General features: G+C 56.4%; 4 protein-coding genes across 23 annotated transcripts in view; 1 reads left to right on the top strand and 3 right to left on the bottom strand.

Moving 5' to 3' along the window:
* Positions 1-223: 223 nt before the first annotated feature.
* MMP23B (matrix metallopeptidase 23B) lies at positions 224-3,807 on the top strand. 6 transcript variants are annotated; one of them, XM_081057035.1, is made up of 8 exons: positions 224-681; positions 1,012-1,148; positions 1,220-1,359; positions 1,423-1,590; positions 1,951-2,115; positions 2,200-2,310; positions 2,388-2,514; positions 2,594-3,467. In XM_081057035.1, exons 1-8 carry the CDS (start codon positions 361-363, stop codon positions 2,766-2,768), a joined length of 1,344 nt encoding a protein of 447 aa, XP_080913161.1. In that variant the 5' UTR covers positions 224-360; the 3' UTR covers positions 2,769-3,467. The 6 variants fall into 6 exon arrangements, with proteins under 6 accessions (XP_080913161.1, XP_080913164.1, XP_080913162.1 ...); XM_081057038.1 differs by having other exon boundaries at positions 1,220-1,590; positions 2,431-2,514; positions 2,594-3,807; XM_081057036.1 differs by having other exon boundaries at positions 1,316-1,590.
* On the bottom strand, positions 3,440-19,749 carry CDK11B (cyclin dependent kinase 11B). 5 transcript variants are annotated; one of them, XM_081057032.1, is made up of 21 exons: positions 19,665-19,737; positions 18,985-19,108; positions 18,867-18,913; positions 18,078-18,193; positions 16,961-17,088; positions 16,081-16,219; positions 9,636-9,772; positions 9,243-9,365; positions 8,927-9,022; positions 8,673-8,849; positions 8,472-8,531; positions 7,643-7,818; positions 6,712-6,802; positions 5,783-5,904; positions 5,471-5,576; positions 5,068-5,189; positions 4,886-4,993; positions 4,697-4,813; positions 4,478-4,626; positions 4,208-4,397; positions 3,440-4,113 (listed from the first exon to the last, which is right to left on the bottom strand). In XM_081057032.1, the coding sequence occupies exons 3-21, from the start codon at positions 18,873-18,875 to the stop codon at positions 4,021-4,023; spliced, it is 2,259 nt and encodes a 752-aa protein (XP_080913158.1). In that variant the 5' UTR covers positions 18,876-18,913; positions 18,985-19,108; positions 19,665-19,737; the 3' UTR covers positions 3,440-4,020. The 5 variants fall into 5 exon arrangements, with proteins under 5 accessions (XP_080913158.1, XP_080913156.1, XP_080913157.1 ...); XM_081057030.1 differs by lacking the exon at positions 18,867-18,913 and having other exon boundaries at positions 19,665-19,749; XM_081057031.1 differs by lacking the exon at positions 18,867-18,913 and having other exon boundaries at positions 16,991-17,088; positions 19,665-19,746.
* A 1,646-nt stretch (positions 19,750-21,395) lies between these two features.
* SLC35E2B (solute carrier family 35 member E2B) lies at positions 21,396-48,976 on the bottom strand. Of its 7 annotated transcripts, none has more exons than XM_081055754.1 (10): positions 48,718-48,875; positions 45,826-45,937; positions 35,600-36,031; positions 35,164-35,299; positions 34,569-34,696; positions 30,371-30,491; positions 28,935-28,988; positions 28,514-28,586; positions 26,215-26,360; positions 21,396-24,606 (listed from the first exon to the last, which is right to left on the bottom strand). In XM_081055754.1, exons 3-10 carry the CDS (start codon positions 35,919-35,921, stop codon positions 24,369-24,371), a joined length of 1,218 nt encoding a protein of 405 aa, XP_080911880.1. In that variant the 5' UTR covers positions 35,922-36,031; positions 45,826-45,937; positions 48,718-48,875; the 3' UTR covers positions 21,396-24,368. The 7 variants fall into 7 exon arrangements, with proteins under 7 accessions (XP_080911880.1, XP_080911876.1, XP_080911879.1 ...); XM_081055750.1 differs by having other exon boundaries at positions 21,396-24,601; positions 48,718-48,834; XM_081055753.1 differs by lacking the exon at positions 48,718-48,875 and adding an exon at positions 48,341-48,480.
* A 6,874-nt stretch (positions 48,977-55,850) lies between these two features.
* NADK (NAD kinase) overlaps positions 55,851-60,948 on the bottom strand; it is a 22,357-nt gene continuing 17,259 nt past the window's right edge. For 4 of the 5 annotated variants that reach the window (XM_081055048.1, XM_081055047.1, XM_081055049.1 and 1 more), the window contains exons 7-12: positions 59,921-60,023; positions 59,433-59,587; positions 59,106-59,205; positions 58,771-58,928; positions 58,235-58,317; positions 55,851-57,757 (exon numbers count right to left, since the gene is read on the bottom strand). In XM_081055048.1, the coding sequence (XP_080911174.1) occupies positions 57,598-57,757; positions 58,235-58,317; positions 58,771-58,928; positions 59,106-59,205; positions 59,433-59,587; positions 59,921-60,023 (759 nt within the window). In that variant the 3' untranslated portion in view covers positions 55,851-57,597. The remainder of the gene's footprint in view (positions 57,758-58,234; positions 58,318-58,770; positions 58,929-59,105; positions 59,206-59,432; positions 59,588-59,920; positions 60,024-60,948) is intronic. The other variant, XM_081055051.1, reaches the window with a different exon arrangement.

The following is a 60,948-nucleotide window of genomic DNA, read 5'->3' as shown; positions in this document are numbered from 1 at the left end:
GCCTCTTTCCCCTCAGCCACCGGTACTCACTTGCCACGTCCCCTCTTGCCGCGTCCCCGCCCCTCTCTCGGAGACCCTGTCGGGCCAGCGTCTGCGGGGGACGTGTCCTGGGCCGGCCAGGACGAAGGCTCCACTCCCTGGTCTCATTCGGTGTTGGATTCCATTTGGGGAAAAAGCCGTTGGGTCATTCAGCCCCAGCCAGTTTGGGGACCCGAACTGACCATCCTTGCCTAACACTGAGCCCTTGGCGTCTGTCCCTTCCCTGGCGGTAGTGGCCCTCCTCGCCCCCTCAGCCCCCCCCACCCCGCCTAAGCAGCCCCGCCCGCCCAGCAGGCCCTGGGTCCCCTCGCCGACTTCGGGATGGCCAGCTGGTTCCCTTCAGGGGTGGCCGCCCCCGCCTCCCGCCCCCACCCCGGGGGCTGTAACCCGAGCCGGCGCGTCGCCTCTCCCAGCGGATCCTCTGGCTCTGGCAGGTCCCGCAGCCCACGCACCCCGAGCCCGGACAGCGAGTCCGCAGGCGTCATGGGCCGCGGGGCCTCCGTCCCCCGGGCGGCATCGGGGATCCACACACAGGCCGGCTGGCTGGGGGCCGTGCTGGGCGCTCTGTGCCTGCTGCTGGCGCTCGTGCTGCTTGCCCGGCTAGGGGCCCCGGCGGCCCGGCCCGCCACGAGCGCAGCGCAGGTGAGTCGTCCCGACTCTGCGGTCCAGCGCGGGAGTTCGAGTGTCCGCGAGTCCGTGTGTTTGGCGGGGGTGGGCGTGGGGGACAGCATCTGGCCTCCAGCTCCGCCCACTCAGACCTGGCTTGTCGTTAGGATCCTTTTGCTTTCTGGCTGTAAAAGTAACACTCACTTGGGGTAGAAAACCAGAAAACGCAGAAAAGCAAAAAATGGGAGCGTCAACTGTCCCCCCGCCGGGCATCCCCCACCCGGTCAACTCTTGGCCCCTTTTCCTCGAGTTTCGGACTTGGGCGCAGCCCCTGCAGCGTCCCCACAGCACTTGCTTCCTCTGAAGGGAGACGCCGCGCCGCGCCCCGCGAGGGTCCTCCCCACCCTGGGCCCCAGTCCGCTGCCCCCTCACGCGCCCCGCAGACGCCGCTACACGCTGACCCCGGCCAGGCTGCGTTGGGACCACTTCAACCTCACCTACAGGTGCGACCCTGGCCCTGGGGGGAGTGCGGCAGCAGCCTGGCCGCCACCCCTGACCTTGGCCCCCACCCCAGGATCCTCTCGTTCCCGCGGAACCTGCTGAGCCCCAGCGAGACCCGGCGGGGCCTGGCCGCCGCCTTCCGCATGTGGAGTGACGTGTCCCCTTTCAGCTTCCGAGAGGTGGCCCCCGAGCAGCCCAGCGACCTGCGAATAGGTGGGCGCCGTGACCCCGCCCCCGCCCGCCCCGAGGCGCCGTCTCAGCCCTGTGCTCCCTCAGGCTTCTACCCGGTCAACCACACCGACTGCCTGGAGTCGGCGCTACACCACTGCTTCGACGGCCCCACGGGCGAGCTGGCCCACGCCTTCTTCCCCCCGCACGGCGGCATCCACTTTGACGACAGCGAGTACTGGGTCCTGGGCCCCACGCGCTACAGCTGGAAGAAAGGTGACGGCAGGCCCGGCCGCCGCGGGTGGGGGCCTGCGCAGCGCAGGGGGCGCAGCGGCCGGCTGGGGGGGGTGGTCTAGCCGCAGGGAGGGGGAGGCTGTGAGGAGAGCCCAGGCCTGGGTTCCAGGAGCCCTGAAGTCCCCTCCCCCCGCACGCCGCTGGAGCCGGGCTGGAGCTGCATTCCTGGGGGCCGAGCTCACCGCCTCGGCGGGCCTGGAACATTCTTATCTGCCCGCGGCTGCGCCCGGGAGGCCCCGCTGCGCACTGACGCAGATGTGAGGGCGCCGGAGCAAGGCCCGGGGCGGCGGGCGGCGGGCGGCGGGCGGGACGGTCCGAGGCGCTGACCCGCCGGGCCTGCAGGCGTGTGGCTCACCGACCTGGTGCACGTGGCGGCCCACGAGGTCGGCCACGCGCTGGGCCTGATGCACTCGCAGCACGGCCGGGCGCTCATGCACCTCAACGCCACGCTGCGCGGCTGGAAGGCGCTGTCGCAGGACGAGCTGTGGGGGCTGCACCGGCTCTACGGTGAGCGCGGGAGACGGGACGGCGGGAGGCAGGGGTTGTGCGGGGGTGGCGGGTGGGCCCTGAGGCCAGGCCGCCGTCCCGCAGGCTGCCTGGACCGGCTGTTCGTGTGCGCGTCCTGGGCGCGGAGGGGTTTTTGCGACGCCCGCCGGAGGCTCATGAAGAGGCTGTGCCCCAGCAGCTGCGACTTCTGCTATGGTGCGGCGGGTGCCCAGCCCTGGCTGGGAGGGGCGGCACGGGCCGGGGCACTGATGCGGCCTCCCCGACCCGAACAGAGTTCCCCTTTCCCACGGTGGCCGCCACCGCGCCGCCCCCCAGGACCAAAACCAGGCTGGTGCCCGAGGGCAGGAACGTGACCTTCCGCTGTGGCCAGAAGATCCTGCACAAGAAAGGCAAAGTGTAGTGAGTGACCCGCCCGCGACCGCGAGGGTGGGCGGGGGGCGCGGACCCTGCCCAGCCTGCCGCCCTCCGCCTCCCGCAGCTGGTACAAGGACCAGGAGCCCCTGGAGTTCTCCTACCCCGGCTACCTGGCGCTGGGCGAGGCGCAGCTGAGCATCATCGCCAACGCCATCAACGAGGGCACATACACGTGCGTGGTGCGCCGGCGGCAGCGCGTGCTCAGCACCTACTCCTGGCGAGTCCGCGTGCGGAGCTGAGCGCCCTCCCGCGGGGTCTGCTGATAAAGGGCTTTCTCTCTGACGTCTCCGCACCCTTTCTTGGGAGGGCAAAGGGCGCGGCCCGCCTTGGGCCCCGCGGGGTGGGGCCGTATCCCCCGTGCCCAGCTTGACGTGGGGAGCGCAGGGCCAGGGCAGCCCAACTTCCTTCCCCGCATTCTTGGAGTGAGGATGTCATCTGCAGGGACCAAGGGGCCAAGAAGGGCTCTTCCAGGCTGGTCCGGGTAAGGCAGGGTGGTGAAGGAAGCCCGCGTGCCATGGCCTGGGGCAGCCGACTGAGCGCTGGGGCGGCCTCCAGCCCTGGGGTTTGCTCAGGGCTGAGGCAGGAAGGCTGGCTCGGGTGGGTTAGGCTCTGGGCTAGGCGTTGGTGACATGAGCACCTCAGCATGAGTTGGCGGAGAGGCTGGGGGTGCCTACAGGACTGGCTTGACTGGCGGAGGCGCCCGGCTGTGGCACGCACCCGCTTCTGCCTGAGGGATGCCCTGGCCAGCCGGTAGACCACGAGCAGGAGGCCTGGCCCGTGAGGTCACAGGCAGCACTTCAGCCTGTTCCTGTCCCCCTCCCAGAGCTTGGGGGCCTGACGCTCCCCTCCCCGCAGCACTAGCCCGGGACCCAGCTCAGGACAGCCGTTGAAAGGACATACCAGAACTTTTCTCCAAAAATATTTTACTGTATCTTAAAAACGCATAACAACCTTGTACAAAAGCCCACTGTGGCCGAGCTCACATGCCCAGCTCTGGAAGACCTGGGGACCATAGGGCTGTGGACACCCGGGTGAGGGCAGGGAGGTGCCACGCAGAAACCTGAACATTGAAAAGCAGGAAAATCCCCGTTTCAAATCACCGCCGATATCTGACTGGCACAGCCAGCGGTCACCAAAGCCGAAGCGTGTGTGGAGGGGAAGTGCCGTCCAAACTGGCTACCTGCTGACACCTGCCCTCTCCTCGTGGAGCAAGTCTGACACATCTGAAAAAATACAGCCTTTCCTTCCACAAGGAAATATTTAATTCTACAAATTTACAAACGAAGATAAAATAAAAACAAAACATGGAAAACCAACAGGACCAACAGTCCCAGACTCGAGGTCACTATTCACAACAGCCCAGGCCGAGGCAGCTGCATCCAGTGGGGGCAGGGCTGGTTCAGCTCCTGCCCCTGGTCCCAGCTCAGCCTGGAGAGTCAGCTGCCCGCGGTTGGCCTGGTCCCCGCGGCTGGCCTGGCGTCCCCTCGAACCTTAGAACTTGAGGCTGAAGCCAGGGCCCGCAGCAGAAGCCCCCTGGTTTGTGGTGGTGAGGTGGAAGCCGGTCTCCTTTAGGTCATCGTCACCCTGGAAAGCAAGCGGCGCTGTGGGGACCCAGCCCGGCCAGCCCCACCGCAGGGACCCCCTCCCACACTTGCCCCCCCACCAGCCCGCCCCTCACCAGCTGGCTGTAGCCCAGGCCTCCTTCTGGAGGCCGGGGGCTGGTGCCTCGCTTCACTCTCTGCTGCTCACTCTTGGCGGGCCACGTGGGGAACATTGATGGGTCGATGGGGAGGGGGGTCTCTCGGAAATACTCATGCTTGAGGCCGTCCTCTGCGCTGACTCTCCGCCCAGGGAAGTAGGTCAGGAACCTGGAAAAACAAGGCAGTTGGAGCCCATAGCAGTGAGGTGGGAGGGGCTGGGGAGGCCAGCTGCACGCAGGGGCTCGCACTTGTTCATGAGGTCGAAGCCCTGGTCTGAGAGCAGGGCCCCAAAGCGCTTGCGGAGGTTGTTATAAGGGTACTCGGTGAAGGTCATCTTCTTGACTGCAGGGAGCTCATTGTAGCCAGGCCAGATCTTCTCACTGGGGGTCCCCAGGTCCTACAAGAGGGATGTCTCAGAAGAGCCATGATGCGCAAGGACGCACCCACTGCAGGACGGCCAGACCCACCTTAAACACTTTGTTGATCTGATCGATTTCCGACTTCCCAGGGAACAGGGGCTTCTGAGTCAGCAGCTCCCCAAAGATGCAGCCCACGGACCACATGTCCACAGCCGTGGAGTACTCCTGGGGACCAGGGACACACTCAGGGGCCGGCAGGGCCAAGAGCAGGGCAGGCCCTCTCGGCCTGGCACTCACCTTGGCACCGAGCAGCAGCTCCGGGGCGCGGTACCACAGGGTCACAACAACTGGGGTGTAGGCCTTCAGAGGGGACCCGTATTCCCTCGCCAGCCCGAAGTCTCCCACCTGCAAGGACAGGGACAGGGTGGTGGTGCGCAGGCCAGTGGCTGGCAGCGGGGCCCCGGGCACCGTGGGCCCACCTTGAGAATGCCGGCGTGGCTGAGCAGCAGGTTGGACGTCTTGAGGTCGCGGTGCAGGATCCAGTTGTCGTGCAGATGCTTCACGCCCCGCAACAGCTGGATCATTAGCGTCTTCACCTCCCCTGTGGGCGACAGGCGGCAGCCGCTGTGGCTGCTGTGTGACGCTCGGCTGGCCCGATGGACCCGCCCCACAGCCACCGGGAGTCTGAGGCGTGCGCCCAGCCCGTGCGGCCCGCTTGCTCACGCGTACACAGGCACATACTTACGCACACACCCTCGCTGTGCGGGCTCAGGGCTATAGGGCAGCGCTCCTTCCGCCCCCCTACACTGCCTGCGGCCTGAGCCGGCCCTCGGGGACATGAGCCAGAGAGCCGCACGCACGGCGCTGGCGGGCCTGGCCTACCTGGCAGGAAGGGCTGCTTCATGGTCTCCATGAGGCTCTTGAGGTCGTGCTCCACGTAGTTCATCACGATGTAAATCTTGTCCATGTTGCTGCCCACGACTATCTCCTAGGGTGGCAGCGGGCCGTGACCCCGTGCCCAGTCGTGACCCCCAGGACCACCCGTGCTCCCAAGAAGCCTGGAGTCCCGGGCTCAGGCACTGGGTGACGGCAGACCTACTGGGTGTGCGGCTGTAAAGGGCCTGACAGTCTTCAGCTGCGTCACTCTCACACTACACCCCAGAGCGTCCCCCCCGACTCCCCCACGGCTCTCACCCTGACGGTCACAATGTTGGGGTGCTGTGCCTTGAGGATGGTGTTGATCTCTCTCAGTGACGTGATTGGAAAGCCTTCCTTCTCTTTCTCCATCTTCAGGCGCTTTAGGGCCACAATTTCATCTGAAGAGAACAGTTAGACATTCTCCCAGGAACACGGATGCTCTGTCACCACCATCAGTCGGGACTCACAAAGCACTCGGCTCTCACAGGGGACACGTGCTAGGTAGCTGAGCTCAGGCATGGGAGCACCAGGAAAAGCCTCACTGGGCTCCGCAAGAAACACGAGGCACACCCAACAAACCGCAATGCCCCGCCACAGAATCAGTCACCAGGAACTCAGGGCCTCAGAACCGGGTGTGAGCACGGGGCGGGAGGCTGACTGACAGCTGTCGGCGCCATCACCCCAGGCCCATCCACAGCAGCTCCCAGGCCCGCGCCCCGCTGCCTCCACACTACCCTGCTGGGCCACGTCACCTGTCGTCACAACCACACGAGTCTCACGGTCAAGCTGACTCTGGCCTCTGGAGGTACCAAAGGGTCCCCAGCTCTGGTGTGAGTCACTAGCGGGGCCCCCCAGGTGAAGTGAAGCCACGCCTTAACACCAGGGAGGGGTGCCTCCCAGGATCGTAGGGTACTGTGCTCAGTGCCCTTGGGACTGAAGGTGCCAGGGGCCAGGACAGCCCGGGCTTGGATCTCAGCCCCCTGCAAGCTGCCCAGAAGGCCAAGCTCCCTCCTAGGGGGTGTGGAGGCCACACAGGGCTGTCACTGAACAAACACAGCAGGGGACACTCGTCCCTCTTGGGACGCTCCTCAGGAAGGCCCTCCTGCCGAGAACAGGCCAGGGCTGGCCCTGCGGGTCAGGCTCTCTGGGCCGCCAGCCCCTGGCCGTCTCCCTTTCCCTTTGGGGCCCACTGGGACCCTACCCACCTGTTTTCTTGTCCTTTGCTCTGTACACCACCCCATAGGTGCCTTCTTCGATCCTGTTCAGGCACTGGAACTCCTCCACACTCCGACAGCCCTGGGCGGGAGCACCAGCGTGAAGTGTGGCCGCACCCCCCACCCTGCAGAGCAGTCACAGTAAAACCCACCGAGAACCTCAGGAGGGCCCGAGCCACTCCTGTGTCTTCTGTGAGCTTGTGCCTCATTATGAACTCAAAGCGATGGGGACGGAAGCCAAGCCAGGCCTGCCCTGTGCCCTCCCCTGCCCCAAGGTATCACTGAGGCAGCAGCGACCCCTCACACCACCCGGCTCCACACCTCCCCTGCCAGGCCAGTGGACTGCACCCTTGGGAGCAGGAGTGGCAGTCGGTGGGGCCGTCCTTTGCGTGTGGCATGTAGCCAGGAGCTCCGAAGCCCCAGTTAGAGGAGCCGGAGTTGGAGGAGCTACAGAAGCAGGGGGCAGCTGACCATGTTTGCCAGAGAGAAGCCCACTGCTCCGGGCACCCAGAGCGGGGCCAGGAGTCCGCAGGGGAGCTCCGGGGAGGGCCAACTGCCCCTCCCATGGCCCTCTCTGTGGCGTCCCTCATACTGACGTGTCCCCACCTCTTAGCAACAGGGCGACGAAGGTCAGGGGCCCACTCAGCCCAGGCTATGGCAGAAGTGGCCACGAAGTCGGCCACTCGCAGGGCTGCCTGCCTCTCACACACACGGCCTCAGGAGCTGTCCTCCCACCAGTGCCACCGGGCCAGGGCCTGGACCACGGCCATAGACATCTGGGAGGCCAGTGGCCGAGCCCTGCTGCAACATTCACCACAAAGACCATGACAGACAACCACACTGGGGACCTGGCTTCGGCTCCCAGCCACTGGCCCTGTTGTGGTCAGCACTGCAGAGCCAGCCTGGGGTGGGAGAGCCTGACCTGCAGGGCGGGCAGGTACTTGGGCAGCTCCTGTTTGAGCTCGATGGGCGACAGCGTGGGGGAGTCGGGCACGAAGTCTCCTTCAGTCAGGGCGCTGCTCTGCGGGGTGCCCTCGCCCACTTCTTCCTCCCCTTCCTCACTTTCGCCGGAATCTCGGTCAAACCGTGACTCTGGAACTTCAAAGGTTAAACCGACTATGGAACCAGGAATGAGCAACTGCCACAAGCCCCTTCTTGCTCTGGGGGGTGGGGGACAGAGTACACGAGGAAGCCACACAAGAGCGAACCCAGGGTGCCACATGCGAGCTGCTGCCCTAGACAGAGGGCACTGGGGCCTGGCGGCTGTGCCCTGAGCACTGTGAGCACTGACCAGACGCTGAGCTCCGAGGAGGCACGCCCGGACCTGCCCACCAGGCCCGAGGGCACTGCTTGCAGCCCACAGGCCATCCGGCCCACGACAGCGCCATCCGGCCCCACGACAGCGTCACCCTGTAGTTGGACCTGAGCAGCTGTTCACCTTCCTCCCGCGCTGAGGCCGGGCTGGGGCTGGTGGGTCCCAGCCTCCTGTGCAGACCACAGAGGCACTCGCGATGGCACTGAGTGAGCCCTGCCCCTCTGAGGAATCCAGGCCCCCAGGGCACAGTGCGGTGCTGTCAGCGAGTCAGCTCAGCCCTGGGACACCGCCAGGACAGGACCTGCCTGTGGCTTCAGGCGTGACACCTTAGAGGACGGTTCATGGTAAGAGACTGCCACAGGCATGCTGACAATGCTCACCAAGTGTCCCTCCCTCAGGGACAGAGGAGCTCGGCGGCCACAGGGAGGCCTCTTACCCACGAGGACGTGGTTCTCATTCTCCTCTTCCTCACTCGCCTCTTCCTCACTCACTTCCTCTGCAGGGGAAACGGCGTCACGCAGGCAGCCTGTCCCTGGGACCCCCACGGAAAGGGTCGCCCCGCCCCCGCAGACGGGAGAGCGTCCCCGAGGCCAGCGGGGCCAGGCTGCCCGCCTGCTGCCCACCACGTGGCGCTCACCCGCCGACGGGCCCGACGCGTCCTCCGAGTTGCTCCCAGTGTCCTCCTCCTCCTCCTCCTCCTCCTCCTCGTCCTCCTCCTCCTCTTCTTCCGACTCTTCGCTGCTGCTCCCCTCCCCCTCCTCCTCCTCTTCTTCGTCCTCCTCCTCCTCCTCCTCCGAGGCTGACCCTGACTCCGCTTGGGGAGGAAGCGCAGCAGTGAGTGAGGCCGTCGGCGGCGGCGCCAGGGCCCAGCCAAGTGCGCACTCAGCTCACCTGAGGATGACTCGGCTGAGCTGGTTTTCCTCTCGCTGTCACTGATGTCCTGGAGGTCAGACAGCAGGTCTCGCTCTTCCATTTTCTCTTCTTTCACTTAGAGAGCAAAACAGGTGAAGCCGGGGACAGGGTTTAATGCCAGCAGGGTCAGCCAGGACCTCCCACACACCCCGACTCCCGAGCCCTGGCTGGAGGGCGGTTCTTTCCAAGACAAGTGAGAGACCAGTAACTGATGAACTGCTGTCAGACGTTCACGGTCCCTGCCAGACACGAGTACTTGAGCAAGCCACTTCACTATGACAGAAGCAAGACCCACCTGGCTTCCGGCCGTCTCCCAGCTCAAACCTCTCCCGAGGCGGCCGTGGCGGGCTGCGACCCCAGTGGCTCGCCTTCACTTTGTCGCCGTAGTCATCTCTCGTCGTTCGGTGATGAGCAGACACTGGCGCACGGGACACAACGAGACATGGTGCTGGTAGCCAGGCCCGCCCTAAGTTACCTCGCCCAGAACCCTGATGCCGGTGATGCCCCGTGTGCACAGTGCAGATGCGGCCACAGCATACACACATGCGGACAGCACCCGGGCCAGAGGCCAGAGGCCCAGGCTGCCCTTCCAGACCCGCCCGCCGCTCAACTGGAAAGGCCCCGTGCAGCCCCAGTGGCACCCCTCCGCTCCACGCCCCACCCCTCCACGCCCCTGCCTTCCATGCACCTTCCCTCCGCGCCTCTCGCTCCTTCCGCCGTTCTTCTGCACGCCGCTCACGCTCCTTCTGCTCTCGCTGCTCTTTCTGCTGTTCCCGCAGCTTGCGCTCCCGCTCCCGCTTCCTCTCTAGCTGCTCGAGGCGGTCCCTGCAACAAGCACATGCCCACATCCCCCAGACACAGGCAGGGGTGGTTCTTTCACCCCCATGCTGTCAGCTCTAATTTATAAATGGCCTTTCAGGTTCTCCAGCCCATAAAGGGCTTTTAAAAAGGAGAATAGGGGCCAGCCAGTAGCTCAAGTTGTTGGAGCGCCGTGCTCCTAATGCTGAGGCTGCTGGTTCGATTCCCACAGGGACCAGTGAGCTGCACCCTCTACAGCTAAGACTGTGAACAAAGGCTCTCCCTAGGGCTGGGCTGCCGTGAGCGGCCGGCAGCCGGCGAGAGCTGCTGTGAGCGGCCAAATAGCGACCAACTGCCTCAGCTGGGGAGCGCAAGGCTCATAAGACCAGCATGCGCCAGGGAGCTGTGTCCTACACAACTAGACTGAGAAACAAGGGCTTGAATGGGGGAGGGAGCAGAAGAAGGGGAGGAAAAACAGAACAGACAAGTGAACCCATCCCGAGAGCACTGTTTCTCTAGGGCACGACAGAACAAAGTGCAGGTACACAGACACAGCCGCCATCAGAAACAGCAAACGTGCTAGTTCTGGAACGTTCCTGCTCACTCCTTCTACCAGGACTCCCCAGGAACATCCCAGCACAGGTAACTCCACATGCACACACACGATGTAGGTTTCCATGGCTGCAAAGGGCGGGCGTGAGTTCACAGGGGTGGGAGCCTAGAGCCAGTCCTGCGCCCATCCTCCTGCTCACTGGACCCATGCAGGTGGGCCCCAGGCCACTGCTGGGGAGAGAGTGGGCACGTAAACCCATCGGGACAGTGGGGAAAGCCACTCCAAGAAGGCGATCTGTCATTTGGGGTACGGGAAACATTAGTGACCGAAATAGGAAGCCAAATAGTGAGGACTGACCACAGGTAACTTCGCGTTCCTAATGTCAAGTCCAAACACAACTAAAATGCTAACATGTTTTTAAAAGCATCATTATACACACAGACGAGCACAAGCAAAAAGTGGTGAGGACAAAACAAGGCCTGTGATGTCACTAGGACTGTCCCAACACTGGCCTGCAGCTCATCAGCTGGTGCCGGGGTTCTAGGCACTATTCGTAAATGCCTGGGAGTCCAAACTATTTCAACATAAAGCTGAAGCATAATGTACACATAAAATCTAACCACTGATTCTTCTCATAAATCTATGGAATCGTGCAACCATCACCACAGCCCATCACGCCCTCGGGCCCCGCCATGGTCAGGCCCCACCCCCGTGTCTGCTGTTGGGTTTTCTGGACATTTCTGTTACTTTGGGTTGAGCTTACTTTTCTGTTCTGTTTCTTCAGGTAGCTTAGGTTATTGACTTGGCAACTTCCTGACATCAGTGCTTAAAGCCAAGACATTTCCCTCCAAGCACAGCTTTGGCTGCATCCGTATGTTTCAACACATTGTTTTTATTTCATTTTGTTCAAAATATTTTGTTTTTCCTTATAATTTCTTCTTTGGGCCATGGGTGATTCTGAAAGGGGTTGCTGGATTTCCAAACCTTTGAGGACTTGCCCCGGTTTCTGATTGCTGATTTAGAACTGAATTCTTTTGTGGTAAGAGGGCCTATTTTGTACAACTTCAACTTTTTTAAGTTCGAGACTTGTGATTTGGCCAAGCATAGGTCTATGTTGAGAATGTCCCAGGAACTCCTGAAAAGGATGTGTATTCTGCAGCTGTGGGTGAAATGTTGTATGTATGTTAGATTGAGTTGGTTAATCGTATTTTGCAAATCTTCCGTATCTGTGTTGATTTTCTCTAGTTGTTCTATTGACAACTAGAGACATTTCCTACTTTAACTGATGACCTTTCTCCTTCCTACTGTCAGTTTTTTGCCTCATGTCATCTCAAGATTCTTGTAATACACATGTATACATTTACTATTGTCCTGCCTTCCTGATGCACACACCTTTTCATTGTTAGGAAGCCCTCCATTTTCAGTATTTATTTTAGCCTCAATTTTGTCTGACATTAGGACAGCCATTCAAGTTTCTTGTGGTCACTGTTTGCATAGTGTATCTTTTCCCAACATCTTACTTTCAACCTATTTTTGTCTTTGACTTTTAAGATGTTCCTTGTACAGACAGCATCTAGTTGATTCTTGCTTCTCTGACAATCTCGCCCCTGCTTGGCAATCATTACAGTCAATGTAATTATGGACGTGGCTAGACTTATTTAATACTTATGTTTTTTCACTGTTTCCTCTACAACTTCTGTCTTTTGCTGTCTCCCAGTTTTGAATTTAAATAAGTATCTGTAGTATACGACTTTAATTCTTCTGTTTTTACTCGTGTTTGTTTAAGAAGTGGTTACAGTATACATCTCATCCGACTGACACTAAAGTTAATGTCCATGAAACAGAGAACCTGTTCCAACACAGCTCCCTGCCCTTTCTCCTCTGTGCAGCCTACATGTGTTATGTATTACACGACAACAGTGCCTTCATAAGTATTGCTTTATACAATCCTGTGTCTTCTGCAGAAGACGTGAGAAGAAACATCCATACAGATTCTTCTATGCTAACCCACTTTTACCATTTCCAGGGTTTGTCTTTTCTTCCCATGGATTCGATACTACCTGGTGTCATTTCCATTCAGAGTAAAGGTCTTTAGTATTTCTTGTAAGGGAGGTCTTGCTAACAGTGGATTCCACCAGCCTATGTTCACCTGCGAGTCTTTATTTCCCTCTCCCTTGTGAAATGCTTTTGCTGGACATCCACTTCATGGTGGACGTGTCTTCTCTCAGCAACATGACTATGCCATTCCACTGCCTTCCGGCCTCTACTGATGAGCAGTCAGCCACCAGCAAAGCTCCCCCTCTATGGAGACTGTTTGTCTCTTGCTGCCTTTCAAGATTTTTTTCTGTGGCTTGCACCAGTTTGACTCTGATGTGACTGTATTTACCAAGCTTGAGTTTCACGGACCTTTTTGGGAATGCACATAAATCTTTTTCATCAAATTTGTTCAAGTTTTCAGCCATTATTTTCAAAAACACTGCTGTGCCCCTTCCCTCTTCTCTCCTGGGACTGCCAATACATGGATGTTGTCCCACTAACCTTTGAGGCTCTGTTCATTTTACTTCCATCTTTTTTCTTTCTGTTCTTTAGAATGCATAATTTCTACTACTCCATATTCAAGTCCCCTGCTTCCAGCTCTTTTCTCAATCTAAGTCTTTGCTAAATCTGGAACACTCAGTTCCTACTGATGCTTTTCTTCTGTAACAGGGGTCATACTTTATTTCTTTGTACGTCTCAAAGCTTTTTGTTGAAAATTGGGCATTTTAGATAACGTGTTGTAGCAACTCTGGATTCTAATTTTTCCTCACTTGTTGCTGGTGGTTTAATAACCTCCTTGGCTAAATCTGCGAACTCTTGTCTCCCTTGTAGTATGTGGCCACTGCTGTTTTTTTCCATGTTTCTTTTTTATTTTCAAGCTTGGCTTCCTTGGGGTCCCCATTGTGTCTGCACAACTGTGCAATTAGATCACACTGGACAGTCAGCACAGGACTTGGTAACCATGGCTATTTCACATGCTAGCTGCAAACCTGGACACTGAGAGCTCTGCTTGCCCCACAGTGGTCTTAGACCTTTACCTCTGGCCTCAGCTTCTCCCACACCCTCTGTGTCACGAAGAGCCAAGGCTCTTCTCACACACCTTTATTTATTTTCTTTTTTCTTTTTTTGTTGAGAGCCCACTGGCCCACGTGGGAATCGAACCGGCAGCCTTTGGAGTTAGGAGCATGGAGCTCCAACCGCCTGTGCCACCCGGCCGGCCCTCACCTTTATTTTTTTTATCTTTTACTTATTTATTTGTATATGGATAGGTTCAAATGGTTATTCGTATCTGGTAATTCCATATTGTTTGAGGATATTTAATGTTCTTAGATCCATCTCACTAGATCCTGAACCTCTTGAGACTTTTCTAGCTGACATCACGTGGATTAAGGGCAGTGTACAGTTGCTCCAGGGATAATGTCAGGAGCCTTAAAGCCAGAGTAAGTTGGGTTTGACCTGCGAGCCCAATAATTGGCTAACATAGCAAGGTTTAGAAACATCCAAGGTGAGATCTCCAGCATGGCTGGATGTCGCAGCGCTCCTCCAAATTCGAAATATTATCCCAGTGCCTTTTTTCCCCCTAAAGTTTATTGGGGTGACAATTGTCAGTAAAGTTACATAGGTTTCAGGTGTACAATTCTGTAATACATCGTCTATACATCACACTGTGTGTCCACCACTCAGTCAGTTCTAGTTCTATCACCATATATTTGACTGAGTGCCCTTTATTTAAGGTTGGACTTCTCAAATAAAATCATCTCACTGACAATAGGTGGTAATGCAATGGAGCCATCCATACACTGTTCAAGAAACATCTGGATCATGAGAGGTCATCACGTGGGCTCTTCTAGCTACAAGTCTGATTTGCTACAGCATCTCTTTGCTGGGAGATTCAAATTCTCCATTCATAATAGCGAATATGAATCATTCGACGCAATGTTGAGAATTAACCCAGTCATTAGCTGGGCCAGCATTATAGTTAAAAAGCAAATTAGCCTGGTCTCCATGAGTAGGTTGCTGGAGAATAACCATTAGTGTTTTAAAGCACTTCCAGACTTGTAAGTTGTTTACTCTCACCTTATCACTCGATCCAATAACAACACCAATGAGAAGGTCACAACAATGTCAAATAATTGAAGACAATTCCAAGGATGTGAACTGAGAATTCTTTCCCTTAAGATTTGTTCTGTAGAGGGTCCTTGTTCTTTCCACTGACGAGAGCGATCAGATGGGATTCCCAAGGGACCCCAACTGAGAGAAACTTCTCATGCAAACCATCAAACAAGAAACAGAAAAACATGAGGCTGGCAGTCACTGGATGAAACAGGGACTGATTGATGTGCCAGATTAAACACTGATTTGGTTGCGTATTCATCAATTCCAGGGCTAGGTTCATCTACATGAGTAGGATGTTGTCTAAATTTCCCTGATAGACCTGTAAATTGATCCCTTTAGGTATGACTGAGCAAGACCATCTGATCCTTCCATAGTATCATCCATCATGCTGGGTTTAATATTTACAAATTAGCATAAATGTTCCTCATATACCTTCTTTAAAAGCTTCTTCCATTCACCCTGGCTGCCAGGGATGTAAGCGCCATCTAGCCTTCTGTTTCTCCCTTCCTTATAGCAGGCTAGCTCCCATGCTTTCTCTGGAAATGACTTGAACACACAGAGATGGATCTAGTATTCATACCTGGCCATTTACCCTTTACCTGGGCCATGGAGGACGTATCTGAGGCTAACCAAATGCTCTTTCCTGGGAATCTCAGCCTACAGAGAGGAACCTGGGGACAAACATCCAAGAGTCTGGTATCCCAGCTCCCAGACTATTTCAAGGCCTTGAGATTTCCTTTGTTACTTTCCTTCTTTCCTTCCTTCCCTTCCTTTCTTTTTTGGAAAGAACGAGTCTATTTCAGTTATAACCCAGAGAACCCTGAACAATTTATTTCCTTAGTCTTCCTGTCCTAGACCACCTAGAACAGAGCGTGGTACCAAGCAGGCACTCAATAATTATTTGCTGAGAGAAGCGACAGTGAATCCTGCTACCCCACAGACTTCTTGAGCACTGGTTCTGTGTCAGATTTCTATTCATGGACCAGGCTGACCATCTGTAAAAGGGGTCCACTCGACTATGACTTGAGAATAGTGCACTACTGAAAATGAGCGAAGTGCTCACCTGCCCACAGGGCACTTCCCAACCATCCTGATGCGTCAAGTTCAGAGGAACTTACAGTTCCTCCTCCTCTCTACTTGTCATCAGCTAACAGGTCTAGGAAGACCACTTCCTTCTACTCTTATCTTCCTTTCCCTCTCCACTGTTACACGTCTGGCCCAAACCTCCATTCCTTGTGCGTGAATTCCTATCTCAGACCTCCAGTTCCCTGGAGCCATGTTTTTTCTTTCAGGCCCATTTCAGACTTACACAGGGACTCTGCTCAGTCTGTTTGCTGAGCAGCACCCCCCCACAACCATCTTTCTCCAGGAAAAAGGTGACACAGATGTCCATTTCCATCATTATCTTCTTTCAGTTGGCTCACACCCATGAAAAGTAAAAAGTCACTTCTTTCAGGACGATTCTCCTCGTCAACAGCACCCACCATTTACTGTGCGTGACTATGTTCATGCACCAGACCTGTGTCCTACTGCCAAGTTACTGGTCAAAATGATCATCTCTTTGACTGTTCTGATGGGATGCTGACCATCTCAAGCACGTAAAGCCCCTTAACCAACCAAGCCCTCTCACCTCTCTCTCCTGGAATGTTCTCTTGCCATCTCCCTCCTCTTTTGTCTTTCCCATTCCCGGCGAGCTTTATCCTGTTCTTCTCGATGTCGTTTCCGGCGTTCGTGTTCTCTTTCTTTCTCCTTCACTCTAGCATGTTTGCCTAATGAGAAACAAGAAGTGTCATGCAAAGAAGCTTAACTTCTAAATACTGAATCTGAAAATAGCCAAAGAAGAAAAAGTAATGACTTGGAAAAACAATCATGATTTTATGTTTTAAAAAAGGATGAAGATATAAAACTATGCGATAAGCTTTCAATTAAGTGAAAAAAATAATAATGGGGTTACCATGAAATACAATTGTGATTTTCGTCTTACCTTTAAAATTTTAAGTATTGAATAAACTGATTTGACGTTACTTTCATAATTTAAAAATGTCACCATTCATAAAGAATATAGGACAAAGCTTAAATCCTTTTAGTGGATTTCTACATCATGTCATAAAACCACATCAATCAACTGCATTTATAATAATGAGATTGAAATCAGGCTCCAAATCCTTAAAGAGCTTGATACTGGTACGAGAGCAAACCCATTACTTGGACTTTATCAAGTATCCAATTTTCAGTTAAAGCAATTTAGCACTGAAAGGTGTGTCTTCCCCCTACACCTATGAATTAAGACAATCTCATATGTAAACGAATTACCCCAGAACAATGTAATGATGGGGAAAAAAAGCACAAGGAAAATAAAACAGCTATTCACAATGACCTACAATAAACTTATGGTTTTACCTAAAAGTGACTTTCTCATTTCAACTGCGCTCTGGAGAAGGCAGCACATTATGAACTAGGCAACAGACCACACTTGACTATGATACAAAAGAAAACAAATGCTTCTGTACCCCCTTCTGCTGAGTGACTACGATGCCTACGTTTCTCTTTTCTCTTTTCATCTTTCCTGTGATGAGCTTTTTCTTTCCGAGACATTTGCTGGGGTGGTTTGATAGCCAAAGAATCATCTTCCTCTCCTCTGAAATAAGAAACAACACGTCACATCACATTCCAGTACATGGCATAAGGAGCTTCTCCAACACAGAAAAGCGCAGGGTTCAGAAGATGAATCAAGTTGAATCTGAACCACCACTTAAAATGTTAAAAAAAATTATGTTAATTATAAAACGTGCGCCAAGACTGCAAAGTTATATAGACTCTTATGAAAAGTACAAGTGAGAAATCAGTGTGGCATATACAGAACGAGACGGAAGTGAGGGACATATCTTTATCTTGATGGTGGTTAGTTTCACAGGTATGCGAAAATGTATCAAATTGCAGTTTACATAACTGCAGTTTACTGTCATTTATCTCAATAAAGCTGTCAAAAAAAAAAAAAAAAGCCCCACAATTTTATTCAAACAAAATAACCTAAAAGGTCATTTAACAATATCCTCTACTGACTATATGACCAAAATCTTGGGACAATTCACACCCTATGCCTTTCTACTTTAATTTATGCTTATGTTGCCTTTAACTATTTGATGGTGGATGAGAGAAGGAAACAAGAGAGACCATGGTGCAGGAAGAAACGTTAGAATGTACAGACCTGGGTAGGACCATTTCTGTTCAAAGGCTCTGCTCAAGAATCTTTCAGCATTCTATCTTGGTTCAGTTGTACACAATTTTAGACAATAATTTCACTAATCATCACAAACATACAGCACAACTATTCAAATGTACTATGTAAATGGTGCTGACTTGACTGAAGAATAATCACAAAGAAAGGAATACACACACTCGTTTGGCCTTTCCATAAGAAGGGGGGCGAGGTGACAACTAACACCACACAAGAGCCCATTTCAATTGTGGGTAAACTTAGCTAGTCATGAGGACAATTTTTTCCACAGTCCCACTAAGAATGGCCAGCCGGACCAGCGACTGCTATGTAGTGTGACCTAGCGCGTGTCCTCGGTTAGGCACACCTGCAGCCTGGGCGCCCTTCCTCTCCATGCAGCGCCCCCTCACCTGTCTTCCGTGGAGTCCTCCCTTCTGTACGGTGAGTTCCTGATCGTTATCTCCATGCGGTGGTCCCTCAGCTCCCCCTCCTCAAGGGAGTCGCGCTTGGAATCCCGCTCATCAGACTGAGAAGCAAGGAGAAAGTCATTTTCCTCACAGAGAAGCATATTTTTAATGATAATCAAACCTTGCCAACATCCATAAACTTTCATATACATGTTGAATGCACCAATGTTATAAAACATAAAAACCTTTCATTGAAATCCCATGACATAAAAATTACAACTCTAACTCAGAACCTGAGATAAGAAATTGAAAACCAGCATGTATGACCAGGGACATTACATTAGACTCTATGCCAACTATGTTAGTTGTTTTTATGAGCCAAAATTGAGCCTTAAAGCATATTCTAATCACCAAATACTCGCATGATACTCAAATACTTAAGAGCTTGCTGCTAATCTCATCAGAAGAGGTACTTTTACCAATAATAGCTCTTACCAAGTTTTAGAAAATTTTTCTGAGCACGTTATTATGCAAACCAAGACAGATAAAACATTAACTTCTAGATAATTTCCTACTAAAAACACTTGGAAATGGCATCATGAACATACTAACAATGAAATGAGAAAAATGAGTCCCACTGTACTAATGACTTTAGGCTCAAAACACTTTAGTCTCCATGGAGATACTGTCATCTGCATACATACAGCTTTAGTACATGTTATCAATCTTTCTGCAATGGAAACTGAGTCTCTGAATGTTTTTGTTAATTTTTAGAATAGATTTTGGGCTCACCTGCGACATTTGGAAGTACAAAAGAACTTCACCGAAGAAGCGTTGTTCTAATGGAAAAACGAGGGCAAGAAATTAAATCTCCTTTAAGAAAACCCCTTACTTAAAAAACATGGCTTACATTTTTTAGGCGTTTTATCTCTGCTTTCTCTTCCTGTTCCTTCCGTCGTTTCTTTTCCTGAAGAATTTCATCTAAGGTTTTCACTTTCCAAGAGTCCTTTTCATCACCCATTGGAGTTCAAACCCTGCAACGAGAGGAAGAATGGAGCTGTCAGGGCGCGGCCAGCTGCGGTTTGACGCCGCGCTGCCTGACTCGCCGGGAGTGACGGGCTCTGAAAAGCCACTGCCGGGTCCAGGTCGGCGCGTCCTTCCCGCACACGGTCGCGGGCACGGTGCTTCCCCCGGCTCGCCATTACGTAACGGTAAGCACGCCGCCCGCACGGCGGCCTCGTTCCGCGACGGCATGAGCTCATCCGTGGCGCAGTGCCTGCCGTCCTCATTCACCACAAAGACCCCACGTGCTGCGTGAGCCACGGGCCCGGCTGACGGCCGCAGCCTCCACCAGAGGCCAGCGGGGCGCCCGGGGTGGGGGACGCTCCGCCAGGGCGCGCTCGCAGGCCAGGCCGCCCGCCGGGCTCCTACTGCCCGGGGTTCAGCCGCGCTAACCCGGGGCTTGGCTCGGGGAGCGTCGGAGCCCGCCGCCTCCTGAACCCCAAGTTCCACGCGGGGCGAGACCGGACGAGGGAGTGGGGAGTGTCGCCCGCCCGACCCGGGAGCTTGGGTGGGCCGACCGCTACTCACCCCCGCGCCGCCGCCGCCGCCAGTCCGGGAGCCTGAGGAAAAACAGCGGCCGGCGCGCGCCACTGGTGTCGTCACTTCCTGTGTCGGCGCGGGCTGATGACGCTGCAGGCAGCACCTCGACGCCGACTCCGGCCCCGAGACCCAATAGCGCCCTGGCGTTCCCTGCGTCACTTCCGGCCTCGGCGCTGGCTGAAGACGAATTCCGGGGCGGGGCCAGCCCGGTGGGGAGCGTCGTCCCGCCCCGCTCGCCCCCTTCCCGCGCGTTTGGCCTGCGGAGCCCCGGCCTCTGCGCCGCCCCTGCCAGGTCGCCGGCGCCGCACCCCGCCGCGCCCCTTCCCGGCAGCGGACTGGCGCCCTGGGTGTGCCCCACAGCGACCCCACAGCCGCGAGCGTGGCGCTGAGTGAGGCCCTCCGACGGCGCCGCGGCTGAGTGGCTTTTCCCATGAGAAAGTTGCCTCCTACGGCCACGTATTGGGCTCCACCTAACGAGCAAACAACAGAAACCCACGGCAGGCGGAGCTGTTACCACGGGGGTTAGGCCTGTGCCCAGACGCGGCTCTCCCAACTTGACTGCGTCTTCAGTCACCCGCGGAGGGGACCGTCCCCCGTCACCAGTGCGAGGCCGACTGCGGGAGAAGCGAACAACCTGAACCTCAGGGGAGAGAATGGAAGAGAAAGTTTCATCCACATTTATTGGACCTGAAATGGAAAATGTAGAATGACAAAAGAATCGGGGCGCCGGAAAGTCGAGTGGAATGGGATTGTTTTCCCTGTCACTTTCTGTGTCCCACCGTTTGCTCTGCACTGAGTGCTCGGTGACAGTCACGTCTCCTCCCCCGTCCCGTTCCCGCTGAGCACTGGCCCAGGCGAGCGCCGCGCCATGCGGATCCCAGCGGGCGCGCCGAGCCTCTGCTGGCCTGGGGCGGCACCCGGGGCGCACGTAGTGGCTGTCACAGAAGCTTAAGTTGGACAAAAATGACAGGCGGCGCCCACGGGCATAATTACACAGCATCAATTTATTATCGTAGCAGAACCGACAGTGACTCACTCACTCACTAACCAGAACCATTTTCTAGAAAGGATTGACCTAGTCACACAAATACTGGGACAGGCGAAATACAAAACACTGGACGTTTACACTCCACTTCTCCACAGTTCTGTTTGGTATAGAGCAAATGTCACTTGGCTCTGATGTGGACGGTCACTGATACAATTTTCAAGTTTTCAATGTGGGAATGTCACCCAGACTGGCCGGCCATCCTCAACGTGGAGCCCACAACCCCCTGGGCAGGTTCACACTCACATCAGTGAACAATCTAAAAACCACAAACTAGCTAAATGCCAGTTTTCCTCAAACGAAAAATGAAAGAAAAAACAGACAAACAGAAGACTTTGCCAGTTAGAACAGTTTCCAACTCAGTTTGGACATCTGGGCGTGGATCCAGGGGCCATCACACGCAGAATCAGAGCCCTCAGGAAAACTGGAAGCAAGAACTTCAGAGACAGCAATGTGGGAGGTTTCATGCTCAGCTGCCGGGGAGCAGCCGAGCACGGTCTGCTCTTGGCTGCTCGGCCAGGCAGAGACAAATGGGCAGACTCATTGGGGACCTGTGACATTCTTGTTTATAAACCAGGAAAACGAAGGGGCCCCAACCAGAGCATGTACATACTTTGGAAAGAAAGAAAGCCCTTAGTACAATGTGGGTCAAAGGAAAGCAGAGGACTTCAAGCTGCAGAAAATCCTTGTTTAATTTCTCCAGCCCAGGGACACCGTGAAGAAAGTTTCAGGCCTTAGGAAGCTTATCACCAGGACAGATGTAAAAAGCCACGTGTCCCCCCACCCCCCAGCCTAAATGACCATCCACAGGACAGTGGCACAATAGGAAGCAAAAGCCATTGCTTTAGGGAAAGTATGTCAAACACAGATGACAAACACAGCTCCACGTGGCTGATCCTCTTAGTGTAGCACTTGGTTTTTTTTACTGTTTCTGATTCACCATGTTTATTTTTCTTCAAATTAAAGACACATTTTGGGTTGTGCAAGAGTATTCTGAGCTTTCCAAGGCAGATGATTTTAATGCTGATCTGCAGAAATTATGACTCTTGGAATTTAAAAACAAAAAGCTTTTTATGCCACTCAGTGGGGGTTTCCTTGGGCCAGAGACTTGCCATCTCTGACGCATAAGTAGATAGCCAGCCTCGAAAGCCTGATTTCAGTGTGGGCTCGTTTACAAAGCACAGATAACCACAGATAACACAGGAGCAGCCGAACAGCATGAGCAGTGACACTCTATCAATGTCACTACAAGCACATCTGCGACAGCTGAGAACATGCTATAAAAACTAGACAAAGTTAGTAAAGACATGTTGTATCTGTACAGTCATTAAACAGATGGCCAAGCCAGGTAGCGAGTTGTGGCTCTCGACACAAGGCTGTCCTGGAAATGCCCAAGAAGTGGGCGATTCAGGGGCAGATGGGAGACAAACGGGAGGGCAGTGGTGAAGTCAGGATGAGGAGAAGTCTCAAAAGCAGTCTTGCCCCACTTACTAATAATTTGGCAATTATTAGTTTCTGGTCCCAAAATTAGAAAATCAAAACCTGAAATTCACTTGTGAGTGGAGGGTGGGGCACATCACAGGCTGCAGCTTCATTATTCCACGAGGCACAGGATCAGGAAACCCCCGACAGTACTCGGCAACAGGCAGCTGTGTTTCTGATTACACTCAGATGCTGAAGTCTGCGAGAAGGCCAATGTGAAAACCCTGCAACGGGGTGGCCACACGTGTGCCCCCTCCACTGTTCCCATCCCAGTCAGTCATGGGCGTCACAGCCCTGTCCTCAAGGGAGCAGGTGGGAGCCCAGTGGAAGCAGTGCTTTCACTCTGGTCTTCACAGATCAGTTCAGCACCCCAGCACTCCAGCCACCTCCAACGAGTCCTCTTTAGTTTTGTTTTGGGGGCACAGAAAGCAGAAAAAGAAAGGGAATAGAAACCCGGGGTAAATCCCAGGAGAAAAAGCTTCACAGTGAAGGCGAGCTTGGACCACACACCTGCCTGTCCTCTGGACGCAGATCAACTTCTTAATAAAGTTAGTTGTAGTATAAAAGGCTTCATTTTAATCCCTTGTTGTGGCAAACTTTTTCAAGTAGACAGAACTTAATGAGACATAATTATTGCTCTTTGTTTCCAAGAGATCTGATCTCCCGAAGAGGCTATTTTTATATTTTCCAGTTGAGAAGCCAACTGGAAAGCAGTGAACAGATGATGAGAGCCAAAGACCTGAACAACAGGGAGGGAAATGAGACTTCAGGCAAGGGGCACCTCACGTCCCCTTTCTCAGCGCACTCAGTTCCAGCAGGCAGGTGGCCAGACTGCCTTGGTCCACCGAGTGGGGCTGCCCCTGACGCACCCAGAACTTAGCCCAGCAATGGGCAAAGGCATGGTGGGGAGGGCCTCAGAGACTGGCTGGCGGGGGACATGTCCCCATCAGAAACCCCACCAAGATGGGGGGGAGGGGTAACGTGACGAGGTCAGGAGCCTCAGCCGAGCACAGGGCTCCATCAGCTGCCCGTCCACTCCGCGAGGGGAGCCCGCCGCCAGCCTGTGGGTTCAGAGTGTGACATACACGCTGCACTCCAGATGCCACCTGTGCCTGCATCTCCTTTTTTAAAACTACACTGTCATTTTCGATGCTACAGTGTAATGGAAATAGTAAACACTCCAAGCATTCCTCCTGCTCTCACCCATTCAGGAGGAAAATCGTAACGTCCTCGCGATAAGACACAGGTGGGAGGGAACCCCGCCCAGCAGCTGACTCCAGAGCAAACCAGGACAGCATCCTCTGCCTGAGCTCAGCACTGCACATCTGTCCTCAGCCTCCAGGCCAGAGCCCCTCAGGGGGAGGGGGCTTAGTGGGGCAGAAGCTGAAAGATGCCCCTGCCTTCCTGGAGTGACCTTTCCCTAAGTGGTACCGGCTCTTGGCAGCCCAAGGTGGGGGAGAGGATGCCTTGGGTAGAAGGGCGGAGTGGCAAGACAGGGCCCAACATGCCACCCTCAGCAGCAGGGGTCCCTTGTTTCTGAGCCCCGTGTGTTGCTCCCCGCTGGCTGCCTGGCTCTGTGGTCTCTGTAATGGTGCGGCCTCTGTGCCAAGGCAGCGATCACCTGGCCTCGGTCCCAGCACAGGGTCTCCCCACACACTGAGGAGCGGGCGGTGCCTTAGGGGCCTTCAGTGCTGGTCAGGAAGATGAGTTCTCTCCACTGGCACCGAGCAGACAGCGGCCCACCTTGGCCGCTGGACCCAGCGCTGGCTCCACAGTTGTAACCCGTGGTTGTCACCCACAGAGGAATGGGGGCCTAACTGCAGTTGGGCCTCCTGCCCTGTGAGGGCCATGTAGAGGCCGACGTCCCGACCCCTCTGATGTGCTCAGTGTGGGGCAGCAGGAGGCGCTATTCACATTTTCACATCACTGGCGATGGCTCAGCAGCAGGCAGCTCTGCCCCAGGAAGCTGGCGTCTGCAGTTCCACTCAAGTTCCTGCTGGTTTTGCCTGAAAACCCCAGACAGGGACAGGGAGGGCTGCATGTGCCTGGTCTCCTCACCCCAGTGACTGTGAGGGTGGGAGTTGTCCAGGGGCCAAGGGCAGGAATCCCGGGTCAGTGAGGACGGCAGCAGCAGGTGGCACCGGGAGCCTGCCAGGGCCCAAAGCTCAGTGGTGTGGCCTGGCCTCTTTGGGGACCCGCAGCTCGGCGCTGTCTTCCGGCATGCGGCCGGCAGACACAGCCAGGGTCTGCATGGCCTCCCGCTGGTACTGCTTGGCCTTGTTGTAGAGCAGGACGCCGGCTGTCACCAGGACGGTACCCACGGCCGACAGGCTGGTGATTTTGTTGCCGAAAATGATGATACTGAGCCAGATGGACAAGGCGTGCTTCGCGGTGCTGGCTACACTGCAAGACGGAGGGGCAGTGACGGCTCAGGCAGGCCCGGGCTGGTGGCTGGCTCCAGGCTCCCCAGCTCCCTGCCTCCCCCAGCCCATGGGTGGCAGGATTCCTATCAGGAAAAGTACCCGGCAGAGATAGCAGAGGGCGCTGCGATGCACAACCCCACGCCCACCTTCCAGATGGACGATACCATGTTCCCTTATTTGCTTCGGCCTGTTTTTGACTGAACCATTTATAAGTAAATGATAGACAGCAGGACATTTTACCCCTAATCGCTTCAGCTTCCCTCTAACTGAGGGGTCGTCCACCTCTTTGCAGTAGCTTTGTGGCACCTAAGAAGGACAATCCCTCTGTGAAACAGCACTGTACACACCAGGAAAATGGAATTAACGCCAAATCCACCAACACGTGAGCAGTGCCATGTCTAGGGACTACAGGTCATTTAAACTTTATCTTTTGTACTTCTCTACCTTTACCAATGTTCTATAGTGAAGATTGCTCTTATAATAGAGATTATAATAGGAATTTTTAAAAGAAAGCCATTTTCTTTAACTACAATTAGTTTCCTGTTTTTTGGATTTTTTTTTTTTTTGAGCCATCACTATGATCACTGAAAAACAACTGTGTGTGACAAGACAGTGACCTTGGGAGAATTCAGTGACAGGAGAACATAGAAATGACGAGTGTTCCCGACAGACCTGCAGACACTTCCCATTCAGGACCCAGGAGGGTGAGGGCCGGCCAGGCAGTGGTGCCGGTCAGAGCACAGCGCCCACGGGGCCCGCCCAGATGTGGGTACAGCCACCGGCCGGTGTCAGCATTTGCTGCAGATTTGGGCCGACTGAAACAAGCAGGCCTGTGAGCTTCCCAGCGTGTGTGAGCCCCGGGGAAGCTGCGGCCGCTGCAGGTGTGGCCCCATGAGGCCTACGGGTGGCACGAAGCAATCTAGCCTACGCTGTCTTCACTCAGGGACAGTCCCTCTTCTCCAGTGACAGTTGAGAGGTTAAAGGAAAAGGCCACCGACTTACTTACACAACATGGTGTGGCCGAAGCTGCTAACTTCACCACATGGATTTGTAGGTCTGCTGGCGACCAGCTCATTCCTTTCCATTTGCTACTGAAAACGGCCCAGTTTTGAAACTCATACAGTTATACAAGTGAAAAGCAGCTTGCGAGGCTCAGGCTGTGCCACCCAGTGTGGGAGGCGAGGGCCCGTGTGGCCACACACACCTGGGACTTGGCCTCACCCCCTACCATGTTTCAGGAGCTCTTTCCCCCTGCGGCCCACTCCCCGCCCCGCCCCACGCAGCAGACAGGCCCTCCCATCATCGCAGAAAGTTTACTGACAGCTGTTCAGACAGAACAAGACTCAAGCCATTGCAAACAATTCCTACTCTACTAGGAAGATTTCCAGAGGACGTCTCCCTACAAATCTCTGTATTTCAGATGGTACCCACGCAAGCAGCCTGCCACCACAACATGTGACCACACTCATCACTATGGTCTTCAATAGAGCACTTTGCACACAAACATTCCTCTTGTAAAGACACAAGGCTTCAGGCCTGCTCTGCAAATAGCGCGGGTGACTTTGTCTCCTGGGCGCTGCTGTCTTACCTGAAAGTCACAGGGGAGATTCTGCCCATAAGCGCATACGCCGTGACGCTCTGCAGGTGGAACAGGACGCCATCCATCAGCAGCAGCAGCACCACGTCCTGAGTGTAACTGAAGCTCTTCCCGCTCCTGCCGATCACCGGCAAGTCCTGTGCCAGAATAGAGCGGCTCTTGCATGCCCGCCTTCCTCATGCCACCCACCCCGAAAGACAGTGCCACGCATGCCAGTGACCTGGCAAATGCACCGGCATGGGGGAGTGCCCTGGAAATTGCCTTCTGAGGTGGCAACTGAACGGTACTGATTTGAGATTCTAAACACACCACAAGCGGCCAGCGAGCACGTGACACGATGTTGGGAAACGCAAATCCAACCAGAGACCCCACCTCACCCCCATTAGGGCCCAATGACAAGAAACCCCAAAACCTAACATGTGTTGATGAGGGCGTAGAGGATGGAAACCTGCGCGCTGCTGTGGGGATGGAAATCGGTGCAGCCGTGACGGAAAACGGTGTGGAGGCTCCTCAGAGTTAAACACAGAGCGACCGGACGACCCAGCAACCCCACCTCTGGGTGTGTCCCCAAAAGGACTGAAAGAGGGGACCTGCACAGCCACATTCACAGCAGCATAAGTTACTCACAACGGCCCAAATGTGGAAGCAAGACAAGCGTCCACCACGGACGAGCGGACACACAACGTGTGGTCTGTTTGCACGTGGGGTATCACTCGGCCTTGACGAGGATGGTGACACTGAGGCCGCCACAGCGTGGGTGGGCCTGGAGGACACTGTGCTCCATGAACAAGCCAGACACAGAAGGACAGACGCTATGAGTCCACTCCTCTGGGGACCTGGAGAGGCCAGGTTCACAGAGACCGGGAGGCGGCAGCGGGGGACCCGGGCTGGGGGACGGGAGGAGTTCCCACAAATCTGCCACTTGGCATAAGGGTATTTTGAGCGAGAGGCACTTAGAAGACAGAGGTGAGGGCAGGGCGCTCTGACCTCCCTTCTTGCTGGAAAGAGGAGATAAACCCCCTGTGGAAGATTCCCTCCTATCCCAGGAGGAAAGGGACATTCTCATCACGAGTCGGGAGCGAGGCCAAGGGCGCTGTGCGAACAGGCCGTGTCAACATGGCTCACCTTCCCTCAGAGCCCCGCTCTACTCAGTGATGTCCCCACAACTGCCTCTCTCTAAGATACAGGAAGTCCTCGCTGAATGTCCTCGAGAGGTTCTGCGACTTTCAGCAAGGCGACGTTCTCTGAGAACTCGCTGCGTGGGCACTCACATTCTGCCACTGCTTCGGTCTCCATTCCCTCACAAGGGCTCCCGTGCCGTGTACACTGTGTGCCTCTCCCCTGGTGCTTGTCTGCTGTCACTGTCATTCTCAGGCCCAGCCAGAAACCCCAGGAGGGGAGAGGTGAAGTCCTGTCCTCTTGCACGGGGCTGGGGGGGCCAGCGTTTAACGGGGACAGGGTTTCAGTTCGAGAAGATGAAAAGGTGCTGGTGATGGACGGTGGTGATGGCTGCGCCACTGTGCAAATGGGCTCAATTACACTCAAAAAGGGTCGGAATGGTACACTGTGTCATGTGTATTTTGCCACAGTAAAAATAATTTTGTATATGCCTATTCTTCCAATAAACCATTCCAATTCCAGAAATGCAGCCCAAAGAAACTTCCACTGAAGGTGTGACAGAAGTTCCCTGTTATGGTGATGGGACAGGGCAGCTCCCTGCCACCACACAAGACTGGGCTACCCAGACCCACTGTGTCTGTGCAGGTTTGTACCTACATCAGACTAGTGGGGCCACGTGAGTCATTTCTAGCCCCACAGACACGTCTGAGAAGGGGCTCCTCTAGGAGTGGGGCCCAGGGGTTGGGGGACACACCTTGCCTCTTGTTTCATGCACGCCTGCCCTGTTGATTGTCCTACAGTGGGTACACGTCACTTTGAAATTCTAAGCAAGCCAAAACCCTCACACGCACACTGCTGTGGACTGGCCTCTAGAGGCACGGACCCGCCTCAGAGACCTGCGCGAGCCTGGCTTCCCCTTCTCTCCCTTCTCCGTGGGGACACAGCGAGCCTGGCTTCCCCTTCTCTCCCTTCTCCGTGGGGACACAGCGAGCCTGGCTTCCCCTTCTCTCCCTTCTCCGTGGGGACACAGCGAGCCTGGCTTCCCCTTCTCTCCCTTCTCCGTGGGGACACAGCACAGATAGAATTCCACAAGGCACAGCAGCGAGCTGCAAAGTTAGCTGCTGCCCACCCAGTCACCGAGGATAAATGTGGCCAGGCGCCTGAAACTCACCATGAAAAAGATCCAGGCCGGGACCAGCATGGCCACGGCTGCGGCGCTGGTGTAGAACTGCAGCTCGGCGGCCCTGCAGGGACAGGGGCACCTGAGGCTCCTCTCGCAGAGGCCAGGCTTCCACCCAGACTCACAGCGACACCCACTAAAGGGCCCCAGTGCACTAGACGTCTCTGCTTGCAGGACAAGGAGGGCCTGTGTGACAGAGCCAACCCGCAGGCACGGGAAGTGGAGAGCAGCCCACCGGCCACTCCTTAGGGTGCCTCCACGGGCAGCTGCAGACAGTGGGGTTTTCTTCCCAGTTTCAGCAGGGTACTTTAAAGGCCACCTACGCCAAAGTGAGGAAGGCGTCAGGTCCACAGGGCTGCTGAACTGCACGTGGGCAGGACGTCCTCTCGGCACAGGAAGTCACGATACTTACGAGAACCTGTACTTGTCCCCGCTGAGCAGCTTTTTGGAAAAAACATTTTGCAAACTAGAATAAGGAAAGAAAAGGTTACCCATCAGGACGGGAAGTTAGCATGGAGCCTCCAATAGACAAAGCGCGGGCCTGGTTCCCAAACAGTGAGGACGAAAGCAGCCCGTGGCGGACGGCCCCTGGCATCTGCTACGAGCCGGGCCCACCCGGGTGCTTTCCAGGCATCCCTTCGCCATGAGGGCATGCCATACCTGCCTCCCTTTTACGGACTTATGGATGGGTAAACCAAGGCACTCGGAGGCTGAGGGATGTGCCTGAAGCTGCCCCACTCTCAGGCGCCAGAGGATCCCAAGTCCCTGCTCTGAGAACAGCACGGAACCCCACTCTGAACCAGGAGCTCCCCTAAATCATCACAGGTCACGGGCCAGGCACCCAACGCGTGGGAGCGAGTGAACAAAGTAGGAGCTTAAGCCCACGAGGAAAACATGGAGGAAACTCCTGAACGGGAAAGACAAAGTGTGGGAAACACACACATACGGCCAACGAGAAAGCTGGACCATCCTTGGGCCTGGGGACCAAAGAGCCTGGCACGTCACTTATGACACTGCTCTCTGGGCTCTAGAAGCAGGGGTTGCTTTGTTTTGTGTTAATGCAAAAACCTAGGGGAGGACAGCGTCAGGCAGAAACTCTCGCTTGCGACACAATGATAAAGCAGACCAATTGTTCTGGAGACACCGACAGCACAGAGCAAGGGACCTCCGGAGCAGTATGTCCGCAGGCTCCACCTCCCTTCTAGGAATCTACACTAAGGACAGTCAGAAACTCAGATGGAGGCTTGTGTGAAAAGATGCCCCCGAGATTTAGACAGAAGACTTGTCGTGGGAGGCGGTGGAGGGGTGGTCACAGAACTCGGGCTGCGGGAGCGGCCAGTGCAGGAAGCGGGGCTCCCAAGACGGAACGAGCTCACCACGCAGGACGCACATTCAATGGCGACGTGACTCGTGTGATGTGTCTAGGGGCTGTGAGGGCAGAGGCCAACACATAATCTGTTGGCAACGGATTAAAGAAGCTGCGTTATTCAGAACCTTGGTGGTGCCTGCAATGGGAAACGCTCTGGTTCCCGTGTCATTTCCTCTTTTCTAGAACAGGAGGAACCGGAAACGACAGCCCTGCGAGGCGCAGTGTGGACTTCACCCAGCCATTCCTGGACTGACGCACACAGCCTGGGACACGCCGTGCATTGCTTTCTTTCACTTATCTGGCTTGTTTTTTGAGAAAAAGCTACTTCCTCAGGCCACTTACTGCTTTGCTGTTTAGGAAAAGGCAGCATTGGCTGTGCCTGGCTTTGAATTATGGGAAGCAGTTCTGAGTGGCTCTGGACTGACTGAAGGACCGTGAAGGACAGTGGGCGCTGTCCCCCAGCACCCCTCAGAACTCACCAGTCCATGATGTTGGTGGACAGCGCGGCCGAAAACCCCAGGATATTGAAGCTCATCTCAGTAGCCGTGCACAGCGCCAGGCCTCCCATGACCGGGACGAGGGAGAGGTTGACCAGCAGCCCTGAAAGGGACACAACACAAGAGCCTGGCTGTGACCAATTTGTCTGGTCAGAGCTCTGGTGGCATCCTCTCCTCTCAGAAAAGCTGTGGCCTTTCGCTCAAATTCAGAGCCAACACCCATTGGATTCTTTGTGCCGGAGGGAGACACAACAAAGAGCCCGCACCTGCAGGCATCTGTCCCCTCTCCAGGCCAGGCCCCTCGGTGGCTCTGAGGCATGGGCCAAACACAAGCCCTGTGCCCTGAAACCCGCCTTTCCAAGCACCTGCGACTCCACCAGTTCTCACTTGCAAAGGCAGGAAAGTGAATCTATTAAAGAGGGAAAACTGGGGGTGGGAGTGCAGTTCAATGGCATGGGGGGAGGGGCTTCCATGAGGACCCACTCTGAGTTCCCTGCTCCTTGTTTCATTCTGAAATCTAATAAACAACCTTGACGTGAATGGTATGAGGGAAACTTATATTCTCCCTGGAAAGGGCACCAGGCAACCTTTTGCACCTCTGCCTGGATTTCAGGGGCAGCCTCAGGTCTATTTGGAAATTCAAAGTAGATGAGGGTAGAAGCCTTCTGTGTTCAGCAAAAAGGAACAAAAGCGCAGCCCTCAGACCATCCACGTCAACCTCACAGGACAGCGGCCATGTCCCCGTCACAGGGGCCATCCAGAGCACAGCCCAAGCTCCTCAGGTGAGCTGAGGAGTGCATGTCAGTCACCCAGCAAACCCAAGGCCCCACGCGGTCGACACGTCTGACTCACCGCCCGGAAGGACCAGCTTTCTGGGCTGGGGTGCAGTCCAGGGGCAGCTCCCCACCACTGGCTCTCATCCCTCACCCACGAGGCTGCTGTGCAGGGAGGGTGCCACTCTTGGGGTCACTTCCCTGGGTGACTGTCGGCACTGAAATCTTGGCCCCTTAAGCCCTGGTACCTTGGTCATTCGTTCTCCAATGCCTCCCAACAGATTTCTTTCTGCTAAATTTCATCACGATTTTCTGTTCTCAGTGACACAGCTTGTTTGCGTCAAGCTTGTCCCACAGCTAGCTGGAAGCCCAATCACAGAGTTTCAAAGTCACGACAAATACACCCTTTTCCTGCGGCTGAGCCAGGCCCACTGGGGTCATGTTGCCTTCACGCTTTGATTTCACTGTTTTACCATCATGAAAATGTTCACACAATCCCAACGACACAGCTGCAAGAAGTCCAGTTGCGTCTCTGTCCCCTCCCCCAGAGGCAGGTATGTGCCTTATTTTGAGATCGAGTCATTTTCCTAACAAATACATGTGCGTACAATAGCACCCCTAGATAACAGGTTACGTGTCACATGTATCACCCACACTTCATCTGTCTACCTGGACCAACAGGGGACATACTGTTTTTTCAAGGGCTGGTTGGAAAACTAGGGGAGTGTGTGCCGAGTAGCTAGAAACAGAGCGCTTGTCCTAACGGCTGGAGAAGTGTGAATGCCCTGATTTGCTGAGCCTTGGAGAGGGCACAGCGGCACAGCTGAAAGGCAGCAGGGGCCCCACAGCTACCCTGTCTTCGCCAAGTGCCACTTCGTGCGGGCAAGGAGTTCCATCTTCCTGGCACAACTGACGGCACCTGCGGTTACTTCCTTATGGCCTTTTCCATCCAACCCTCTGACCTCTGCGTGTCCACGCAGCCCCACCAGGCAGCAGTGAAGACACACGCGCTGAAGTGAATGTGCCAGCCAACTTGTGACCACTGAAAATGTTGCACGGAAGAGGGAAGGCCCTCGTCAGTGACAAGGAGGCAGGCAAAGGGCAGGCAGGAGGGCAGGCAGAGAGCAGGCAGAGGGCAGGCAGAGGGCAGGCAGGAGGGCAGGCAGAGGGCAGGCTAGAGGGCAGGCAGGAGGGCAGGCAGAGGGCAGGCAGGAAGGCAGGCAGAGGTCAGGCAGAGGGCAGGCAGGAAGGCAGGCAGAGGGCAGGCAGGAAGGCAGGCAGAGGGCAGGCAGGACGGCAGGCAGGAGGGCAGGCAGAGGGCAGGCAGGAAGGCAGGCAGAGGGCAGGCTGGAGGGCAGACAGAGGGCAGGCAGAAAGGGCAAGTAGGAAGGCAGGCAGGAAGGCAGGCAGAGGGCAGGCAGAAAGGGCAAGTAGGAGGGCAGGCAGGAAGGCAGGCAGGAGGGCAGGCAGGAAGGCAGGCAGAGGGCAGGCTGGAGGGCAGGCAGAGGGCAGGCAGGAAGGCAGGCAGAGGGCAGGCAGGAAGGCAGGCAGAGGGCAGGCAGGAGGGCAGGCAGAAAGGGCAAGTAGGAAGGCAGGGAGGAAGGCAGGCAGGAGGGCAGGCAGGAAGGCAGGCAGAGGGCAGGCTGGAGGGCAGGCAGAGGGCAGGCAGGAAGGCAGGCAGAGGGCAGGCAGGAAGGCAGGCAGAGGGCAGGCTGGAGGGCAGGCAGAGGGCAGGCAGGAAGGCAGGCAGAGGGCAGGCAGGAAGGCAGGCAGAGGGCAGGCTGGAGGGCAGGCAGAGGGCAGGCAGGAAGGCAGGCAGAGGGCAGGCAGAAAGGGCAAGTAGGAAGGCAGGCAGGAAGGCAGGCAGGAGGGCAGGCAGGAAGGCAGGCAGGAGGGCAGGCAGAGGGCAGGCAGGAAGGCAGGCAGAGGGCAGGCTGGAGGGCAGGCAGAGGGCAGGCAGGAAGGCAGGCAGAGGGCAGGCAGAAAGGGCAAGTAGGAAGGCAGGCAGGAAGGCAGGCAGGAGGGCAGGCAGGAAGGCAGGCAGGAGGGCAGGCAGAAAGGGCAAGTAGGAAGGCAGGGAGGAAGGCAGGCAGGAGGGCAGGCAGGAAGGCAGGCAGGAGGGCAGGCAGAGGGCAGGCTGGAGGGCAGGCAGAGGGCAGGCAGGAAGGCAGGCAGAGGGCAGGCAGAGGGCAGGCAGGAAGGCAGGTAGGAAGGCAGGCAGGAGGGCAGGCAGGAAGGCAGGCAGGAGGGCAGGCAGAAAGGGCAAGTAGGAAGGCAGGGAGGAAGGCAGGCAGGAGGGCAGGCAGGAAGGCAGGCAGGAGGGCAGGCAGAGGGCAGGCTGGAGGGCAGGCAGAGGGCAGGCAGAAAGGGCAAGTAGGAAGGCAGGCAGGAAGGCAGGCAGGAGGGCAGGCAGGAAGGCAGGCAGGAGGGCAGGCAGAAAGGGCAAGTAGGAAGGCAGGGAGGAAGGCAGGCAGGAGGGCAGGCAGGAAGGCAGGCAGGAGGGCAGGCAGAGGGCAGGCTGGAGGGCAGGCAGAGGGCAGGCAGGAAGGCAGGCAGAGGGCAGGCAGGAAGGCAGGCAGAGGGCAGGCTGGAGGGCAGGCAGAGGGCAGGCAGGAGGGCAGGCAGAGGGCAGGCAGAGGGCAGGCAGGAAGGCAGGTAGGAAGGCAGGCAGGAGGGCAGGTAGGAAGGCAGGCAGAAAGGGCAAGTAGGAAGGCAGGGAGGAAGGCAGGCAGGAGGGCAGGCAGAAAGGGCAAGTAGGAAGGCAGGGAGGAAGGCAGGCAGGAGGGCAGGCAGGAAGGCAGGCAGGAGGGCAGGCAGAGGGCAGGCTGGAGGGCAGGCAGAGGGCAGGCAGGAAGGCAGGCAGAGGGCAGGCAGGAAGGCAGGCAGAGGGCAGGCTGGAGGACAGGCAGAGGGCAGGCAGGAAGGCAGGCAGAGGGCAGGCAGAGGGCAGGCAGGAAGGCAGGCAGGAAGGCAGGCAGAGGGCAGGCAGAAAGGGCAAGTAGGAAGGCAGGGAGGAAGGCAGGCAGGAGGGCAGGCAGGAAGGCAGGCAGGAGGGCAGGCAGAGGGCAGGCTGGAGGGCAGGCAGAGGGCAGGCAGGAAGGCAGGCAGAGGGCAGGCAGGAAGGCAGGCAGAGGGCAGGCTGGAGGACAGGCAGAGGGCAGGCAGGAAGGCAGGCAGAGGGCAGGCAGAGGGCAGGCAGGAAGGCAGGCAGGAAGGCAGGCAGAGGGCAGGCAGAAAGGGCAAGTAGGAAGGCTGGCAGGAAGGCAGGCAGAGGGCAGGCAGAAAGGGCAAGTAGGAGGGCAGGCAGGAAGGCAGGCAGGAGGGCAGGCAGGAAGGCAGGCAGGAGGGCAGGCAGAGGGCAGGCAGAGGGCAGAAGTGACCCGGGGACCCAGAGGAGGAGCGCTCACCAGTGTACTCCCCCAGGATGAGCCGGGACATGATCACAGTGAAAATGGGCGCAGAGCTCTTCACCGTCTCTGCAAATGAAACCGCCACGTTCTTCAGGCTGACCAGACCCAAGACCACTGTTGCAAACCTAGAAATAAGCCCAAAGGACCGTCAGTGTACATCAGGGCATTTGCAGCTATCATCCAGACTCTGCGACAAGTCAGCCCAAGCTGGTGGGCACACTGACGCCCCCTCCCTCCTGTGATGTCTTAGGTCCGGCCCTCCAGGAACCGGCCAGCCCACCTGCAAGGGCTTCGGCTGGGACAGTGTCGCCAAAGCGGCAGCCCCAGGGAGGAGGAGGCTGATTACACTCAAACCATTATCAAATTAGTCTTATGGCTGTTCTAGATGGGTCTGATCAAATGGATGTGGCATTAAGGTCCATAAACCAAACACATTTGTTGTCCCCAGATCTCAACAGCCCTTATAAAGTTTGCATTGAAAACACCCCACAATCACCTAATCATGACGTCAGCCAACTGACTACCTACTTGGTGATGGGAAAGGTAGTTGATACACAGAGTCAGACACACAAGTGAGAAGTGGCCTCCTTACCTCATTAGGCCCACGAACAGCATGGTCATGATGAAGTTGGGTGGGTAAGAAAGTCGAGTTTTGTGCTGATACAAACAGCATGGAACAAATATTTTCAGGCACCCAATAAACGTGGTGGACAACATCTGCACAGCACCTGAGGATGGAGGCAGGGCCAACGGGCAGGGATTACTTCCTGCCTCAAGCACAGCAGACCACACACTGGTCCATAGCCCAGGGCACAATTACACGTCCCTTCAGCTACCCTCCTCCCTCCCGGGCTGCTGGCTCTTCCTGATACTGACCACAGGGAAAGCTCTGACTCCCGAGCACAGAGGCCCTACAGGCCCTCCACAGGAAGGTGGTCCCCCTCACCTGGGAGATCACCCCCCACCTCCGGCCTCACCTGGGAGGTTGCCCTTCCCACCCTGCCCTCACTTGGGAGGTCCTAGCTTACCTAGCATGCTGGGCTCACCCTCCAGCAGGGACAGGATGTACTTGTTGAGGAAAAGGGTGCAGAAGCTGAGGAAGAACCAAAGCGTGAGGTAGAGCAGAGCCCTGGAGCTCCACACTCCCAGGTCCGACTCGATGACAGTGGTCTCGGTGATGGTGACAGTCAGCACGCGCTCCCCGGGGGAGCTATCACTACTGGTGAAAACAATCTTCTCACTTCGGTGGCCGAACAGAGATTCCCAGCCAAGGAGCGCCTTTCCTCGGGGCGTCTCCTCGGGGCCTGGGGCTGGCTCTGCTGGGGTCTGGGGTTTTGCTGCTGCCGACATGGTGCACGTTCTCGTCTGCAAGACGCGCCAGCATGGCCACGCCGCCCTCAGGTGGCAGGACGGACACTGGGACCCGTCGGCATGGCGTCCTGCTAAGAGCAGGGGTGCAGCTGTAACAGAAAGAAAAGGAAACATATTGCTCACACAAACTTTAATGTCCTTAAAATAACTGGAAATGCAAATGTGGAATTGTGGCCTATCAGCACACGTGTTGGCCGCTGCCCTGAAAACGCGTGCTGACCCCTGAGTCCCCACCAGCTCTGGCCGTCCCGCCAGACCCACGCAGGCCTGGCCTCGGTGCCCGGCTGCTAAGGTGGGATCCAGAGGCCCTTGTCATCGCTCTGGGACCCCTGGCCCCCAGCCTTGGAGACCCCGCCAGGCTGCTCCTCCTACAGCCATCAGGTCAGCTCGGCCTAGACCAGGGGTCTTTGCTGCCTGGTGCCTGGAGCTGTCACTGCTCTGCACCTGCCATCCACTCTGGGACTAGCCACGGCGCCGTACCCTGGGCCTGTCCCTTTGTGGACTTGGTCCTGTCACGTGTCACACCTGCTGGCTCGCCCAGGCTGGCAACCTGTTATCCAGTCTGGAGTTGTTCTTTGCGTGAGGACCGACTTGCTGCTGGCAGACACGCTGAGTTCTTACTCCACCCACCGGGCTTTAAATTTCAGCCACCGGATTTTCCACTCATGGATGTCCTGTTTGGTTCCATGTCAAACTGGCCTGTTTTTCTCTCAGCAGCTTGCTCTTTCCTTGGCTTCGATTCCTTCTTGATGCCGCTCACTGCAGTCTCATAGGTCACGTCAGCGGTGGAACCTGACCCCTCGTGTAGGCTGAGTGGCCCCGGGCAGTTCCTGGTACACTGTGATCACCTCTGCAGGGCTGGTGTGCAGCCACACAGGCCGAGGAAACACCTGCCAGGGCTGAGGGCCGCCACCAGCCGGGACCAATTTCACGCTGCTTTCCAGACAAACCCTGCAGCTGTAGTTCGGCCTGTGCCCACATGTCAAGCGATCTAGGGCTTCGTCTGCAGCAGTTTCTCCCACACCACTGCCCACCCTACCTTCCCAGTGACCCCACACCTGAGTCCCCGACCCCCCCCAGCCTCTGACAGCGACTGCTCAGATCGCGGGTCCCTCATTGTGTGGCATCTGGGGTTTCCTTTCCTTTGGGGGAGCCCAGCCACGCATCTGAAGTGATGCCCATTATATTTCATCCCTCACATGTACGTGTGCGCAGTGGATGCATTGAGTGTCCAGCGGGCTGGCCCCCGACTGGTCCTCGGAGCTCAGGTGGCCACCACTGCTTGTGCCCCTCCACCTGCAAGTGCTCAGCCTGACCCAGACTGAACCGGTGCCGCCCACACTTAGCCTGGCCCCCCTGCTCAGCCTGGGCAGCACCAGAGGCGCTGGGAGCCCCTTCCCGCCTTCCCTAGCTCCCCGCGTCCGGTCTGCCCCGTCACACCACTAGCTCAGCGCCATCAGCTCCCAGCAGCACCCTCATCTCTCCCCATCCACCCTGTGTACCCCGACCCTCAACCCCAGGGCAGCCCCCAAAATGCACCCCAGATCGTGTCGGGGACATGCCACTGCCCACGGGATAACCATGAGCTCTTCAACCCTGTGGGCCCTGACAGGCCAGGTCTCCATTCAGTGCCACTTCCTTCTTCCTCTTCATCAGCCCAAGCGCACTGTTTTGTTCGAGTGACGGTGAGCTGAGAGCTGAGCTTCCATGGGCTCCAAGCCCCCTGGAGCCACGACGCCCAAGCCCCCTGTAGCCAGGATGCCTGAGTCCCCTGCAACCACGACGCCCGAGCCCCCTGCAGCCATGACGCTCGAGTCCCCTGCAGCCAGGACGCCCGAATCCCCTGCAGCCAGGACACCCGAGCCCCCTGCAGCCAGGACACCCGAGTCCCCTGCAACCACGACGCCCGAGCCCCCTGCAACCACGACGCCCTGCCTTGAGCTGGGAGTGAGGTCTGTGCTCTACCTCCCTGTCCCCTGTGGGAATTGGCCTGGTGGCATGTGGAGGTCAAGTGCAGGAACCAAACCCACCGCTTAGGTGCAGGGAGAGCGAGCAGCCCACCCAGGGCCTGGCCGGGCTGTGCCTCCTGGGCTCTTTCCTGCAGGGCCACCCAGCAATCTGGCTGTGGGCCTGCAGCAGCAGCCCTCTGCCCACCAGCCACACGCCTGCCCTGCCCCCCCAACAGGACAGCACGGCCACCTCCCATGGCCCGGCCTTCTCAGGAAAGCCTCCCTCAGGTCAGATCCCAATTTTGAGGCCCTCTGTTCGGGGGCCCTGTCAGGCATTTGTCACCTGTGTCCTATAGCCGTCACAGAGCTTCCAATTCCGAGCTTCATCGCAGTCAGAAACTGGTGTTCAGGGAGCCACCACGTGATCAAGTGGCAGGCCAGGGGACAATCCCATCCCCCTCCCTCTGTCACATCACAAAAGGAAGCTCTGATTCAAACATGCGCATTTCCAGCTCACACGTGGCCGAGCACCTCCCTTCTTCCCCTGGTTTTCTGAGAATCTCACAACTTCCAGCAGCAGCAGGGCTGCCCCTCTCACCAGGGTTGATGACATCACTCCCACCAAGAAGCCCAGTGACCATGGGTACAGTGAACAGGGATCCAACATGCCCTGGTCACATTTGCTCAGGTCAGAGGTTTAAGGGACAAGAAATCACCGTGTGACGGGGCACATGTTCTCTGTTCTCCTGTGTTCTCTCTAAACAAAGACCTACCACGGGGTTCCAGATTGCCGTAGTCTCTCCATCTCCTCACTATACAAAAGTCTCACGGATAAACACCCAGACGAGTCCCACTCTGCAGACTGCCCCAGCACATGCTACGGTCTGTTCACACATTTCTGTTGGGGCTGCGCTGGCAGTGGCTCTGCTCTGCCCTGGGGCGACCTGTGTTCTCATCCTGGGGGCCCGACCTCCTGGCTCCCACTCTCTTGCCCGTCTGCTCCCAAGGCCGTGAAAACCACGGCCCACCCTCGCCGCAGGCAAGGCCACAGAAAGAAGCAGAACCAAACCCCCATCACCTCCCAGCCTGGAGCCAGCTTGGTGCCCCGGTCCCCAGTGCTGGCTGCGTGTGCTGACACCAAGATGCAAGCAGACAGAGCCGGTGAGCTCAGGCACTCGCGTGCTGCCCAGACATCAGAGTATTCTAGCTTCTCGGCTGCTTCTCCAGTGCGGCCACGCAGAGAGCCACGGCACCAGGCCACCCACAGAAGGGCCACGGTCACTGTCCCCAGGTTGAAAACACCCATTCCAGATTGAAATGTTCAGGATGTGTCTTTTACAAGTCACTGCAAGTGACAGGGAACAAGGAAAGAAGAGAAAATCAACCAAGTGCTGGGCAGAGGCCAACCTCAGTACCAGCCACCAGTCCCAGGGTGGAAGCCCTGCAAACCCTCACGGAGTCCACTCTCGGGCAGGTTTAATGCAGCATTTTTCAGTGGTAGCAAACACAACCCGGATTCTATCCACAGGAAAACAATAACTGTGTTTGGGAATGACGCCTACTGTGCATGTGCCCGCTGCTCAGGCACAAACCATCAGAGCTCCGTGACACGAGCGAGACACGACGGAGTGGCAGAAGGAACACAGTCTGGCCCCACAAAACACAGCTGAGTGCGCCCAAACACTACAGGCTGCTTAGAAACACAAGTGAGAAAGTTCTGGAAAAAAGTGAAGAACAGGGAACGGGGGCAGGACGAGGACCCTTGCAAAGTACGCAGCACACACGTGGACAGGCATCCTGTTATTTCCCACAGTCCTGCCGGTTCAAGGTTCATACACAGAGAAGCGTCCCGTCCACCCTCAGAAACAGCACCACCAAGTCCTCGTGGCTGTCCTCGAGCTGCAGGGGCCCGGCATCCATGACCGCTGACTGTTCAAGGCAGAGCCCGCTGTCAGAACCAGACTGCTGCTGTTATTGTGGATCCGGTTTCCCCGGACCAGCTGCCCTGGAGGGGGTGCGGGGCAGCTGGCACTCTCTCCCGCAGGTCTGATCGCCTGCCCTCCCCTTGCCACCCTCCCCTTGCCCTGAAGCCATTTCTTTTTTTCCCCCTCTTTTTTTTTGGTGGGGGGGGAAGGAGAACAGGACTTTATTGGGGAACAGTGTGTACTTCCAGGACTTTTTTCCATCATGTTGTTTGTGGCGGGTGCAGCTCAGCTCCAGGTCCAGTTGCCGTTGCTAGTTGCAGGGGGCGCAGCCCACCATCCCTTGTGGGAGTCGAACCGGCAACCTTGTGGTTGAGAGGACGCGCTCCAACCAACTGAGCCATCTGGGAGCTCAGCAGCAGCTCAAGGTGCCGTGTTCAATCTTAGTTGCAGGGGGTGGAGTCCTTGAGGGACTCGAGGAATTGAACTGGCAACCTTGTGGTTGAGAGCCCACTGGCCCATGTGGGAATCCAACCAGCAGCCTTCGGAGTTAGCAGTATGGAGCTCCAACCGCCTGAGTCACCAGGCCGGCCCCCCGAAGCCATTTGTCAGTGAGCGCTTCCCCTGAATCCCATGGCCTCGCTGACCACGGCCATGATGGCTGGAGCTCTGTCGGTGGGCAGAATGTCCCTTCTTCCACACGCAGTGACCAACGCGGCCATCCACTCGCGTCCAGAGCAGGGCCCAGTGGGCCCAGGACAGACACTCACCTTCCTGTCACAATCTTTTCACGACACTTGAATCTCCACAAACAGCCCGCCCAGCCCAGGGACGATGTGACAACTGAGAGAAAGGCCGCGTGTAGGGATGGGCTGGCCCCGCTGGTCTCTGCGTCCAGATATGGTGACTACTGTTCCCCAGCAGCTGAGGGGACAGGAGCCCCAAGTCACATGGCTTCCGTTTTGCGTCTAAGTGCCTCTGGAGTCCCAGTGAGGGCCCTGAACGTCCTAAAAACTGAAAGGAGATGTTGGCCACATCTTCTCCTTCCTGTCAAGACACTAAACCACAGGTGGGGGAGAGAGGAGAAGGAAGGATGGCAAAGCTGAAGAGCTGAGGACACTCTAGACCCTGCAGAGGCTCCCAGGGCATGTGGGGAAGGAGACACTGGAGGAAACAGCTGGGTATGGAGACCCACAGCCGAGAGCCTGCAGGGATGAGAGGCGGCCAGGCTGATCCCCTCCAGGCAGGAGACAGAAGAATTGTCTCTGGGGAATGCAACAGGCAAAGGGCACAGCTTGAGTAGGGAAATGGGGGCCACAGGAAGAGGCCCTGCCAGAGAACGCAGCCCAGCCGCCTCCAGTGCCCACCGGGAGGGGAACAAAGACAGGAAAGCAGAGAAAGGAAGCCAGGAGGAGGAAAGCAGGTCTGAGGCCCTGGGAGATGCTATTTACAAACAACCAGAAAGGGCCCTGGAAATCACGGCAGGACAACAGAGGCCAGACTCATCAGGGGCTGACAAGCTCCCAGGAAGTTCTAACCGGGGCTGGGATAAGATGGGGGGCTCTAAGGACCCTCAACAAGCAGACGGGGAGCTCAAGGTGGCAGACAGCGAGCGAGCCTGGAGCAACCAGGAGGATGTGGGCTCCTGTTTCGAGCGACCGCACAGAGGCTGCAGTGGCACCAGCAGCGGGCCCCAGCCACCCACTCTGGAGAAAATTGCCAGTCCTCCGGCAATTCAGGCCTGAGGACCTTCGCAGACAAAGATCCGGGGATGAGGGTCAAAGATGACCCCACTTCGAGGCGGCCAGTGGGGGAGGAGCAGCCAGCCACCCAGGGAGTGACAGACAGAGCCGAGGATGGCAGGTGCTAACGCTCTGAGATGCACAGGACAGTGCGATACACGCAAGCCACAGAAACGTCAGGGACGCAGGGTGGGGCCCCCAGAGATGAAACACAACTGCTGAAAACCCAGCGGTGCGCCTGCGCCGTCCAACTGCTTCTCTACACGTGTCCCCTGATTACAAAGGGAAAGCATGGCTTTACCCAGGAGACATCGCTTTAACCAAGACATCAAGGGAGAAAGCAGAGGACGTGGGGCAGATGTCAGGTTCTCCCTGGTCAGATGCACTGGGAAGAGCTTGTCACTGCTGCGGTTTTCCTGCCACAGATGCGTGACCGCCAGTCTGATCGTGAGAAATGTCAGACAAATGCAAAAGAGTGCAGGTCACTGAGGTCAGGGTTGGGGGAGATGCGGGACCCAGATGGGACCACAGACCAGAACAGGGACTCGAATGGGACAGGGGCCAAAGCTGAATATAGTCTGTAGGTCAGTAAGAGTATTGCGTCGATGTTAATTTCCCAGTTTAGGTCACTGTAAGATTATGTAACTCGGGGAAGCTGGGAGAAGGCAGTACTTTACACGTAAACCCTTTTTGCACCTTTTTTTGGTAAGGCTAAAAGTTTCTCAAAACAAAAAGTTTGAAAAAGTTTTAACTGAAAAACAACTCAACTGACCGGTTACATAGAAAAGATAGAGCTGAAAAAAACACCCGAGGGAATTATCTAGAATGCAGCATAGAGATATAGAATTAAAATATTAGAGACATAAACCAAAGTATGGAGGTAATCCTGAGAATAAAAGATCCAGCAGGGAAAAACAGAGAAGACAGGCTGTATGAGGAGGTAGAGAAGGCAACATTTTAGGAACTGATAGAATTATGAGTTTTGGAATCACAACAAATCCTAAGTAGAATAAATAAAAAAGAAACCCACACGAAGACATATTATGATGAAGCCACAGAAGATCAAAGGCAAGATCTTGGCACATCCAGGCAGAAAGTACACGTCACCCACAACTCAGCAGTATGAAAGGTGCACTGAGGACAGAAATATAGGGTGGGCTGGAGCAAGACGGGGAGACTGTGGCGAGGGGAGGGGAGGGAGAAGGAGGGAGGCCGCGGACAGTTCCCAGATGCATGTCATTAAACAGTGGTGACTTCTGGAACCAAGTCAATGTTGCACATGCTTCAAAAACAAAAATAGTTAAATCAACTAAATCTCTGGAAACAAATACCTCCAAAATGCAATACATGAACTAAGACAGAATTATATGACACAAACCACAGATCCAATGAGCAACAGTCACACTGAAGAAAAGAACCAACACAAGTAACTTCTGAACATAATGCTTATAATTTACATGCTTAGAGTAAAGATGGAATGAACTCTAAACAATATTGAACTCTAAATGATAGGCTTTTTTACTGGGTTAGGATTGAGCAAATAAGTAAATATATTGTAGATAACTGGAGTGAGACCTCTCTGTTGGTGAAGACAGTGAGAATATAGAAAGTGTAGAAAAAGTCTGTGGTGTTAGACTGAATGGAGGTATCTGGTGTCAGAGCTCATGGGTTTGGATGGATGGATGGATGGGTGGATGATGGATGGATGGATGGATGGATGGATGGATGGATGGATGAAGCATGGATGGATGATGGAGAATGGATGGATGGTGGATGGATGGAGGATGGATAGATGAGTGGATGAGTGGATGGGTGGATGGCACATGGCGGGTAGATGGATAGATGGATGGATGGGTTCGTGAATGGATGGATGATGGATGATGGATGGTGGAGGATGGATGGATGGAAGATGGATGGTGGAAGATGGATGGTGCATTCATGGATGGATGCATGGAGGATGGATAGATGTATGTATAGATGGATGGATGGACAGAGGCCCCCTGAGTCTGTCTCAAACAGGTTGGTGATGATATCGCTAAAGCAACTGGTGATTGGAAGGGTCTGAGGATGACAGTGAAACTGACGATTCAGTACAGATAGGCCCAGATTGAGGTGGTAACTTCTGCCTCTGCTTCTGATCATCAAAGCCCTCAGAGAACCGCCAAGAGACAGAAAGAAGCAAAAAACAGTAAGCACAGTGGAAATACCACTTTTTATGAGATTGTCAACATTGCCCGACAGATGCGGCACCAGTCTTTAGCTAGAGAACTCTCTGGAACCATTAAAGACATCTTGGGCTCTGCCCAGTCTCTGGGCTGCAATGCTGATGGCTGCCACCCTCATGACATCACAGGTGACATCAACAGTGGTGCAGTGGGATGCCCAGCTACTTCAGACTACAAAAGAGTGTATCTCAATGAAAGATCATTTGACAACCAAAGAGAGAGACAGAGAGAGAGAGACAGAAAAGAAAACATGACCAAAACAGACTACACTGGCTAAATTAAGACCTTTTGTTTCCTCACAATACGTCACAAAGTCAAATGACAAGTGACAACTGGGGAGGGAGAAGACAGTTACAACATGACGAAGGATTACTATTAAGAACACATAAACAATTCCTACAACTTGATAGGGAATACATTGTAGTTGAAAACATGCCACAGAAGGATTTCTAAATGGCCAATAAGCACACGGAGGGGTGTGTTTCAACTATCTACTGCCATATACATAACAAATTACTCCATACTTGGCAGCGGAAAACAAAAAGCATTCACAATCCCAGTTTCTGAGGGTCAGGAGTCAGGGAGCGACTTTGCTGTGTGGACCTGGCTCAGGGTCTCTCAGGAAGTTACCCTCCTGACAGCGGCAGGGGTTGAGACCTCATCTGAAGGCTCCACGGGGCTGGAGGACCTGCTAGGCTCAGTCACATGGTTGTTGTCATTCATTACTCGGTTCCTTGTTGGTGTCAGTGGAGGGCATCCCCCAGTCCCTTGCCCGACATGGGCCTCTCTACAGGGCTGCTCACAACCTGGCACCTGGCGTTCGTCAGTGTGAGGGGGCCAAGGCATCAGCACCCAAGAAGGAGGCGAGTCTTTCTGCAACCTCATCTCAGAAGTGGCCTCCCCCGACGTCTGCTGTATGGCATCCATTAGAAGCCAGTGCGAGGGTCCAGCCTGCCTTCAAGTGAAGGGGATCACAGAGGTCGTGACCTCCCGGAGGCAGGATCATGGCGTCATCTTAGAGGATGCCGACCACAGACACTCAACCTCATTAACAGTCAGGGGAACAGAAAGTAAACCACAGTGCGGTGACATTTTACACCTCCGCAGTGGCAAAAACTGGAGGGTCTGACAGTGCCAAGGGTAGCTGGATAGCTCTCTGGATACATCGCTAATTGGAGTGTACACCTGTAAAAGCACTTTTTACAAGCAATTTGGCTTGATCTTGGAAATGTGAAAATGAATTAAAAAACCTCACCATATGGAGTTGGAAAGCCTGAAGGGGACGCTCTGACACACACACACACCACCTCCCAGCTTACTTTACACATCCCAGCAGGAGGAAGGTTTTCTCCTCACCCAGCAACCCAGCCAATGAGAAGCCACAGCTGCTCAGCTTATGAAAAGCCACTACAACCCAAACCCTGGCTCTCCTCCAATTATCTTTCATTCAAAATAGCCCCTCCCAATGTCCTCCTTGCCTTTATACCAGGACCCCTTCCCATTGTTCTCCTGGCATGCCTCTGGTTCACCATTGTCTGCATGTCCTGAATTACAATTCCTCTGCTATTCCCGAATAAACTCATTTTGCTGGTAAAATAACTGGCTATTTCATTTTTAAGGTTGACAAAAGGTAAACATCTGTATACCCTTACAAAACCATAATTCCATCCCAGAGAATTTCCCCCAGAAAGTCCCGTTCGTGTGCACTGAAGACGCATGCTGCAATGTCCAAAGAACCAATCATCACAACTGGGGAGACCCAGCCGTCTCCAGACAGGAGAGAGAACACATAAACTGGGATTTTCTCACAATGCAACACTAGACAGCAGTAAAAATAAGTAACAAACAGGAATACACAAACAGGTCTTCTCAACATGGATGGTTGATCGAATGAAATCAATGTTATCATAGGTAATTGGCCTGGAGCTTAAATCATAAACAGAACACCCACTCTGGGATGCAATGAAGACTCTTAGTGGCTGTGCTGGGCATCACAGGGAGGAGCTGGGGGTCAGCTGGTCCTGAGCTAAGAGGGTCCTACTCACCGAGGTCCTGGCCAGAATCACAACTGCCTTCCTGGGCGCCAGCTCATTCCACAGCCAGTTCTTTCTCAGCCCATGCGATTCAAGTTGCTTTCAGTGAGAAGCAATTCAGGTCCTGCAAGAGACTAAAGGTCAGCGGCCCTAATCTGACGAGGAAATATTGACTTTAAGAGCCAATAGCCGACCTTACCTGTCTCTGCCTGGAAATGGGACAGAGAGGGCTGGATGTGTGGCACGGGAACACTGGCTACCCGCCAGGTCCCTGGTGAGAAAAGTCTAAATTATCTCCCTCTTGGATGATGGCATAAAGAACTAAACTATCACCCTTGTGGCCCAGCACGGAATGGGTGGCAAATGAGCCATGTTTGCTAGGCCAGGAGTTGGCTTTTATCTTTTGTCCTGCCTGGAGCCATCCTCAGAAGAATGTAAGACCAACAGGAAACCCGGTGTACTGAAATGTGACACATTGCAAGACAAATGTGAGACATTTTTACATGAGTGGTACACCGCATAACATGGCCTCAAGGGGGCTCAGCCCTTGAGGGGCTCAGGACCGGCTGGGAAGGAACCTAGGCTCCAAACCCTAAACCCCAGACAAAGCCAGCACGGCTGCTAGTGCAACTGAGACACTCAGCACCGCAGGCAAGTGCAGCTGGAGGGCCATTTTCCCCATCCAACTGTGCAGGTCCTAGTGCTCGGTCCTATGCCTGAGGTTAAGAACCTCAGCTCTAGGACAAGGAACTCCACGTTCTCAGATACCTAATGAGCAATTAGATTGCTTCAAACTATTAGCGGGCATCTTAGATAAAACATACTGGAAGCCTAGACGTTACCCATTGCAGTTCAGAAATCCCACCTCTGGGAATTCCTAAAGAAACAATCTGACAAAGGTTCATGCTTGTACATAGGACATTCTGCTTTGTTTTTAAGCCTGAGAAACTGGACAACATCCAAGGGTCCACTGAGGGATTTGTAATAAACTCTGGCATGGTGCCCTATGAGTTTTAACAAAAATGTATTTGTCATAAATTAAGTGAGAACAGAGTTACAAAACCTTGTACAATATGCTCTGATCTAAAATGTACAGCTGGTTCAGAACATACGCAAGTCACCAATTGTAGTCACTAGGGAGTGAAATCACAGATCCACTAAAATTTGGGTTTTTTGCTTCTCTCCAATTTCTAATTTGTCTGCACTGAAAATGGGTTTTGTTAATGTAAAAGCCTTCCAATGCCCTCTTAATGTCGCTTTTAATGCTGACAGTTTCATTCTGCTTTAAAACTTTACTTGCAAGTTTAAATACTTTCAGTGAAGTACAGCACTCCATTAAAAAAAAAAAAAGGTTAAAAAGCCAGTAAACAGAGACTCCGCCTCTCAATGGAAGGGTTTTTGTTTGCCATGGCAGTAGAGAGCCAAGTGCTGAAAGCTGTCAGAGCCCGAGTACTGTGCGGGGGGAATGCCTGGACGTGAAGGAAGTGACCGATGACCAGAATGCAGTTCTGGGCCGGCCTGGGAGTTACGCCACCCAACTCAGCGAGGAACCACGGTCCGCTAGAACCAACATTGGGTAGGGCGGCAGCCGTCCTTTAATTTCGTTTTACAGAATCCTGGGCAGAAACTGCAATGAATTCGTGGGCGATCACGCCCTCTGGCTTTGGAGCGGAAGGTCTTCACCTGGCTCTTCCGCGGACGGTCGCACCACCCAGGGCCGTGCCCACCTGGAGGGCTCCTGAGTGCCGCGGTCGAAGAGCAATAAAAGCCCCCGCGACTGTGAAGCGCCGCGTCGCCCGGCCCCCCAATCCCCGGCGCCCCGCGCGGCCCTACCTGTGCCTCCCGCCCTGCGTGGCCCGCGGGCCTCGGGGGAAACCGAGCGCGGAGCGCAAGGCGCGCACCCCCGAGCCCGCAGCGCGCCTGCCGCGTCCAGAGCCGAGGTCTCTCATCCAACGGACTAGCGCCCTGTGGCCCACGCGGTCGGCGCCTGCGAGGCGGGTGCCAAGGTGGGACGGCCAGTCCACAGGGTGAAAGGTACACGGAAAAGGGCGGGACGGGGCGTGATGGAGAACCGAGGGCCACCCGGCTTCAGCGTCGGGGGCCTCCGGGAGGGGGCACCTCGGGAGGAAGGGGCACGCGAGGGCACGGGCCCGGGGCTGGGCGCCTGGCACGCCGGGGAGCGCGCGGGGGCCGGGGGCTGCGGCTGGGGACGCGCAGCGCAGTGGCCTTTGGTCCCGATGGCGGTGGGCGACCACGGGGGCAAGCGTTGTTTTATGCCGCGCTTTCCGCGTCAGTGGGTCCCCCGGCCTCGCAGAACGACGCCTACTGGACGCGCCGCGGATCTGCCCGTGGGAGCCAGGAAGCTACTGGACTCGGGCGTCTTCAGGGGCCAGCGCGGCTCCCCACGCGCGGCCCGCCCGGGAGACCTCCGCGCCCCAGGCCACGCCCTCGCGAGGGAAGACGCCTCCGCCCCGAGCGCGCAAATCAGGGAGGCTCTGCGGCGGCATCTCGGGGCCCCGCCACCCACCGGCCAGAGGGTCCACGCGCGACAGCCAGCGCGAGCGCTCCGTGCGCGTCGGGAGGCGCCTGGGCGTCGGCCTGAGGACATCGACGGCGGCCTGGCCACCCGCTCTCGCTCACGGGGAGCCCGCTCCGGGCCCTCCTCCCCCGGGGCCGCCCCCGCCGCACGTGGGCACTTAAGGGCGCGCGGCACTTAAGGTGGGCCGGAAACACAGCGCTGCCGCGCGGGCGGCGGCGAGCCCGGGGCGAAGGCCGCGCCGCCGCGGCGTGGAAGGGGCCGCATCGCGGACGCCGCAAGGCCCCAAGCAGGCCCTCCGACCCGCGTGGAGCCTTGGACGGCCGCTTTGCAAAGAAGGCGGCGGGGTTGGGCGGACAGCGCCTCACCGTGGGGCGGCCAACGTCCCTCCGCCCAGCTCCGCGCGGGCCCGGGCCGGGGGCCGGGGGAGCCGCAGCCGGAAGTGCTCGCATCCGGCCCGGAAGAGCCGCGCCGGAAGCCCACCGCGGCTCTGCACCCGCACGCGGGACCTGCTCCTCTGCGCTCCGGCTACCTGGGCTTCCCGCCCGCGCCGCGGAGCCAGGGCGGGGACGCGCTGCGGGGCGTCCGCACCCCCGCGGCCGCTCCAGTCAGGGTCCGGACCGCACCACCGCGGCCCAGGCGGGGGGTGGCCCGCTGTCACGGTCCGGACCGTACCACCGCGGCCCAGGCGGGGGGTGGCCCACTGTCACGGTCCGGACCGTACCACCGCAGCCCAGGCGGGGGGTGTCCCGCTGTCAGGGTCCGGACCGTACCACCGCGGCCCAGGCGGGGGGTGGCCCGCTGTCACAGTCCGGACCGCACCACCGCGGCCCAGGCGGGGGGTGTCCCGCTGTCACGGTCCGGACCGCACCACCGCGGCCCAGGCGGGGGGTGGCCCGCTGTCACGGTCCGGACCGCACCACCGCGGCCCAGGCGGGGGGTGGCCCGCTGTCACGGTCCGGACCGTACCACCGCGGCCCAGGCGGGGGGTGGCCCGCTGTCACGGTCCGGACCGTACCACCGCGGCCCAGGCGGGGAGTGGCCCGCTGTCACAGTCCGGACCGCACCACCGCGGCCCAGGCGGGGGTGGTGGTGCTGAGATGTCGCCCCACTACGTTGTCCTGGGCTCCCTCCAGAACGTACCACCATCCCAGGGGGGGGTCAGACCAGTAGGCCGAAGCGTCTGCCTCTAATCCCCGAGGCACTGCTGAGTTTTGCTTTCATGCTTTCAAGGGACAGCAAATCCAGCCCAAATAGGCCAGTAGTACCCCCTTAGTTGCGGTTTCACTTTCCACGGTTCCAGTTACCCGCAGTCAATCGCAGCCATAAAATATTTGTTGACTGAACAATTATCAACTAGGTATTCCATCACCAAAAAGGATTTATTCTGGAAAAAGGGCTGCAACCCAGCACGTGCAGAATCGGCCAACCACGTGCACATTACGGTTTTTGTGCTAAGATGGAGGGTATTTAAGGCAGGGAGACGAGAAGTTAGAACGATCGAGTTTTATGAAAAGGAAATGAGGACCATAGAGTTGGACCAGGTGGGTTCAGGAACTTCCATGAGCTCAGCTCCTCCTCAGAGACCTTGGAGCCTGATCAGTTTCCTTAAAGTGCCAGCTCATCTTTATCATATTAAATGGAATATTCCAGAAATAAGCAGTTCATAAGTTTTAAATTACACACTGTTTTGAGCAGTGATGAAATCTCCCGAGGCCCTGTTCTGTCCAGTAGGGCACGTGAATCATCCCTTTGTCTGAAGTGTCCATGCTGTCCAAGCTCCTCGCTCACTCAATAGCTGTCTGTTATCACATGGACTGGTTGGGTATCAGATCAACTGTTGCTTATCGCACTTTAGTTCGAGTTGCCCTTATTTTACTTAATAATGGCCCCAAAGTAGAGAATAGTGATGCTGGTGATTCAGACACAGAGAAGCTGTACAGTGCTTCCTTTAAGTGACAAGTTGTGTATGTGTAGGAAAAAAATCAGCTGGCCTGCGGGGGCTTTCCCTGGGATATGCAGACAGCTTGGCTGGTGGAGAGGCAGGGAGGGTCCCTGGGGCTGGTTAGGAGCCTGGACCTGGAAATGAAAAAGATAAAAAGAAAGCAGAAGTGAAATTAGTGTTTAGAGACACACGTACTTCTGACTGTCAGAGAAATGTGTCTTCATCATTCCCGAACAGTACTCTCCATGACTTTGATGTGGGAGAGCTCCCTCGCTACAAGTCTTAAGCCTCCCTCACTATAGAAATTTTAAGTCTCCTTTTCCCTAGTTTCTTAGCTCCTTAGCTTTGATTACTCTCCTAACCAGTTTCTGAATCCTTGCTGGGGTATCCTCTGTATTCCCAAGGCCTCTGAATGAGGAAAAATAGATTTTAATTAATAAATCTGTTAGCTCTCTAGAGCCTGTGGCCATTCAAGACTGAAGATTGAAGATCCTAGACTGAAGATTGCTCCTAGCCTGAATCACAGAATGTCTCTCAGATAACCACTAAAAAGCCTGTGACTTCCCAACACCCCCCAAGCCATTCCGGGGGCTTGGGGTAATTCCCAACTCTTGGATAATTCCATCCCAGAAACCAAATAGGATTTAACATTCCCCCAGGCCAGTATGCTTGTTGATTGTAATCACTGAAGCCTAAGGTTCTTTCCAACCCATTCTGGGCCCAGCTTGAGAACAACTGAAGCCACATAAATAACTGGTTGAATGGCCACAGGCTCTAGAGAGCTAACAGATTTATTAATTAAAATCTATTTTTCCTCATTCAGGGGCCTTGGGAATACAGAGGATACCCCAGCAAGATTGCCAGTCACAACCAAAGAAGCCAATATGGTTTTCCAGACAGATCCTGAGAACCCCTTCCTCTCATCTGAGATCAGACAGGGCGAGAGTTCTGTGAATCCCCCAATAGGTAGGGACAGCTGTACGCTCCTGCCCAGCAGGAAGCAGATACAGAACAGACCTGTCCCTCAAATTCCCACAGAGATTTTATGGGGATCACTGTTTCTCAAGGGAAAAACAGGGCAGGCAGTTAGAGATAGGCATGTGTCTCTGCATTACCGCCCAAAAGACCTCCCCTCTCTGTCCAAAACTTCCCCTTTTCATTGTAAACAAATGGGTACAACATACCCAACTAGATCAAACTGGCCACTCCCACCTGCGCAGTTTAAAACAGATGACGTAATAGCGTCTTGTCAATCACAAGTGTCAACCAGGTGGTCCCACACCAGGAAAGGAACAGCCCATTGAGAGAAAAAGATAAAAACCACGAAGGTCCCATCAGCCGGGTCCCTTGAGCCATTCACTACGGCTTGGGTTCACTTCTATTTCTTTGAAGTGTACTAGCTCTTCTAATACACTGCTCTCTCACCACTTTATTTCTGTGTCTCGTTCAGTTCTTTGCTCGAGACACCAAGAGCCGGGACATGGTGCCGAGAAGGACTCACTCTCCAGTAACAACTTCATAAACCTGAACCAGGTTTACAGGGTAGATTTTTTCCACTTTGCACAAAACTCTTGAGATGCTTGATGATCACCCAGCCATCATGGCTGTGGGTGGGTAGTCAATGAGTCATTTGTAACCAAATAATTTCAGAAACAAACTTACAAAAACTCTCAAAACTTTCACAGCAAAATTTCTTACATTTCATCTGGGATGGTAGTTTTGATAATTTTGAAATGTCAGGGGAGTCTGGGCACCTGGTCCCGCCAGTTAGGGCCCCCAGCATGGAGGACAGTGCTCCCCTCCCCAGTGAGCTCACAGCTGGCCTCTGGGCAATGCTGCGGGGCCTCCAGCCACCACCTGAGGCAGCCTTCGCTGCATGGACACCCTTTCCTGTTCACAATCCTTCTGGTCTCAATACAGCGTATCCTCACTTGACATCATCGATAAGTTTCTGGAGACTGTGACTTTTAGCGAAACGGTATATAATGAAACCAATTTCACCACAGGCTGATATAAACAAAAGTTCCTACGGCATATTTCTGGTTACAAAAACATCACCAAACACTTAAAGACCCAATTAAACACCGAAATAAATGCAAACTCTATATTTAAGATGCATAAAAACAAATAAGATTATTTCCCACCCTGCTGACTCCAGGTCAGGGTCCAGGAGGCTAGAGCCTGTCCAGGCAGCTCAGGGCGTCAGGTTCGTGACCCACCTGAACAGGTCACCCTTCCATCCAGGGCCACCCCCAGACGGGGCAATGCAGACACACCATTCACCTCCCTGTACATGTGTGGGACGTGGGAGGAAACCCCCGTGGACATGGGGAGAATGTGCACACCCACACACACAGTGGCCCCGGTGGGAATCGAGGTTTTTACCTCCTCAATGTAATGAAACGATGTTATTTGAGAACGTGCTGCGTTTGTAGAAACACTGCTTGGCTGCCTGTGAAGGCAGAGGTTTCCCCAGTGGCCCATGCCTGATTGATTGTGGTCATGAGAAGTCCCAACAACGGATCTGTGTGTTTTATCTGCATTTTACTGGAGTTTTGACTTCTTCCTTTGACTGGATTCCAAGAAGCAGGATTTTGGGGTGAAAGAATATAGACTGGGCACAACTCTCCACACCATCAGCTTCCAATGTGCCCATTCAGCCCCTTTGCTAATGTGTGCACCCGGGATTCCAGTGGGGATGCGATGGGTGGAGAAGCAGTGCCTTGGATGGGGGGGGGGGCGGGGGCGGGGCCTGAAACCCACTGGAGCTCCAGGGTGTCCCCTGGCCCAGCCTGCCTATCCCTCCCCACACACACCTCCAGGGCCTTCCCAGCTACTCTCTCCTGGAATTCAGATGATGTTTAAAGGGTGATTTTCCAGAAGGCGGGTGGGAAGGCAAGGGTCCACAGGGGGTTCTGCTCTGATGCCTTCACGGGTCCGCCCATACCTGACCTCCCCTTGCCCCGTCCCCACTTTCCTTCCAGGCTCTGTCTGGGCCTGGGGCCTGGTCTGACAGTGATGGTTCCAGCTGTGTGGGACGGAGACCTGCAGGCCCAGAGGAGCCTGTGTTCCTAGGGGACAGTGAGGGCAACAGGCAGGTGCGAACAGGGACCCAGGAACCCAAAAAACTCAGAGAACGGCTTCTGGGTCATGGTACAGCGGGCAGGAAGAGGGTTGAGGGCCCTGTCCTGTGCCGCCGGACCCCTGCCAATACAGCCAGGAAGCACTGGCCAGCCCGTCACTTTCCGGGCACCTAGTCTCTGCCTCTTGACCACAGCCCCTTGGCAAGCCAGGGGGAAGCCCCGCCAAGCCCAATTTGGTCTGTTGCATATTGTCTCGGTGCCTTTGTTTTTTTGTTTTGCTTTTTTTCCGGTGCCTTTGTTTTTAAACAGACATTTATCAAGGCTCCTCAACTCGGGGATTCGTTTCCCCTAACTGGGGCTGACGAGCCTGTGATAAGAGGAAGGCAGGTGGTGATGGTGGGCGCCCGGGCAAAGGGCCTGAACCTGCTCTCCTCCTGCGAACGTCACCTCATGTCGTGGGCCACTGGGAAGGGATATGACAGACGAAGTACAGACCCGGCCAGTCCAACGAGCAGGGCATCCAGTAGTGGGCCTGCGTGCTGGTTGCCCAGCCAGGACCATTGTTGGGTGGGGTCGGGGTGCATCTGCCTGGCCCCATCTGGGCTGGGCCCTGGCCCCTCACCACCCTGGTCCTGGGGGAGAAGCAGGAGGGGACAGGTCCAGCTATCCTTGGTCCTTTCAGTCAGAAAGTGGGACCTGACCCGTCGCCCTTGGCCCTCCCCTGGCTGCTGGGCCATGGAGAGACGGGGCCTCCTGCTTCCAGAATAACACAGGGCTTTCCTGAGTTTCCTTCCCAGGCTCCAGGTCCAGGCCAGGTCACCCGAGTGGTGTCTGGGACCCCCCGTAGCCTGGAGTGGCCAGGACACTGTCCTGGGTCCTGTGGGTGACACCTACTCCATCATCCATGTCTGGGCTTTGGAGAGAAGGCAGACCGATATCCGTCACACTAGCCACTGCCTGAGCCAAGTGCCCCGAGGGCCAGACCCTGTCCAGTGGGGGGATCACACCTGCAGGCCCCTCAGCCATACTCACCCAGAGATCGGGGGCAGCTGCAGGCACTAACACTCTGTGACATGACCTGATCAGCAGGTGGGGAAACTGAGGCTGAGGGAGTCAGCAGCCCAAGGTCACTAGAAGCAGTGCCACAGCGGCTGAGCCCAGACTAGGGACCCTGTACCACATTCAACCACAGGGCCCTTCCCTGCTGGGGAAAACTGCTCCACGGGTCACTGCCAGCCAGAGCAGGGAAGCACCATGCAAGGTCCCCTCCCCTGGGCTGGGTCCAAGGTCATGGAGGCCAAACCACAGTGCTGGGGAGAGGCCCGGCCTCACACGTGTGCACATAGCTGAGGTCAGGCCGGCCTCAACCAGAGGCCTGCACGGGATGCCCGCTCTGCTGGCGGGCGGGCCTGCCGTCCTGAGCGTGCTCCCTGCTCCCTTTGTTCTGCTCCCCAAGGCCAGAAGGTCAAGGCTCGGACGTCCACAGCCTTCGAGAACGACCCATGGGCAGTGCCCATGCCCACCAGTGAGACAGGCCCTGGCCCAGAGGCTCCAGCCAGCTGCGTTTGGCGCCTGCTCTCAAGGGGCGCCCTGCCACCAGGAGTGCCGAGGCTTGGCCTGTCCCTATTCAGGAACCTGGGATGACAGCGTGCATTTCAGCGCCAGCCCCAGACTGCTTATCAGCAGGCCACATGTGGTGCTTGTGCCAACTAACCGCAGACGGGGCTGGGCCACCAAGCCCCCGCCAGAGGGGGCTGCAGATACCTGACAGCCACCGAGACACCTGCGCTGGAGGGTAACTGTCCCCTTCATGAAAAGGCCCTCCCACAGAAAAGTCGCAGAGTGGTGGACCATGGGGCTGGGTGGGCAGACCACACGTGGCCCAGGATGGACAGGGAGGCCGGGGGCCAGTTTGACTGCCCAGCCCAGGCCTTTGCTTACGTCTGTCCCAAGGACGGCCGGTGGCAACACAGGTGAGTGTCCTTTCAGCACGAGGGTCCCAGGAGGTCAGGGCTGCCCAAGGAGCTGGTGCCCACAGGGTAGTCCTTCGGTTCCTTTGGGTGTCCCTCTCAGTGCCCACTTCAGCTGCTGGCAAAGCCTAGCCCACGCCCACCGAGGCCTGGTCAGCGGGGAAAGGAGCAGGGGACGGAGGCAGGTGCTCGCACCCGGCCCCCGGCCACACAGACTTGGATGGAGTTGACTGTGAAGACCTTGCAGCCTCGGGCTTGGGGGCCGCAGGAGAGAGAGCCCCCCAGGCCCCTCCGATCAGCCTCAGGGAGGGCAGTGCCTGTTGCGGCCTCTGCACCTTCCGCCTCCCCCCCTCCAAAGGCCCTCTGGGGAGGACACCGCCCAACCCCATGGCACTAGAGACAGGACTCACCCCGGGGGCCACCGAAGCAGGACCCTGTGTCACCCGTTCTGGGGGTCATGGGCGACTTCCAGTTGTTACAAAGAAGCAAATAAAGTCACCACTCAACCCAACTTTATAACAAGTCTGTTTATTGAAAGGATCTGAAAATAGTAATAAGGCTTTCAACATCATTTAACAAATTTTCAGGATATTAACAATATGAAACATTAAGAATTTGCTTCAAAAAACCCAAAGCCTTCTAGATCATTCCAACATCATGCTGCTTAGGGCTGATACTTGCTTTTCTGTCTGAACAAGTGACCTGCATTCTGAACGCCGCTCTTTGGACCTGAAGCTGGGTTGGGCTGGCCCCTCAGCCAGAGGGAGGCTGGTGAGCAGGCAGATGGCGGTGAGAACCGACCTCTGGTCCAACACCAGGCAACTGCCAGCCCACCGAGGCACCCAGAGGGGCAAGAGTGGGGGACAGTGCTTGATGGACATGCATGGACAGTGGAAACTCCAAGGGTGGCTGCCAGAGTGGACCTTCCAAGTGGGCAAGGCACAGCCCCACCCATCACCCCAGAAGCAAGAACCAGGATGGCAGGGACGGGGGGACAGCTCTTCCCTTCTCGCTAATTGAGCAGATGAAAACGCAGAGACAAACCAGTCACTCAAACAGGCCCATTTTTAGGGTGCCTGCTGGGCGAGGGAGCAAGGCCACATGCAAACTGAGCCTCGACTCTGCCCATGGACCCCACACTCACGCACACGCCACCCCCACCCTGCCCCGGCTGCTAAGAGAGGAGTGAGTACTGGAATGACAGTTTCCAAGCACCCCAGGACCCACAGGGACAAAGAACAGAACCAATGTGAATGTTACCACCACCGCTCTCTGCACCAACCTATTTGTCCCAATCTTCTTGTGACAAGTGCACAAGACCACAGCTTACTGAGTCACCCATCTCTCTGCGTGAACCGTCACCCCCAGCCACGGTGACCATGCTGGACTGGACATAGGGGCCCAGCACACATCACCCAGAACACATGTAAACACGGCACAAAGCTCCATTTCATGACAGTACAAACCCCTTTCCTCTGGACTCTTCAGTGCACCTGCTAAAACCCATACACGAGAATCTCTAACAAGTATACACAGGATTTAAATCTCTTCCAGGGCGCAGAGGGTGGACCCTGATTTGTGAGGAATGTGCGTGGGTCCACCTGCCACCTGGCTCACGGGCCACAGTGTGGCACACTGCAGCACCTGACACACCAAAGCAGGGCTAGGAGACAGGCAGGGGACCGAGGCAGGAGGGTGTGGGCAGACCCCAGCCAAGGGCAGGGACGCCGCCAACCAACTCCTACCTGCTCATGGTGGAGGCGTCCCCTCCAGGACCTTCAGAGGAAAAGGAGCAGATGCAGGGGAAACCGTGGGGGCTGAAAGAAGATCTCTGGCCGAGACATTTATTTCCAACGTTAAAGGAAGCTCTATCCATCCTGATCCCCTCTGAGTTTAACAGACTGGTTCGTGGAGTTTCCTGACGAGGGTCATAGGTAGCCCGTGCCACGCGTAGCCCTGCCCTGGGGACAGACTCTGACTGACAAGACAGGGGCGCGGTGCTGGCGTCAGAGCTCGGCCTCTGTTCGGCCACTTGGCTTACTTAGAAACGCAAAAAGAAGTCAGATTTAAAATGTTAAAAACGGCGGATTTGGTCAAGAAAAGGCAGGTTCCAGGCTCGCTCCCTGGCTACAGGCAGGAGACGTGACACCGCACGGCTGTGACCCTTCAGGCCGGCGTGCTCAGGAAGGGTTGTGGGGAGATGTGGTAATGGGCAGGAGACAGGGCGGCGGGGGCCTGGGCGCGCGTGGCCTAGCCCGCCCCGTCCTCTGCGTCTGCGTCCTCGTCAAAGTGGGCCTGCCTCTTCCTCACGTTCCAGTGCAGACACTGGGCCAGGCTCCCGAACCAGTCGCTCACAGGGTCTCGCACGCAGATGGAGGGCAGCGGGTAGCAGGAGGTCGTGATGCTGATGCTGGAAGACAGCGTGGCTGGTGAGCGCGCCCAGACCCCTGCCCGGGCTGCAGCCACCGAACCAGCAGAGAGCCACTCTGCACCCGGCTCCCCTGCCTGGCTGCAGGCCACCTTAGTCCTGGTCCTGTCACTTCCCGAGCACCCTGACCCCAAGTCCTCGGATGCACGTGGGCCAGGAAGCCTGTCACTTTTAGTCTCGCATGAGGAGAGCCACCGGCTGGGGGCTCAGTGGTCCTGGTGGACGTCCCGGGACAGAGCCGTGCAGCCCTATCCGTGGAGGAGATCCTGGGAATGGTAAGGGGACAGGACGGACGAGCGCAGCTGGCGAGTTACCACCAGGCTCTGCAGAATGTGGGACCCCCCGGCAACCTGAGTGACAGGCTGCCCGACAGGCATGGGCCCCTTCCCCCAGTGTGATCATGTGTGACAAGGACCCCTAATCCTGCGCGCGCCACTGCAGCCCAGCAGCCCCCCCCACCTGTCTCCATGGCGGATCTCCTGTCTCTTCCGTCCGTCGAAGGACACCCAGGCCGTGTTCCTTGCTTCAGGGGACAGCATGATCTGAGGGAGGCAAGCAGGGCAGGTGTGGCGCGTGTGTGCAGCTGAGCCCCTCAGACCCCTGCCTGGCAGGTGGCCCCGGCCGGGGGCCTTGCAGGCGTGCACAGCGCCCACCACATGCCGGGGCCAGCTCCAGACCACCAGGCGCCATTCTGTGTCTCGCTGACATCAGCACTGGGGAACAGAGGACGGCCAGCTGTGTGTCCAGGCCCGGAGCTCTATGCAGACGCAGTCCCACCCACCAGGGCTCATTCCTGACCTGGGGCCGCTCAGCCTGTCCCCGCCCGATGTGGGCCCAGACGAGGACAGAGCAAGGCCCTTTCTGGCATCAGCAAGGTGGGTTCCATGGCCTGGGAACCCCGGGGGATAAGGCGCCTAGGCCAGAACAGGTGGTCAATCCCACAGGCCCCACGCTAATGGCTCAAGCTGGAGAAGGTGGAGAGGGTGGGCTCTGACCTTCAGCTCAACCCCTGCCGGGACCACAATGGGCCGGAATGACAGCGAGTGGGGGCAGATGGGCGTGATCATGATGGCCGGCACGTTGGGGTGGATCATGGAGGCCCCAGCTGCGGCCGCGTACGCTGTGCTGCCCGTCGGGGTGGACACGATCACACCTGGGGACAGCCGCAGGGTCGCTCTCCAGGCCCCCCCACCGTGGGGTCCCCAGGGCACACCCACCGACCGGGCTGGACAGTCACGCCTGGGGACAGCCGCAGGGTCGCTCTCCACGCCCCCCGCAACCCCCCGCCCAGTGGGGACCCGCAGGATGGAGACGCCCAATGCCCACCTACCATCGCCCTGCACAGTGGTGATGAGGTGCCCGTCCAGGTAGACGTCCACGTTGGACAGGTAGGAGGAGGGGCCTCTGTCAATCACCACCTCGTTTAACACCTGGGGGGGCGGGGGGACCACCATGCACTGAGAGGGGCTGGGCAGCACCCTCAGCTGCCTCTACCACAGATAGCCCTGCTCCTGGGCTCTCTGCGAGGTTCGAAGGATGGGGGCTCCCCCTTGGGGTCTAATCAAAGACCTCAAACCCTGTGCTCCTCCCCAAGGCTTTAAGACAGGGAAGACAGGCTCGGGGACTCGGGGCCTCGCTGAGGGACATGTCCACAGACCTGGTACTGCATGACCTGCTTGCCGACCTCCACGTCCAGGTGTGCAGCCAGCAGCCCATTCTCACCCAGCCCGTTGGGGACGGCCACCTTCTCCCCTCTGAGCTCCTTCACGACCCTGACCTTCAGCCGGCTCCGGAGGACCACAGCTGCGTTCCCTGGGGGCCCGGACAGGTCACACCCAGGGAGGTCAGCAGGGGTGGGGGTGACACCCCAAAGGAAACAGAGACCCTCCCCCCCCAACCAGGGACTCCCTTTCTTCTCCCACCGCGAGAGCAACACTTCTGTGTCTTCTGCGAAAGTCAACAGGCACAGGAGCTTCAGCCCGCGACCTGCCCCCACTTCCCAGCATTAGGAAAAAAGGCCTGAACTGGTGAAAATGCAGGATCTCTGATGCTGAAACAGGGAAGCGTGCACTATGCCTGAGCCCAAGCCAAGTGAGGACACACGCCTGCCCAGAGCTGCAGTGGCTCCAGAACACGGCCACTCACCCTGTATCACCTGAGTAACTTGGGTCTGAAAGTTCTCGAAGTTGAAGGGGGTCAGGAAGCCCAGGGAGCCCAGGTGGAACGCCATAACCGGGGGCACGCTGCCCTGTGAGCCGACAAGGCGGGTCACTCAGCTGGCCAGTCCACTCAGGTCATCGATCGAGCCAGCCCCAGCACTGACCAGCTCCCGCCATGTCTGTCTCTGGAGGGGAGGGTCAAGGCCAGGCGGGGCTGGTGGGGCTGGGCTGACGTGGGGTGACCACGCGAGGTCAGCAAGAGGTTGGGGAGGCAGGAGGCTCAGCCGTGCGGAGAGCAACGGGACTGACCAGGCCGCTGGCCAGAGGATAGGACCGTCGTGGGGAGCACAGTTCCCCCAGCGCCGAGCCTGAGCCCAGCAGGGTCTAGGTGGGCCGGGGGCAGTGGAGTGAGTGGGACTCCAGTTCCTGCCACATGGCTCCGTAGCCCCTGCTGGGCAGGAGGGCTTTGTGGAGGCGACGCAGCAGGGCTCAGCTGGGCTCGGGCCACCCCCAGGACCCCCGCGCTCCTCTTCCCAAGCTCTGACTCTGCAGCAGTGGGACTTGCTTACCCATGACACCTGGCACCAAGGCCCCAGTCCACACTGCCTGCAGGACCTGCTCATCGTGCCCCACTGGCCACCATGCTCCCTTCCAGGCCCTCTCCACCTGACCATCTAGTGCCCCTGGCTGGGTCCGTCCAGGAGAGGGTGGGCACGGATGGCCCCCTGGGCTCCCCGCACAGACCCTTGCCATCTCGCGCCTCCCAGCATTCCCCCAGTGCCCTGGAGGGCCTCGCCCACGAGGCCACGCGGCACCAGCTCTCCTTGCGACGCCGTCTGTGCGGGCAGCTGCCCCAGGACGGTTTCTCCTTCCACTGCCCCTTCCCCAACTGGTGACAGAGCCAGCCTGTCCCAGCTTGTAGCACACACAGAGCAGCCGCACCACGAGGCCTGTTTGTAAACTTGCTCTGTCCCCAAGTAACTGAACTTAAGGAAAGCTTGTCTGTGTCAAAGA

The sequence above is a fragment of the Rhinolophus hipposideros genome (assembly GCF_964194185.1).
Source record: "Rhinolophus hipposideros genome assembly, chromosome: 8".
NCBI classification, from domain to species: Eukaryota; Metazoa; Chordata; class Mammalia; order Chiroptera; family Rhinolophidae; genus Rhinolophus; species Rhinolophus hipposideros.
Note: the sequence above shows the minus strand (reverse complement) of the source record. Positions and strands in the feature narration are given on the sequence as shown.

What these genes read in the sequence shown, in the direction of transcription:
- MMP23B (XM_081057034.1), top strand. Translation starts at nt 361, where the DNA reads ATGGCCAGCTGGTTCCCTTCAGGGGTGGCCGCCCCCGCCTCCCGCCCC. An exon ending in CACTTCAACCTCACCTACAG is followed by an intron (nt 1,149 to 1,219) that starts GTGCGACCCTGG and finishes CCCCCACCCCAG; the next exon opens with GATCCTCTCGTTCCCGCGGA. An exon ending in CACAAGAAAGGCAAAGTGTA is followed by an intron (nt 2,515 to 2,593) that starts GTGAGTGACCCG and finishes CGCCTCCCGCAG; the next exon opens with CTGGTACAAGGACCAGGAGC.
- CDK11B (XM_081057028.1), bottom strand. Translation starts at nt 19,095, where the DNA reads ATGGGTGATGAAAAGGACTCTTGGAAAGTGAAAACCTTAGATGAAATT. An exon ending in GAGGACTCCACGGAAGACAG is followed by an intron (nt 17,089 to 18,077) that starts GTGAGGGGGCGC and finishes TTCTTATTTCAG; the next exon opens with AGGAGAGGAAGATGATTCTT. An exon ending in AGATCAACAAAGTGTTTAAG is followed by an intron (nt 4,627 to 4,696) that starts GTGGGTCTGGCC and finishes TCCCTCTTGTAG; the next exon opens with GACCTGGGGACCCCCAGTGA.
- SLC35E2B (XM_081055750.1), bottom strand. Translation starts at nt 35,921, where the DNA reads ATGTCGGCAGCAGCAAAACCCCAGACCCCAGCAGAGCCAGCCCCAGGC. An exon ending in GGGTGAGCCCAGCATGCTAG is followed by an intron (nt 35,300 to 35,599) that starts GTAAGCTAGGAC and finishes CTCCATCCTCAG; the next exon opens with GTGCTGTGCAGATGTTGTCC. An exon ending in TCCACCAACATCATGGACTG is followed by an intron (nt 28,989 to 30,370) that starts GTGAGTTCTGAG and finishes TCCTTATTCTAG; the next exon opens with TTTGCAAAATGTTTTTTCCA.